Source organism: Bombyx mori, chromosome 17 (assembly GCF_030269925.1).
Source record: "Bombyx mori chromosome 17, ASM3026992v2".
Classification (NCBI taxonomy): domain Eukaryota; kingdom Metazoa; phylum Arthropoda; class Insecta; order Lepidoptera; family Bombycidae; genus Bombyx; species Bombyx mori.
This window is the reverse complement of record NC_085123.1, coordinates 4,713,958-4,786,046: the sequence shown is the minus strand read 5'-3', so window position 1 is coordinate 4,786,046 and position 72,089 is coordinate 4,713,958. Positions and strand designations below refer to the sequence as shown.

Sequence of the window (72,089 nt, the reverse complement as noted above, 5' to 3'; positions counted from 1 at the left end):
ACCATTTAGAACTGCCTTTATTTGGTCGGTCCATCGTATCGGTAATCTTCCGTGCGGTTTTGTTCTCAACCATTCCCTGCACATAAAAGGCGCTTCACTGAGTCGTCACCCCGTCGCGACACATATCCGAAGAAAGTGAGAATGCGATCTTGAACGACGAAGTGTTTGAATATCAGACAGATTTAAGCGCTTAAGGTTTTTAGGCTATCTGAGTGGTTTATTGAATCGGGCCAGTAGCCCTCTTACCTATATCTGCTACGAAGCAATCATATATTCTAATAATCTAATGTGAAGGATTAACGCTAGTGTAACGCTAGTGTTCGACATCATGTCTTGAGGGGGGCGGTACGCTGTAGTGGTGTAATTCTTTTTTTTATCCTACCTCTGCTGATAGCCTTGAGAGGCTATTTCAGCTTCACCCTAACGTTTGTAGGTGAGCTCACGGGGCTCAAACCGGAGAGTTGCTAACACTGACCCTAGCAAGAGCAGTGCTTCGCAGAATCTACCACCGGATCGGAAACGCGACCCACTAAGAAGATCCGGCGAGAAACTCAGTGGGCTGTATCTATGGATTAATTTACTCGTCGAGCCTTTAGTCGTAAGCGACGGGTTCGGCGAAGACGGTGACCGGATAGTGTATGGTGATCGTCTCGTCGAATAGTACATTCGATCTTAACTGAAACATTACTCTAACAAAATGAAGAAATGTTCTGGTAAAAGTATTCAGAACTTAATTCGATTATCTTAAAACCAGAGGTGCGTTGCGTTGATTGTTACATCTCAATCTTACAAGAATTTCAATAGAAGAGTAATAGAAGTCCAGTCTTGTGAGAGCCCGCTGAATGATTAACTATAGTAGAGTTCAAGGATCAGGTTATTACAGAAACCTTGTTCGCGATTCGCGTCGAGCCCAATCTGTTTTAACTCACGAATTCAAACTGATAACACATTATGAATACGTCACGTAATGAGCTACAAATTTTGAAAATGAACCGAAAACGACTATGAGTGACTAAACTGTTGGAAAATTCATCGTTTTTTTAAATTACTTTTTTATTTATCAAGTAAGTGTAGTATAGAACTTAGTTAATTTAGTGGTTACTGAACTTTACTACTAGCTTACGGAATGCCGGTTCAATTCTCGGTCGAAGTCCAAATCTTTATTGATACTTTACTTATGAAATTGCCGCTTACTATACAGAAAGTAAGTATTTTTTTATAAATATTCTTTATTTATATAATTCAATATATGCAGCCGTGGTATCCGTACATCTCTGCCAGCACAGGGGTAATGTTTAAATGTTATGGTAGTCAACAAACTGTTCAAAGGCATATTGAATGTTTTCTCTATTAAGAAGTTATCCATGTTTTGGAAAAAGTAGAAGTTAATCGAAGCAAAGTTTGGCGAATACGGTGGATGACGCAAAACTTTCAACCCTAACTCTTGTAGCTTAGAAACCGTCTCTTACGCCGTATGAGGTTGAGCGTTGTAGTGAGCAAGGCTGGCCGAAACTTCGCAAGCTTCTCCATTATTGTGTCCAGTTCTTCACAGTATACGTCTGCAGTAATTCTGGTGCCATTTAGTAAGCAGCTGTGATCAATTATACCGGCACTAGATCACCAAACATTGTCCATGTCTTTTTTAAAGGTAATTTTTCGATTGGGGCATTATGTAGGGGCTATGTAGGAACCAAAATCTAACCAAGATAATAACTTATAAAAACCGCATATAAATACGGCGTTATTGTTGCGAGCCTTTGTATAGCATTACGTACTTCACGGAATTTGTATTTCAAAATTACTCGAATTGTATCGTGTCCATGTTGATGAATAAGATACAAATGTAGTGAAAACAAAACACTAATAGAAAATGACTAAATTTGAAAAAAGCATTCCATTTTTTTTAGCATTTTGGTGGTAGGACGTCTCATGTATCCGCATGGGTACCACTACCCTGCCCGTAAGATTGTCACGGTTACGGGTTCCGTTAAAAATTTAACAGCTAGTAGCCTGTGAACTCGCTAATAAGGAAAATAATCGTGAAAAAGAAAAAAAAACTGGTAGTTTTAACTGAAAGGTAATGCTACGGCTCATAGATTGAAAAAGTCTAGTCTGTACATAAATCGAATAAATTCACTTAATACGCTTAAAATAAATTGTCAAAATGCAGACGAAAATATATTATATATAGGTAGATATATATTTAATATTCAAAGTATTTTAAGGTAAACTTAATCAACAAATATCAGTAATGTAACGTGGCGTAGTGTACGTATAGTCTGCTTGCGTTTCAGTCTTGGTTCGCTGCAAATAAAGGGATTCGTTTAATACAACCCTGAGTTGCAGATTCACAAGTTCTGTACTTAGCAGATACGTATCCGTGAGACAAACGGATTACTGATCCGAGGAATTGGGTTGGGACTTCCCTACAAAAAGTATTTACGTTAATATCTTCTTATTTGGTATTGGTATGGATAAAATTATTAGATAAACTTATCTGCACAGCTACTTTAGTTATATTAGTCCATGATCCGACTCAGTTATGGGCTTGAAGTTCCATGCAATTACTGGTACGGAAAAATATTATTATTTTAGAACAAAAATATTTTCTGATCTATATTCGGTCCGCATTTTTTCGCATTTCTGCTCACAGATTGCCCTAAATATTATATTTATTAATTACTTAAAAACTGTTTCATGAAATTATAACTAAATCAATAATTTTAATGTAAATGAACGAAAAATAAATTTAAGTTGAAAAGTATTATAGGATCTTTATTAAAATACCTTTTTACGTAATATAAAACACACTTTGTTACCGATAGAACCCTGTTCAATTCCAACTGGAATTAGCCTTAATTTTAAATTGGAGGCTATTGGAACTTTTCTAATAAGTTACGGTTGCTTTCGTTTAAATTTCAGCTGAAATACCCAGTTTTCAATCAAACTTCACCGCTTTTCAAGTTTGTTTGTGTTATAGTTCGGGATTACAAACCAAAAGCGTATTTTCAACATCCAGGTCACTCTTACGATGGGTCCATTCTTTCGTTACAAAAACTCGTTTTTATCTGTCTAAGACTACCATTCTAATAACGAATAGGAGCTTCCGAAATTACATTACAGATTCGACATTAAAAAACGAACTGAACAAATTACATTATAACTTCAACAATTATCAGAACTTCCTCACAAAGGGGTCATCTACAAATAACTCGGGAGAAATTGAACCATAAATTAGGTACAACGGAGTTCCCGACAGAAATAGGTAATGGTCGGTGTGGATTGATATAGCGCTGAATCAACGTCGAAATATTCTGGCGACGTTTGAATTTATCGTCTGGATAAACAGGCTCTGGGTTCCATGAGAAATACGGTAGGTTTGCAAGGAATTTTCGTGAATACACTTAAGGTAGCCTTGGAGTGGAACATCTGTTTTATTTTATAAACGCTTTATTTACATTTGCTATCTTGTATGATTTCTTGAAAAGAAAATGGGTATTTAAATCAGGAAAACAGAGCATAAAATTGTTTAATCTTGTGTGCCTGTTCGATGCAAAAAATGGTCGTTAATCTAGACGCAGTGTAGGTTGTAGCCTACAGACCAGAATGAACACACAGAGCTAGGCAAAAAACAATGTGTGATTAGGAAAACCGACCTCGGGGAACGGGTTATGGTGAAGCCAAAGAAAGTGTGGACTTAAGCCTCACCTAGTTACGTTGTGGCATTTGCGGGTTCTAATGATCGCTTTTGGATAGAAGCAAGAATAAAAAATAATAAAACATAATTATCCTTATAAATCGGGATCAATCCTTAGTAGAGACATTATTATCTGGTGTACCATGAACTGTGAACTCGTCGTTTCATCTAAACTAAGTTATGGACAGTAAAGAATAAACAGAGAAAACATTTATTTGAACATCAAACACACACTTATTGTATTTCAAAGGAACACCTTAAGGAGACCGGACAAAGGAGTTTTCATTAATTAAAAGAAAACCCTGCTTTGTGTAGGTGTTCTTCCGTTTTCTCACAAAGGGGGCCGATGTTAATTTCAATTTAATTCGAATGTTGTATTTTAGGCGTTTGAGAGTCATAAATTATTTATAACGTTTTATTTATTAAGAACGAAGTTTTTAGTCAAAATAAATAAATGGTCAGCGAAGACAGAAGTGAGATTGTGATGTCATGGAATCTTAAACCTGTTATAGTCCTGCTTAAAGGAGCTTAATTCAAAGGTATGGATGGGCATCAGGTCCTGCTAAGAAACCTTTCTTTTGTTATACGTATAACAGACCGTTGTTGCACTATGCTAAGAGGCAGATGAGACAGCAACTCATATTATAGTCTTTTTAGTCTCCAGAGGTCTCCATATTATAGTCTCCAGAGGTATTTTTGGCCACGTACTATTCGGCTATAGAATGAGCTCTCCTCCACGGTGTTTCCCGAGCGCTATGACATGTCCTTCTTCAAACGAGGCTTGCGGAGAGTATTAAGCGGTAGGCAGCGGCTTGGCTCTGTCCCTGGCATTGCTGAAGTCCATGGGCGAAGGAACTCACTATCAGATGGACCGTGTGCTCGTCTGCCTACAAGGGCAATAAAAAAAGTCTAAAATAAGACACAGTTGTAGACTACCCGGCGAAAGGCCTTAGCACCTCCAGGTCAAACGCTGAAGGTCGGTAGCGTAAAAGGATTTATTCGATCTCCCGGAAGACCTGAGATATCACAGATAGGAATCCTTAACAGAAACAAAGAAAATCCCTGGTCATCGAGTTTCAGAGAGCAGGTCGATATTGCGGTGTCATAACTATATATTTTGTGACATTTTTAAAGCCCTTCAAGGTCAAATTTCCAAAATTTTAGTGTTCGGATTTACGAGGTTTTAATGGTTAAGACCTATGAATGATGTTTTGTTTTTATGAAAAACAATAGAAGGTTTGTGTCTCTGAAATTTTGAGTTGTCTCTGAGGTCTTCGTAAATAAAATTATATTGTAATTATCTTAAAAAGGACTCGACGAAATAGGATATACAAAAACTAGAGGATTCCTAAGTACGTTTAGCTAAAATAAACGACAAGATACAGCTGACAATAGCACAAATGCATGCATGCAACAAAATTAATTAACGTGGCGTACACAATAAAAAAATGGAAACAGACATCTAATTACTACTAACATGGACATATAGTTAAAGACGTAATTGAGTGGTGTTGGAGGTACAATAATTGAAGGAAAGGTAGGCTTAGTCGGAAAAGGTAAAAACTAGTTGTTAAGATTGCTGAGATAGTTAGAAGAATGATCTGCGTGGAAAGAACAAGAAGCTCATGGGGAGGCTTATAGTGCAAAGCATAACCCACAGAAAAATGCTGGTCAATAAAAAATTGTAAACAGTGCACATTTGATAACTACATAGTATAAAACAAAGTCGCTTCTCTGTTCCTATATCTCTATGTACGCTTAAATCTTTAAAACTACGCAACGGATTTTGATGCGGTTTCTTTTAATATATAGAGTGATTGAAGAGGAAGGTTCATATGTATAAAAACATCCATTAAATAGTAGAGAAATCAATAATAAATTACAGTTTCCGAAGCGAAGCGAGGGCGGGTCGCTAGTTATGAATAAAGGCTTTATATTAATATTTATAGATTTTTAGATAATTGAAGTTGATGAAATTCTTCGCTTCGATTTAAATTAAATTTTATTTCTAAAAAGTCCGAGAATAAACCATATGTAGTGGAGTGGTTCTTATTTATTATAGAGTAACAACCAAAACTAGTCTAGTTCTATTAACTATAAGCTATTACTTTTTCATCCTGGAAATAATTCTAGAACACGTCATGCTAAAGACTAATTACGGGCTTATTATATTTTGAAAGAGCAGAAAAAAAATTTCGAATCAAATGGCAATTAAAATAGTGACCATCGTTAGATTTATCTCGTTCTAAACAAAAAAGGACAGCGTTGTGAAAGGTAAGTCGGGAAGTCCTTGATCGATGCCGTTTCCTGAACTAATTAATCTCTCCAACTTTCGCCGGATCAGCGCTAACTCGTGAAACTTTAACTTAACGTTTTTGTTTCTGCTTGGAATTCGTTTCTACTTTAGGTTTGCCTGAAGTTACGCTGGGGTCAACGTAATTTGACGTTGTTGTATTGGTTTTTTTTTCTACTTTTCTCAATTAGTTGTTGATAATTGAAACTGAAGATTGAGTTATCCTTAGAACAAAATACGTCTTGTTCCGTATACCTATTTTTTAAAATTATCTTTTTTTTTATTGCTTTGATGGGTGGACGAGCTCACAGCCCACCTGGTGTTAAGTGCTTACTGGAGCCCATAGACATCCACAACGTAAATGTGCCACCCACCTTGAGATATAAGCTCTAAGGTCTTAACTATAGTTACAACAGCTGCTCCACCCTTCAAATAAAATGCATTACTGCTTCACGGCAGAAATAGGCAGGGTGGTGGTACCTACCCGCGCAGACTCACAAGAGGTCCTACCACCAGTAATTACGCAAATTATAATTTTGCGGGTAATTTTAAATTTCTTCTGCATATTTCATTCACAAAAGTAATTCTACGCCGACTTGAGTTTGAACACTATGTTGCTATGAAAAAAATAGTAGGAGTTCTGTAAATTTAAATGTTAGAATTTCTACCGCCAAGCTCTCATGCGTTTATGAAGGATAGAACCGCCACTATTGCAATTTAGGCTTCGACTTTATATCTCCATATGCTTGGTAGCATTCATATTATGATATTTACTGGCTCTATCAACAACTGAATACCAGGTAGACGATAAGCTTGTTTACCTGTTAAAAAAATCTACTTAATTTACTATCTGTAGTAATTTTTATAATTTTCTAATATTCTAATTTTCTAATATTAGTTCTTTTCAGACTGTATTAAATACATTTTAGTCAAAACCTTAACAGCTTCTTATTCCCGAATATACACTTATCGACGAATAGATTCGTAAAAATGCTTACTAAATAAAAATATGCACATAAATTTGTGTCGCAACACCTCAAAGAGACGAATGGGGGTGCAATATAAAAGTGGGGTAAATATTCAGTTGCATTCTTATGAACAGAATTCGATGCTTGCGTGTGCCAAATTGAATTCTCTGACGCCGGAGGTTGTGGGCACCTGAGAGGACGAATACAAAATTTGTTGTATATGAATAACGTAATATAATGATGAAAACGTGCAGTGAATACTACACTGTACGTCTACAAGATCGCAGCGAGGCTAGCAAACTCTGTTATTTAGAATGAGATTTGTTATGAAGGATCGGGCGCGCTAAGAATTATATTATGGCACCCTCAAAGTAGTATTGAGTTGAAGTATGTTATACCCAAGCTATAGACATAGCACAGCGAATTAGTAAGCTGAAGTGGCAATGGGCTGGCCATATTTGCTGGACAACCGATAACCGTTGGGGTAAACGCGTTCCTGAGTGGAGACCGCGAACTGGAAATCGCAGTGCAGGACGCCTTCAGGCTCGGTGGAGTGATGATCTGTGCAGGGTGGCTGGCAGAAACTGGATGAGAGAAGCCGAGAATCGTGCTCAGTGGCGAACAATTGGAGAGGTCTATGTCGAGCAGTGGACTGCTATAGGCTGATGATGATGATGTAAATATCTATAGTCCCCTAAATGAGTGCAGTAAAATGGCCTAGAGCAGGGAGAGATGGCAGGACGTCGTGAGGTGCATCAAGTCTGCCCCTTCCAACACTGCATGACGATCACGACCACTCTGTCAAGAGTGACACGATTGAGAAGATGTAAATATATTCGAATTTGTTAATGATTTATTTTCGAAAAGTTCATCAAGTGTAATAGAGTGAATCTGCAAGAGCTTCTCGTCTTCACGTCGCTTTCCTCATTACTGAGGGTCGTGACTCCTCCGCTGCATCATTCTCTCGCGTACGATTTCTCTCCATGTGCTGCAATCCTTGGTTTCGTGAATGGCATTGTGGAATTTAAAGTTTAGAGAAGATCTAATTTAGTCCGACCAACCGAATTAGATGACCCATTTTTCGAGCAATGTCTCCAAAGAACTCCAGTACTTTACGAAGGCATATGGTGGAAAGTCTAGGTTTAATGTGGAGTTCTTGTAGGATTGACACATTGGTGAGACCATGGAATCTGCAGTAACAACAACCTCTAGCACCACATTTCGAAGGCATCTATTTAGCGTAATTACTGGTGGTAGGACCTCTTGTGAGACCGCACGGGTAGGTACCACCACCCTGCCTATTTCTGCCATAAAGCAGTAATGCGTTTCAGCTTGAAGGGTGGAGCAGCCGTTGTAACTATACTGAGACCTTAGAACTTATATCTCAAGGTGGGTGGCGCATTTAGGTTGTAGATGTCTATGGGCTTCAGTAACCACTTAACACCAGGTAGGCTGTGAGCTCGTCCACCCATCTAAGCAATAAAAAAATTAAAAATGTATCTCTTTCCGTCTTTTTCAGTGTCCAGATATCACTTTGTAACTGAATAGGGAGAAAAGCAGCGATTTCACCAACTTGACTTTTGGTTTCCGTGAGATGTTTCGATATCTCCACATATTATGTAGTTGAGACATTGCATTTTTGGCGATTCTTTTACATTTTCTTCTCTCTTTTTCGCATGACCCTTAGTTATTAATGTTAGACCGATTTCATGTTAGGACGGTGTCATGGTTAGTCTGTCAGCATGACTTTAAAACCTTGCTTCTTAGTGTATTTGCAAAAAAATTCTTAGTCATTTTTGTGTTCTATTAGGAAGGAAAACAGAAATATCATTTAAAAAACGTGCTCTTCACCTTATTGGGCGCCCACGTTTCTTCTCCAGACGTTGTCCAATCTCAATTTTTATTACACGATGTTATTTCTTCACCGTGGAAGTCAATCTTGAACATTTGTCGAGTACGTATTTCATTAGAAAAATTGGTAACCGCCTGCGGGATTCGAACACCGGTGCATCGCTGTAACACGAATGGACCGGACGTCTTAACCGTTAGGCTACGACGACTTCTATAGACGTGTTGTAAAAAGAAGGGTATGTAATAAATAATAAAAAAAAATAAAAACAAATGGCACCATAGCTTAGTTTGCAAAACCACGTTCTTTCATGAATTTTTCTATCACAAATTCGCACATTTGCGGCTGTATGTTTTCGATAAGTTCATGAAATATAGATCTTTGAGATCTTGGATCGGTTATGCGTTATTGGCATAGAGCTTGTCTCTCACGTACTTCCAAAGAAAAAAGGGTGCGTGTACTTATGTACGCGCGTAAGAAGTTATACTTTATTTTTATTAAATTTATTTCTTTTTTTTTATATTAAATAATTAATAATAAATATTTAACGTTAATAATTTAATAATATTTAGTATGAATTATATTAAATAATAGTTTTGTCATTTATATTACTAAATAATACATACGGATAGTTAACCTCAATTGTATTGGAGCACTTAGGAAGGTTGATGAGCACAGTTTTTTCACATTATTTTATAATATAAATTAGTATTGATTTAAATATTCAATTTAAATCACTTCTGATTATAATTCAGACGCACATATGAAATTCGCACTTGTATAATGAAAACAAAATGAAAACACGTGTTTTAAATGTAGGCACTCAAAGCATGTGGATAAATATTATAAATATAAATACACAGTGAACAGAGGCGGTGTGCGTGCCAACATGCGCCACTAACAGAGGTTCCATTTCTGTTTTGTTGGTAGCATTTTTTACGAGTGTACATGCGCGAAAGTTCACCTGCGGCTACATTCCGACTCGCCAAGTGACGTCGGTCGTATTGTAATGAGCGATTTAATTTGTAATGATTGGGCAACTTCATTCTGTTAATTTTGTGTCACGGTGCGCGCGCATCGTAAAATTTCACTCTCATCAATTTTTCATAACGCGCCTAAAGAAGTATAACTTCAAAAAAGTCTAAACATGCCAAATTAACAAGATAGCGGTAACTAATTATGATCACCTCTTCGAGTAGTCACACGGTCAGAAAGCTTATTAGGCAAAACAGGCACGTAACGCTGTCATCATCATTTTCGTCAATAGCTTAGTGCATTTTAAGTACATAATCAGCATTAAGAAGACTTTTTTGGTGATCGGTGGGCGTGTTAATTGCACTTTGAAAGTCTTAAGACTGAAGTTTTTGTGCAAAATACAATCGATTGTCATTTGTGGAAGATCTAATCTAAAGTTCGACGCGAAATTAACAAACCTGGGATTTTTCCCAAGGCAACAGCGATGTTTTTAGTTATTTTTGAGCGACGTCTGTGAGTTCGATTCTTCACATCAACTAACATGACCAAACAGCGTAATATTTTCTACCAATTTCATAATTGCTGGCCAAGTATTTCACGACGCCTAAAAGGTTTTAGTTGTGCGAACTGTGACAATGAAATGTCACCACTTTTGTATTGTATTTTAATATTGTTAATGCTTTGTTAAAGTCTATATTGTTCCAATTTGATCGATGGCGTAGTGTCTTAAATATTAAGTGTATTATCTATAGCGTAGCGTTTACTTGTCATTTGTCAATTAGTAAGTAACAAATTGACCCATGACAATTGTTAAATGTTAAAATGAGGGGTTATTAAAAATTAAATGTATTATTGAAGTACCAAAAACATATAAGAACCCTATGCTTCTTGTCTGTACCTCTATTATGTAAAATTTCATGATGATCGGTTAAATAGTTAAGACCGCAAAGAAATTCACTTTCGAATTTATATTTAAGTCGTAAGTAATATGGGTTAAGTAAATGAAACGCTCAAAATTAAACCTAGTACTTCGGCGTACCATCTAATTAGACAAGTTATGGTCAACTTTAAGGTTAGACCACTGAACGGGTGCGAAACACATTTAAAATCGCCACTTGATAGCGTTTTTAAGGGCAGTCGCAAACATGTGTAAAATATTAATGACTAGCTTTTGCCCGCGACTTCGTTCGCGTGGAATAGCTACTTTGGCATAGCGCAAAATTTTACCCGCCTCTCCATTTACGTAGAAACTAAAAAAAAAATGGTTGTAGAATGTTAAGGAGCTGTTTAATGTACCAAAATCACGCTTTTTAACCGACTTTAAAAGAGGAAGTTATCAATTCGACCGTAATTTTTTTATCTATGTATGTTCACCGATTTCTCGAAAATGCTTGAACCGATTCTGATAATTCTTTTTCTTTTTTTTTTATTCGAAAGGGTAGACTTCCCGAATGGTCCTGTAATCATCAAGATCAGGATCTAATGATGGAATCCAGGAGAAATCGAGAATATTTTCAAAGCCTGTCTTGAAGCTATTTGGGTTTTTGTTATGTTTCTTATTCTGTGCCACCGAGCACCAGCCGGCTGGCGCCTTTCATTTCATGATAAGTCTTAGCGTTATTTTATATATAATAATAATTATTATAGAGCCCTTTATTCGGATAACAGATATACAATTAAGTTTCTTATATTACTGCACTTATACTGATATATGTATATATATGTATTTTAGAAAATTAAAATTGGTGTATTTGGTGCTTGTTTACTCTCTGTAAGTCCGTTTGACAGTTGGCAAAGGCCTCCTCTAACCTACTCCATTCTGATCTCTCTCTGGTTACTCTACTCCATGTTATACCCGCAACCTGCCTGATATCATCGTCCCATCTTTTTTGTTGCCTGCCTCTTTTCCTCTTGCCTTCCCTTGGGTACCAATGTGTAGTTATTTTGCTCCATTTTTCTTTTCCTCTGACCATGTGTCCCGCCCACTTCCATTTTAGCCTTTTCCATTTTAGCCTTTTCCATTTTAGCCTTTTTATTTGTGATTTTATATAGCCTTCTTCAATAAATGAGCTATCTAACCCTGAAAGAATACATCAAATCGGACCAGAGTTCCTGAGATTAGCGCGTTCAAGCAAACAAACAAACTCTTCAGCTTTATAATATTAGTATAGATTACTTTTTTCATAATATTATGTATTTTCTGAATTAATAACATGATTTTTAAATCGACGTTTGCTAGCAGTATTAATTTTAGAATTCCACTCAGAAGAGATTAAGTTAGAAAAATTCTATATACATACTTGATTGTCGAGTGGGACAACCAAGCCGTTGCCTATTCCTGCTACTGCCTGAGTCTGAGACGGGATATTCGAAATAATAAGCAATCAATCAGAAGATCCATCTATTTTTCTATATTTAAACCAGAAGACAAGATCGGTTTACAGTAGAACTAGTAACTTTGGTCAAACTCATAAGTTTTGAATTATACAAAATTGCGTGCCATAAATTACTATTTGTTTTCTTTCACATAAGCAAATAAAAGACAAGATAGGAAATAACAAGTCAATATTTTTTAACAAATAAATAACCCGTTTATTACATAGTCCCAAAATAAATATATGGATCTCTGGATACACTTAATACGGTTCGATTAACATGATCTTTTTGAAATCCAATATGATAATAACGTTATTGTGTACGTATCAGGAAATAACGTGATCCGAAAACAAAGAGCCTCTTTAGACAGCGATGCTAATTTTGTTACTAATGAAAAGATGCTTTCCTTTGCTTGTTAGATGCCTACTTAAATGATGCACAATGTATTCTAAGTTTGTTTTTGTTACTAGCCTATCTAAGCCGATAAGCGATGGATTTGAATAAAACAGTATCTTTAGCCATGTAAAGTTTGTTCTGTGAAGTTCTAGTCGTCTATAATTATGCTAAGGGCACTGTTAATTTTATGTCTGTAGATAGAAACATATTGTGGGAGGTTTACGACGAAAGGAAGATCTTCCACCGAGCGGGTGGTATTACTCGGTAAACCGACGGTACGAATTTTTTTTTTTTTAACACTGACCCTAGCAAGAGCATTGCTTCGCAGAAACGACCACCGGATCGGAAACGCGACCCACTGAGAAGATCCGGCGAGAAACTCAGTTGTTGTTCGGAACTTGTATATATGCAAGCTTATCTTGAAAATGTCGTAAGCGAGATTCAGGCATCTGTCAATTATCTTGCGTTGTTTGAGGGCTACCCGCCACAATATGAATTGGAAATCGCACAAACGATCATGATGCAAGATGCGACAGTCTCCAATAGTACGTTTTCTATATCTACGTTTTTATTTTGTTATAAAATAATGGCTTGAAGATATCGAGTGATTTATATAAAATTTATGACCTAAAGTTCGAGAAAATCCAAGAAAAGTCTAATCCGAAATGATTGATGAGTTACAAGCCTTTTAGGTCTGTTGCTTTGCGGGAGTTAGTGTTTTTGGAAAATGTATTTGTTTCGCCATATTTCTATGTATCGTTCAGTTACTAGCCTTAGTAGTTCAATTATTAACCGTCAGTTGAACAGAATAAGGCCGACATTCACAATGGCATTATTTAACACGTGACTATTCTCCAAGTTGCGTCAGATTGAGTGCGGTACGTTCGCCAACTTTCGCCTCGTCATTTTGAGGTGCTCGTGACAAACATTGCAAAGGTGCGTAATGCCGGCCTAATTTAGTTAAAACATTTAATTTACAATGCACCAGTTTTTGGTAGTTTAAAAACTTAAATATCCCAAGCCGTACGCACGTACCGAGCTTAGCCGGCACCTAAGTGCTGCGGGCGTTGAAAATTTCATTTGCAAAGTGCGTCCATTACGAGTCGTTTAACTTCGCCCGTTAAGCTGCGGATGAAGTAAAATTAGAGCGTCGTGGTTCAACGTTGTTGCCAGACGGAAGGAAATCCTCGGAGACCAGTGGTTTCTGAGTTATGATCTGGGAAGGGATTTCATCAGATTAGAATAAGTTACATCATCCTCGTAATGTCTGTCCTTTTTTTTCGGGTAGAGGGCCGAACCTCCTACGAGGTCCCCGCGCAAAAGGGGCGCGCGGGGTATGTGAGACTCAACGGTCTGTATGGTGTTGTGAGCAGACCGCGGGCCCAAGGATTTTAGGGCCCACCCACTAAACGACTCCCTTGCACTCTTACACCCGACGTCCGATCCCCTCCGAGGTCAGAACCCGGATGAGGTAGGGGGGCTACCGCGGTCAACACTACAACCAGACGGCGCGGCTCACCCCAAGGACGCCCAGCCGATGGAGCCTTCGAGGCGAATCGAAGGCTCTGAAAGGTCGGCCGTCTCGGTACGGCAGCCCGTCGGGCCGCCCGGACGGTGCCGCTGGTGTCCCGGAATACCCCGCTGGACCAGAACCAGCCTGCCGGGTCGGGACGCGATACACCGCCGACCGGTTGCTCTACTCCACGGCATCGCGCTAGAGTGCTGGTAGCGCGCCGCGCGGCCTCACTCCCTCAGGTCGCCCCTTGACCTTCACCAGGGGGAGGCCGCTACCTACAGGGGCCGGGTCGTACGGGCGTATTCCCGCCTCCGGCCCCCGGCTCGACGGTGACGGATCGGTGCGGAAAGGGAAGAGCTCTCCCTCTCTCGCTCCGCCGCCTCCTTCTGCGAGATGGTGGACTCGCAGAAGTCGAACATCGCCTTCCAGGACGCGTCGCTGCCGAGCATCGTAGTCACGACGCGCGGCAGCGAGAGGTCCTCTCTGATCACCTTTTTATTTATTGCTGTGGTGTGTGGATGAGCTCACAGCCCACCTGGTGTTATGTGGTTACTGAAGCCCATAGACATCTACGACGTAAATGCGCCAGCCACATTGAGACATAAGTTCTAAGGTCTCATGTATAGTTACAACGGTTGCCCCACCTTTCAAACCGAAACGCGTGATGGCTTCACGGCAGAAATAGGCGGGATGGTGGTACCTACCCGCGCGGACTTACAAGGGTCCTACCACCAGTTATTACGCAAATTAAAATTTGCGGGTTTGATTTTTGTTATTTGTTGTCTGTCATTTACAGTAGTTGAATTTTATAAACTAAAAATCATATAAATTTTATATGAAGCAAAATACCTATACTGGGTACACGCTTATTTGGTTTTAGTTGAAATAGTGCTTTTGGCTGATGTAAGATAACAGAATTACAAATTAGCGCTGTGTTAGCACTTACAAACACTTCACAAACATTTTAAAATTCTCAATTCGCTTTTTCCGCTTCGCTTCAGGTGATATGTTCGCTGTTTCGCTTCGAGCAGTTTCGATTAATAACTGACTGCGTGACATCTCTGCAACGCTTTTATAGCCAATACCACATCCCTAGAATTATCGAGAATATTCCACAAAACTCGAGTATTGTGTGTTTCCGCTATCTGACAATAGATTGCGTTGTGCTTCTCAAGCGTTCTAGATGCTACTGGATCCTTCGATATTCGTTCGGCTATTCGGCGATAGATAGCGCTAGTCTTACCGGTGTAACAATATTAATAATAATAATAATAATAATTTATTTATTTCTCTCTTAAAGGTATAGTACAAATGCAAATGGAAATTAACCTTATAATTTATTTTGTAAGCCTTTGAAAGAGCTGAAGACTGTACTAGGTTCAAAGACCTGTATTACTGATCTCCAGGCTCCCTCCTTCTTAGGATAGATTAGGTTAGGTTAAGTCGTGAACAGATGCTGCGGACTAGTGTTGAGAGATCATTAGGTGTTATAATTTAAGGTCATTATGCGTGTGTGAATGTGTGTGTATTTGTGTGTGTGTGTGTGTGTGAGTGTGTGTGTGTATATGTGGGCGTGTACGCGCATGCATGTTGTATTGTGTATGTGTGAGTATCTGCATCTATGCGTGTTTATTATTACTATTACATAGGTATAAATAATTAATTGCTTAATTGGGCTCGAAAACAAAAAAGCAGATTACTTCACAGTCTGGAGTAAGTTCTCTGTTTGCTCGTAGTCTAGGTCGTGAAGCCAATTTGTTAGTGCATGTTTGCATTGGGTCTGTGTCATGGGGTATATATTGATCAGCTTATTGACTTTATTGTATATGAAGCTACTTAGGAAGCCATAGAAGCGTTGAGCTAACGATGTAGAAACATTATTATCAGCACATTACAATATTATCAGCATTCTGTCGAAAATTAGCTGCTGTTAAATTAGTATATGACATTAAAATTAGTTTTAGGCCGTATATACTTAGACACCACAATAAGAATACTCCACTTGGCATAGGTAGTTAAAGTGGAAATTATTTCCTTGACGGCTGACCTACCTTGCAAATTAGATTGCATGAATTCTCCGCGATGGAAATAATTTGCAATAACTACTATTGCGGGCTCATTATACATACATCCGTAAGGTTGGATGTCAGATGATCCGAGCTACGGTACAGCATCTTTCTATGCTGTGCACTGACGCATCATATTGTCGATTAAATGTATGAATTTATAAATCATCACTTGGCAATCCTATTTAGTGATCTGAGTATTAAAGTCGTGCTGTGACTAGGTAGAATTTCGGTGCTCCTCTATAAACTAAAATTGAATTAAATAAGTCATGGTCGCAGTGGATAAGGAACTTTGCATCGAGTTAGCGTTGAATATAATAATTGTTACTGTCTTGAAGTTTTGCACTTCGAAAACTTTTAGTTTTAATGAAGAGGTGACCACTTTTCGAAGTGCTTTTTGTTATATGGTGCTGCGTAGTTTTCCTGCATTCAATATGTAATTCCGAATTAAGTAATTTGTACTATACCGGGATATATATATGTAGTTACATGTGTCAATTTGTAGATTTGTTGGTACATTATATCAAGAACTAAAGAATGCACTGTCGTCATCTTTATTATATCAGATACACCCACCATTATTTCAGTTGCGTTTTTACTATTTTAATAAGACTTATGTATTAATTCACGTTATAAACTACGCGAGATATTTCATTCAAATTATATAAACGTTATTTTTTTAATATTAACTAGTATAGAGAAAAAAAAGCTTTGAATGTTTCATAACCATCCTGAAGATGAACGCAGGACCTATGAGTATATAGCCGTTTCAATAATATGTTACTGACCGTAATTAGTTAAGAATAAATGGCAAATCCCAAATACCCCGCGTTCCCTCCTGGCGCGAAGACTACGAGGTTCGGTGCACTGATCTTGACGTTATACGGTCTCCAGGATTACCACTCGGCTTTATTATATTTCCTATTCATTTTGTATATGGGTGTTCCCTTTCTTGTTTCATATCAGTTTCTCATGTCTAAAACAGGAGAACACATCCCTAGTAGTCTGGGTTTAAAGGAATGTTGAATGCTTGGACTTTAATCATCGAGTTTTGTGTTTATGGAAAGACGTTACAAAAGGTTTAGAAGCAGCTGAAAATTTAATAGGAAGATTCATTTACATTCTAAAATAGATAGGGTTCTATGATCGGTAACTGGAATTTAATAGTTTTTACCCAAATTCATGTCCCCGTCCTTCAGTTTTACGTTGTTTGTATGCGGTATTTATAGAGCAGAAGATTTATGAGAGAAGAAATCGAAAGAGACCATCCGTTATACAGTGAAATTACGGCTTTAAAATCATGTCCAAGGTTGGTGGCGGCAAAGACGGCAAACCTAGAAGCTCCGGTAACAACTTTCGATAAGGTGGGCCGTAAGTACGTTCACCCTGATACGTAGAAACAAAAGCTAATGCGTCTTAAGCTGCTTTCAGACTACGCTATACTATAGTGCAATACAGCTATAGCAGCCTATACTTAGCCAATAATATACAGTACAGTACAGTGTGAACGTGTCCTTAACAATGTATGGTGCGCGATATTGTTGTTGTGCTATGAGCTATTTAATCTATGCCATTATATTATAGCGTAGTCTGAAAGCTGCTTTAGGCAATGACAAATACTAAAGTACAAAAGAGAGGCCTATATCCGGAAGTGCGAAAGAAAAATGATCATGATTTTTTAGAAGCTTTATCCTCCAAACTTCCTCACACAAAACTTCCTTAACTATCTTTATGATTGGATACGGCCTCTTATTACCGACCAGCACATTTTGATTGCAGCTAAGAAAGTTTAAATAGAAACTTTAGCCTAACCAGATCCAAAAATCTCGACCTGTTGCTTAGCTCTCGGAGTGTAGAGTGGCATGTTTCTTACTAATAATTAACCCATAGACACAGCTCACTGAGTTTCTCGCCGGATTTTCTCAGTGGGTCGCGTTTCCGATCCTGTGGTAGATTCTGCGAAGCACCGATCTTGCTAGGGTCAGTGTTAGCAATATTTCCGGTTTGAGCACCGAGAACTCACCTACACGCTAGGATAAAGCTGAAATAGCCTCTCAAGGCTATCAGCATAGATAGGAAAAAAAACTAATAATTGTTTATTGCTCTCCGTGTCCTTCGCTCATTAGAAAAATACTTTACACTTATTTATATGTTTGCCCTTCGGCTGTTAGAAAAATTGAGTTTCAACTATAAATTAAGTATCGAAATAAACGACACATTTTTAAAATGCTAGCTAAAATACCCTTACATTTTTCAAACGTCACAGGTGTTCGAAATCGTTAAAATACATCTCAAAAGTCCCGTCCAAATAAACGCGAGTCACACTGGATTCTGTCACTCAACGCTGAGTGTTTTATTACTATACGCCTCGTCTCTCTTCTTAATTATTTTCTTTTCATTTTGTCATGAGAAAAAAACGCTTGTGACGCATTAAAGCATCAGATTTTGTGATAAATATAGTTCCCTTCTGGATGCCTTTTTTTAAATCGTGGGCGTTATAATTAAGGCACGCTAGGTAGATAGGTCGGGTGCAGTTTTTTTGTTAGTTGAGATCATTAAGATTCGTTCTGTTAATGAATTGAGAAATGGTTTTGTAGCCCTTTGGACGACTTTGTTTGTTTAGATATCGAAATTTTTAAGTCTGGCACTTTAAAAATTTAGAGAAGCATTCGCTGTGATTTTTCTATTTCTTATCCTACAAACGGTTTGCTTTTATTGGAAAAGAGTGCAGCTGAGCCAAGATCCGCTGTGACTGTCGCTGACTGTGTAAAATAATAGATATGTTTACGAATACTTTAAGCATAATAAATAAATAAATATAAATATTTACTAACAATCACGCCACGTCAACTGGTCCCGTGATAAATTCGTAAAGAACTTGTGTTACAGGTACCAGATAACGGATATAAATGTAAGATTTATATTATACACATACATATAGACATCCATAGCCCTGGAAAAGACATTTATATTTATCATACAAATATCTTCCCTTGGCAGGATTCGAACCCGCGACCCCCTTGTGTAGTGACCATGTCACTTACCACTACACCAGACGGCCGTTAAGCATGCACTTATCATGTATTGGTGGTTCCATATACATAACAAAAGGCTTTCAAAAACAATTGAGTAAACTAAGTATGCTGCTCGATAGATGTGTACAAATACATAATGATAGATTGATTGATTGAAAATTCTTTATTGCACCAAAATATTGCACAAAGGCGAACTTAACGCCATGTAGGCATTTTCTCCCAGTTAACCCCCGTTGATGATATGAAAGATTCAAGAAGTGCGTAGCTGTGATAAAGTTAATACATGGCGATTGGTTCTTTTTTAATGAGAGTAGACATAAAACCTCTCGCATGGCCACTTATAAAAAAGAAACATAAGAAGCAAACGTCAAAAATAAAAAAAAAGAAGACTATCGCCGACCGCACCGCACGCGCTGTACACGCACACGCCGCTTATTTTTTCACAAATATTTTCATGGACTCAAATTAATTCTCTATTATACAAACTCTTACTGACGACCATATTCGTCGTTGCGCGAGTGATATACAAGTTTTATAGACAATAATTTAGAAGAGTGCCGTGTCAAGTCGCCGCCATTACGCGTCGTCCAGCAGTGGCGTCGAATTCTTCAGCCTGGAAGAAGCTAGCGACGGGTTGGCAGGTACGTCTACTCCTCATAGCCTAGCCTCGGCCTTCCCCTCTTTTGTGCATCTTTAGCGATACTCGCCCCCGCAAAACTTTCTTCAAAAATATTGAACCAGCGCACCGTCGTGGTGGAAAATTTGTAAAGAGTTTTTCCCACTATTATTGGTCCTTCGTCCCCGGATTACATTTCAATCATCGCTGATCACCGCTTATTACGCGAATAAACACGCTTTATTATATATTTTGATATTTTATTCGCACCGCATTTCATCATATTCCATTTTTTTTTGACAGGTCATTGACCTTTACTTACACAATCCGCAACAATGTCTTCGGCTGAACAAAAATTGACAATTCTAGAATGTCAACGACAAGTCTATTTCGAACACATACAACGTATTTACGATTTATCTCGCAGTAATTTAAATGATCCTGAAACATTGGAAAACTTTCTTTGTTCGGTAGAAACAATCGATGAGACACGCATTAATTTCCAACAATGTCTCAAGGATATAAATCAATTAATATTAAAAATCGACACAGATTCTAAACCCGACTTCAATAAGTGGCTCGCTTTTGAAGATTTATATTGTCGTATCAAACGTAAACGTTCGCAGTTAGAATCAAAACCCACCATGTCTGTCAAAAGAAATGACGACTGTTGGCAAGGTGTTAAATTAGCTCGCATTGAAATTCCCGAATTCGATGAGAACCCTAAAGATTGGCCGCTATTTTTCGCGACTTTTAAAAACGCTGTACATTTGAACTCATCTCTTTCTCTCACTGAAAAAATGTTTTATCTTGCTAGTAAATTAAAAAACAAAGCTAAAAATGTTTATGCCGGTTTCATTCCATGCGCTGAGAATTACGAAACTATTTACAAAGCGCTCGTGTCAAAATATGAAGACAAAAGGAACCTAGCAGGTACTTATCTGAATCAAATATTTTCTTTAAAACCGATTTCTTCAGTCACTGCTGAAAATTTAGAAAATCTTATCGATCAATTTTCAAACTCATACCTCGCTCTTAATAATTTACAAATACCTAACTTGTGTGACTTCGTCATGTCCTACACTTTATTACACCGCTTAGATACAGAAACCGCACGTCTTTTTGAGATGAATAATTGTGATAAAGACATACCTACTTATCAGGATTTAATTTCATTTGTTCGTGATCGTATAAAAGTTTTAAATCGGACAGGTAATAACAACCTGAACAGCGCAAGTACTTCAACGAAGCCTATGCATAACAATGCAAATAAAAATAGCTCACGATCATTTGTCGTAAACAACACTGCATGTCAGTTGTGCAATGACTCTAATCATAACCACCTATATTCTTGCCCGAAATTTAAATCGCTTACCCCGCGTGAACGTTATGATTATATTAAAAAGATACGCGCTTGTATCAACTGTCTAAGTTTACAACATAACACAAATACTTGTAAATCTGAGAATAGATGCGCTAATTGTAAAAAGCTACATCATACGACTCTTTGCTTTGCTGAGAAAGCATCAGCTGCATTGCCGCCGGTACAGCCGCCTCAGTACTTACACCGCCGCACTGATAACAATACGCATAGTCCAGTAGCCATCGGTCAGAAATCTACCGCGTCTTCAAGTTCGATTTCTACCAAGCCTGTAGATAATAACGCTCCATTTTGTAGTATGAGTGCTAACTCAAATAACACGCGAAAAACTAACAATGTTTTACTTGGCACCGTTCTTGCTGATGTGAAAAGAAGTGACGGAACTCTTGCTCAAATTAGAATTTTGATTGATAATGGATCGCAAAACCATTTTGTTACCCGCAAAGCTTGTAAGCATTTAGGCCTTCGTATCTTCCACGATAATTCCGAACGATCCGTAAATGGAATAGGAACTAGCTCTCAAACTATAATCGGAACTACCGATATAACGTTACTGTCTAGGTACGATGCAAGCTTTTGTTTACGCATAAACCCACTCGTTCTTAAAACAATTTCGAGTAACTTGCCGAGTTGTGAATTCGATATTTCGTCTCTTAATTACCTAAGTAATAATAATATACAGCTCGCAGACCCGCACTTTAATAAACCCGCTGAAATAGACATTCTGCTTGGCGCCGAAGTATTCATGCAGATCTTAAGACCTACAAAGCTACTAGGTCCGCCTGGAAAACCTGATTTATTGGAAACCGCATTTGGATACATACTCTTAGGGTCGATCGCTTCGCTCCCTTGTCACAATAATACCGCGCCTTGTGATAACGATCACGCCTTTTTATCGTCGAGTAACGACTCGATCGAAACTTTAATCTCGAAGTTCTGGGAGTTGGAGTCAGTTCCGACTAAAACACACATGTCTAAAGCCGAACAGGAATGTGAGGATTTTTATGATTTAAATACATACCGCGATAACACAACTGGACGTTACGTCACCGCTTTGCCTTTCTTGAGGTCGCCTACCGCTCTGGGCGATTCTCTTACAACCGCACGTCGCTGTCTGTCGTCACTCGAACGCAGATTTAAGACAAATATCGCTTTAAAAACTGAATACGATGCCGCGATGAGAGACTATCTCGAACGGAACATCATTTCACCCGCACCCGCTCTTACTGATACGAATTATTACGTCATCCCTCACCACGGTATAAGCCGAGAAGACAAACCGCTCCGCATTGTACTGAACGCAACTGCACGATGCATAGATACAAACGTTTCATTGAACGATTGTTTACATTCCGGTCCTAATTTGCAAGCAGACTTAACCGCGATTATTTTAAAATTCAGACTGTTTCCGATTGCTTTAACCGCCGACATCAAACAAATGTTTTTGGCTATAGGCATTCGTGAGGAAGACCGCCGCTTTTTGAATATACTATACAAATTTGACGAAGATGATACTGCGAAAATGTATCATTTTAATCGCGTTTGTTTTGGTCTACGGTGCTCGCCGTACCTTGCTATGAAGACAGTTAAGCGTCTCGCCCGCGATGAAACTGATTTCCCGATCGCTTCAGAAATCGCTAGTGATCATCTTTATATGGATGATCTAGGAGTTTCGGTAGATACGCCCGAGAATGGAATTCAGTTGGCTCATGATTTAATCGAACTATTCAAACGTGGTGGTTTCGACTTAGTTAAATTCGTTAGCAATTCGCCCGAGGTGTTAAAATCGATTCCGCAAGCCAACCGCTTATCTTCAAAAATTGAATTCGACAAGCAGGATAATATGAAGCTCCTAGGTATAATCTGGTCACCGGTCGAGGATGAATTTTCAATCGCTATTAAATTCAACCCGCAAGCAAAATGTACAAAGCGCCTTATGCTTTCCACAATCGCTAAACTGTGGGACATAAACGGATTTTGTGCCCCTGTCATTTTACACGCAAAATTGTTAATAAAAGCTCTCTGGGTAGCTCAGATTGATTGGGATGCAGAGCCCCCAAGCGACATCTGTGCTGCATGGAAACGCTTTCTTAATGAACTCCCCGCTCTGCAAGACTTTAAAATACCTCGCTTCGTAGGCATCGTGCCCGAGTCCCGTGTCATACTACTGGGATTTGCGGACGCTTCTGAAAAAGCGATGGGTGCTTCTGTGTACATTTGTGTACAACCGGCTTCCGGACCAAATGAAGTCAATTTAATTGGTGCCAAAAGCAAGGTCGCGCCGCTCAAGGTTATTTCCTTAGCCCGCCTAGAGCTTTGTGCTGCTGTATTATTATCGAAACTGTTTCGATTTGTTATCGACACTGTTTCTCCCCGCTGTCATGTTGACGAAATTTTCGCGTTTACTGATTCGACAGTGACCCTCCATTGGGTTCACTCGTCTCCGCATCGCTTTGATACTTTCATTGCGAACCGCATCGCACAAATACAGAACAACCTTGACCCCAAACACTTCTACCATTGTGAAGGTACGCAGAATCCCAGCGACTGCTTGAGTCGTGGTCTCACACCCGCTCAATTATTGAATCACCCGCTGTGGCTCTATGGCCCTACATGGGCTCGTGATAACGTCCATACATGGCCCATCAACCGCTTCACGTTTGATCCCGGAGAACCGAAACCTTTAACGCCTTCGCATTTTTTAACTCTCGGACCGCTAGACTCCTTTCATTCTGATCCGCGTTTAGATTCGGTAGATTTAGTTCGCAATAAACGACTTGTCGATGACATTGTTCAGAGATTCTGGAATCGCTGGAAGCGTGAGTACCTAAACACGCTTCAAACACGCGCTAAATGGAACACCAAATCTAATCCGGTGACTAAAGGTACTGTTGTCCTTCTTAAAACAGAAAACTCACCGCCTTTACAATGGACAATGGGCATAATTGAAGAAATAATGCCTGCCTCGGACGGGGTCGTTAGAGTAGTCAGAGTGCGCACACAAAACGGCACCTATCTTCGACCTGTAGTAAAACTTTGTGTTTTACCTTCCCAATAACCTATTTTCTCTTTTTTATTTTTTATTTATTTTTATCTCATTCTTTTTACTTAATACTTCATATCCTGCACTCATTAAGTACCATTTATACTTATTATTTTTACTTATTATATACCACCGCACTACCCTGATTCCACCCGCTCTAGTTCACCCATAATCGCTACATTTATGTACTTCTCTCTCATTGTTCAGGAGCTACATCTCCTAAAGGCCGGGGGGATGGTTCTTTTTTAATGAGAGTAGACATAAAACCTCTCGCATGGCCACTTATAAAAAAGAAACATAAGAAGCAAACGTCAAAAATAAAAAAAAAGAAGACTATCGCCGACCGCACCGCACGCGCTGTACACGCACACGCCGCTTATTTTTTCACAAATATTTTCATGGACTCAAATTAATTCTCTATTATACAAACTCTTACTGACGACCATATTCGTCGTTGCGCGAGTGATATACAAGTTTTATAGACAATAATTTAGAAGAGTGCCGTGTCAAGTCGCCGCCATTACGCGTCGTCCAGCAGTGGCGTCGAATTCTTCAGCCTGGAAGAAGCTAGCGACGGGTTGGCAGGTACGTCTACTCCTCATAGCCTAGCCTCGGCCTTCCCCTCTTTTGTGCATCTTTAGCGATACTCGCCCCCGCAAAACTTTCTTCAAAAATATTGAACCAGCGCACCGTCGTGGTGGAAAATTTGTAAAGAGTTTTTCCCACTAGCGATAATTTAAAGAATTATGGTGGACATGAGTGAAAATAAACACTAGGTTATAATTACATCGCCAAAATAAATACATAGATAAGAAACACATCTATACATATATATAAAATTGGAGTGTCTGTTTGTAATATTGAATAAAACCGCTTTTTACTACATGCATATGAATATATATTTTGTCTGTCTGTCTGTTTTTTTCCGGCTAATCTCTGGAACGGCTGTGCCGATTTTGATGAGACTTTCACTAATAGGTAACTGATGATATAAGGAGTAACTTAGGCTAATTTTTTTAAAATAGCTTCGTATCGCGGCGTCACCCGCGGTACGACAATAGCCGCGGGTAACATCGTGGGACTCAGCTATCGATAATAAAATTTATTGTTTCCGAAGCGAAGCGAGGGCAGGTCGCTAGTCTAAAATAAAATAAATTATATAACCACAACATACTATAAAACAATCAAGCCATCTGTGCTTCGAAATTAGTATGTATATTTCTGTCTCATTCTTTGCTGGCTTCATCCTGCACATTATTGTATTTGTGTCTCTTACCTGTCGTTTTTTCCGTTGCATCCGGTTTGAAATCACAACGATTCTAAAGAAGTTTTCATTTCAAAAAATTATATTCTATAAAGACGGTTGATGCGCACACCAGACCTTTTCGTTATACGTATTGCAATTGTACATCGTCGATGATGCTTGGCTTCAAGTTTGCGAACACTTCATTGGGTCCTCCTCCCCCTGATCCATGTAGGTTATAATTGTAAGCCGCAAAACAAGCACGGGTGCAAATATAATTAACATAAGTGGTGGTAGGACGTTTGAAGTCGTCGTGGCCTAAATGATAAGACGTCCGGTGCATTCGTGTTGAGCGATGCACCGGTGTTCGAATCCCAGGCGGGTACCAATTTTTCTAATGATATACGTACTTAACAAATGTTCACGATTGACTTCCACGGTGAAGGAGTAACATCGTGTAATAAAAATCAAACCCGCAAAATTACAATTTGCGTAATTACTGGTGGTAGGACCTCTTGTGAGTCCGGATAGGTAGGTACCACCACTCTGCTTATTTGTGCCGTGAAGCAGTAATGCGTTTCGGTTTGAAGGGCGGGACAGCCGTTGTACAGTAGAATCGATTCTTCCAACTCTTGTCTTAAGGTCGGTGGCGGCAATTACGTTGTTGACGTCTATGAACTCCGGTAAATAACAAGTACACTGTGAACTTATTCACCTATCTAAAGCCTTCGTCAAACAGAACGCGTACTTAGCGCCGCGTACTTAACGTCGCGCTCTTCAAATTGATTAGACGAGTCTAACGCTCCTTGACGCAACGCATTCGCCAAATCATAGTGCCTTTCGATAGAGGTGTGAAAATTTAAAAGTATTAAGAAATCGAGTGATTCAGATGTGGCATTGTATAAGCATGGGTATTTTCTAACTATTTATATCATTTTTTCGGGCATTATCTAGTATTTTAATACACATTCACTCGGACGCTAAAATAAAATTTGTAAAAAATTACAACGCCTGACGTCAAAGCGTCCCAACGCCGCGACAGAGCGCTGCGTACTTATAGCGCTGGGGTTCTGTGTAGTACAACACATCTCGGTGTCATAGCGCGGCGTGAGTTTAGCGCTCTGACGCGCGCTAATTACGCGTTCCGTTTGACGAAGGCTTAACTAATAAATACATACACAATCAGTATCATTTTCACTGTACTAAATGGATTGTTGAGTCGTGGAAGCCGCTGCCTACCGTAGTTAGCAATCAAGATCAAAAACGCAGGTGGTACATGAGGACAAATATTATTACCAGATGTAATCCCTTTAAGGGAATTCTGTCTATAATTCAAACGGCGCTGAATCTTAGCAGCACCTGGGTAAGCCAATAACATCGTTCTACGTCGCACGCTCGACCGCTCACTTATTGGACCATGTGACTTATCGGTCTCTGTAGGGCGTCTATCGTGGACTCTTCGAATGTTACTAATCTTAGTTCGTTTTATAAAATAATATAATCGCTTTTATTTATGAATAACTAGCTGACCCGGCAGACTTCGTAGTGCCTCAATCGATAAATAAAAGACCTAAGCTTTTGTATAAAATAAATTTAAAACAAACAAAATGAAACCATCCGACGGGAAACACATCAAACGGAAAACAAAATTGTTATTTTTATTTAATACCGAGCATTTTCATATTTATCTTTTAAACCTTCTCTGAAATTCCACAAATAATTCAAGACCAAAATTAGCCAAATTGGTCCAGCCGCTCTCGAGTTTTAGCGAGACTAACAAACAGCAATTCATTTTTATATACATATATAGATGAATAGGATAAAACGCGAGGAAGATGGCGCGACATCGTGAGACGCATCAAGTCTGCCCCTTCCAACACTACATGACGATCACGACCACTCTGTCAAGAGTGACACGACTGAGAAGAAGAAGAAGGATAAAACGCACCGAGCTTTTAAGCCAAGATGTACGTACATTTTTAGATATTGTCAGTTATAGCTCGTGTACACTCAACTGTACTCATTTTTGGCCTATAGAGTAATGGACAAGAACTCAGTAATGGACAAGAAAATATCAGGTTTGGCTGAGCCCTTGCTCGCCCACCTGCCCTGGTAAGACTAGAAAGGCCTCCGGGCCATCAGTAATCTCTCAAACATAAAAAAATATCAGGTCGGAGGTGACTGTAAACAGTGTAGACCATCTCCATTCCATCCTTCTCAGGTTCTGTCTCAGGCAAAGTCGGGATACTCCTATTAAGAGACCCGAGTGTAGTCCCACATAGATTCGCTATTAACTCCAAAAAAAATTACGTCATTTTAATCTTCATATTTTCTTACAGTGTATTTGAATAAGATAGAAATCATTTTCCACCAATAAAATGATTATTATAAATAAGAACCATTACTAGGCGTTAGCTGGTTTTAATCTTGGCTATACCGACGATACCATTGTTGCTATTTGGAATTTATTTTTAGTGTATTTAAAAAATCTGTTAAAGTAATTCAGATTCATTTTGTCCACCTCTATAAGAGTCTGCTTCCTGTTACATCTTCTTCCCTAACTATTTGCTGGTAGCCTAATAGGCAATTCCAGCTACGCCCAGACGAGTGCGTGGGTTCAACCTGAGAGAGTTTGCTAACACTAGCCCTAGCAAGAGCAGTACTTCACAGAATCTACCACCGGATCGGAATCACGACTCACTGAGAAGATCCAACGGAAAACTCAGTGGGCTATGCTGTTGCAATTTGAAAATTTCGTAACATGTTTGTTTTACAGTCATAGATAGGTGAATGCAGGTGACTTAATCACAGCCTCGTCACCGGCTTACCTTGAGACATGAGATCGTAGTCTCAGTTGTACTATGTAAACGATGTACCACTATTCAAAGCGTAGTATTTCAAGATATCAATTAGCAGAATGCTGATGCAGGTGCGCTTCCACAATACCTCCTACAGACATATCATTTCACTGATTTAATACCAGGATCCTTCTCACTAAAATTAGACCAAGCAATCCCGACCAAAATACGGAACAATAAGTCTCAAAGGAATGACGCTCATTAATTTTATTAAGGGCGATAAAATAATAATTCAAGCCGATGGCATGACCGGAAATAATATCCGGGAAGTATAAACCAAAAAGCGAGTAATGATCCCTCATTCTTTTAGCGATATTGTGGAAATTCGCGAGGTGTGGCCTTCGATCCCGAAATTTTACGATCAAATTAAATTAACCTCCAATTTTGTTTTAATCAAGCGAATTGGGAATTCACATTTAATAACTGACGCCTCTGTAAAAGATATTGAAATTATAAACGCGTTTACGTCAAAAGATTAAAATGATTAACCAGCTTATTGTCATCCGTGGTTATCGCACCATCTCTTTCGAGGTGGTGTGTGTACTGGCTCGGACGCCACCTTGTCTCCTGGAGGCGGAGGCGCTCGCCCTTGACTATCAGTGGCGGGCTGACCTTCGTGCCCGGGGCGTGGCACGTCCCAGCCCCAGTGTGGTCAGAGCGCGGAGGGACCAATCTCGGCGGTCCGTGCTGGAGTCATGGTCCAGGCGGCTGGCTGATCCTTCGGCTGGTCGTAGGACTGTCGAGGCGATTCGCCCAGTCCTTGTTGACTGTTTGTGTATCTGTTTTTTTTTTCTTAACTTATACCTTGCCAACACTATATTTTTAATATTTCAGTGTACATCACCCTGTGAATCACTCGATAGCTTCATACAATCGTAACTTGAATAGGCTATTAAAGACCCGCATTATCTAGTTTCAGTCTAGCCAAAGATCAAACTAGATTGGGTCATCACTTATGTGGTTTAAAGATCAAACGTTTATCTTCGAAGTCTTTCACATAAGATACCTTCAGTACCTCGAGCGCCAATTAGATTAATGTTAGCTACAAATTTCAATTCAACTCCATGTATGTATGTAGGTTTCGGAGGCTTATTTCAATGAAATCTCTTGGCCTGGTTAACCGTAACACTGTTCCGTGGAGGTAGAAACGTAGGCAATAATGGAAGCGAACATTTGGATTCATGAGCGCACGGAGATCACAGCTGTGTAATAAAATAAAGTCGGGAATACAATGACACAAAGCATTCCGAGAATTCCTGTCAGAATCCTCACGAAGTAATTATTCGGTTTTATTGTGAAGAAATTGAGAACAATATGTAATGAAACCTTGAAGAATACACAAAGGCTTTCGGCTTTTTTAAAACGCGAACATCTTTTTTACCTTACTAGTACAACAGAACAGTCATATAAAGCGAACAATATAGTGACCCCCCATAATTTGATATTATAATAAATATTATGACAGAGAAATCTCTCATTTGTGTTGTGTTAACGCGATGATAAAGTTAATTATGTACTAACCATTTATAATGTTCACGATGTCCCGAACCACTTAGTTTTAAAACATGAAATACATAAAAATTGCTGATGGTGATGACATGCACTCACCGACAGCCGGCTTGTATGTTCTGCTTATTAAGGTTATAAAAAAGGAAAATGTAATTAAGCAAGTGTTTCCTTCTATAGTTTTCTCAAATTACCACCTAAATAATTGAAAAGAATCGCAATTAAATCGCGCTCAACTTTTAGTCGATATTCCCTTGCGTAAATCGTAAAGTAAATGGTATTCTATGAACATTCTGCTAAAGGTATTTTTGTGCGCCCGATATATCTGTATCGATGAAGTTAGCGTTGAGGCAAAAAAGAAGGGAACAGCTTTGCGTCGGACTAGGGTATTGTATTTTTAGTGTTCCGTTAGTTTCAACGTGGTTCTTGTGGCGCGATGAAACTACTGTTAATTCACAAAGGAAATGAGAATACTTGTTTATTATCGTTTGGAAATTATAAGAGCAATTTCGTGTTTGATATTACTTTTCTAAAAAAAATTGTTCACAAAAATTTCTCACATAAAGCATTTTATTGGCGCCTTTCCCCGTCTCTTACTACGAGTATTTTAATTGCTTTCTAGAATATTCCAAATACTCTTGGATATGAACATCTATGACAATCTAGTTAGTTTCTCATATTGAACATTTTTTTTAATGTAATTCGTAAGTTAGTAAGAATTAATTAATCAAAGTACGTTGATAGAACTAAATCTTCAATTATCATTGTTATGTTCCGTTGCAGGAAAACGAGACTATTCCAGAAGCTTCTATTAGTAATTCCATAAGTTTGATAGCGTTGTAAAGCTTCGTCTATCACTGTAGGATATTTATTCCTGTTCTTCCCGAAGGCGCGGCCACTTCAATTAGTCGGGAGTCCCGGCATTAAGTTGAAGACAAATTACCGTTTTTCACGCCTCACTCCACCTTATTCTTACAAGTAGTGAACTGGCAGCAGACAGTATGGCTGTAATTCGATAAGACTGTGGAAAACTGAAGCTCAGGAACCATTTAATTTCATGTAATTTTTTGTTTGTTTCGATAGATGAATCTAACTATCTAATTTTCATTGCTATCTATACTATTATATAATATTAAAAAGAGAAAAGATTTGTTTGTTTGTGTTGAATAGGCTTCAAAACTACTGAACCGATTTAAAAAATCTTTCACTGTTGGAAAGCTACGCTATCCCCGGGTGACATAGGCTATATTTATTATTATAATTTCAAAAAAATTAGGAATCCTTACTGAAACTGCCATAATGTAACCCAATGTGTAAAAAAATTACGTTGTAGATGTTTATGAGCTCCAGTAACCACTTAACACCAGGTGTGCTGTGAGCTCGTCCACTCTAAGCAATAAAAAAAACTTTATTTTTAAGTGTTTACCGGAATCCATAGACATCTACAAAATGTCATCGCTCACCTTGAGACATGAGTTCTAAGGTCTCTTGTTTCACGGCAGAAAGATAGGCAGGGTATACTTACTCGTGCGAACTCACAAGACGTCCTACAGCCAGTAATTACGCAAATTATAATTTTGCGGGATTTTTATTACACGATGTTATTCCTTCACCGCGGAAGTCAATCGTGTATCATTGAAAGTACGTATTTTGTTAGAAAAATTGTTACCCGCTTGCGGGATTCGAACACCTTTGCATCGCTTGATACGAATACACTGGGCATCTTATCTTTTAGCCCATTACGACTTTAATTATTACTGAAAAATATATAATTATTATCAAATATAAACTTCGTATTCTAACGCCATTGTTGCAGTCTATAATTAAAGCACTCTATGTGGACATTTGATAAAATGCATAGTATGAGATTTTAAGGGAGACTAAGGACTTAAACTAAGGATTGATGTACAGAGAAGACAAACATTAGGAAGTAGAGAGTAGTAGAGAAGATGTTGTATTACTTGTTATTATATTGAAATCACGGATTTTACTAGTGGCCTTAGGTAGTCGAGTAACACACTTCAATGTCATTGCTAATGACTGTTAAGAGGAGGCAAATATATCAGTAGATAATATTGTATGCGAAGGTTATAGATTTCAACACCAGAAAAATCCACCCGAGCAGACAAATGTATGTACAAAAATATTAATATAAATACTTGGTAAAAACAAAAATAAAACTTCAGAGGTGTCAAGGGACACCCGGATGGAACGAAGTTCCTTTCGATTAATTAGTGAAGGAATTGTAATTTTTTTTTAAAGTTATAATAATAAATTACGGCATTATGAAGAAGAAAAAAACAATACTATCAACTAAATTACTATTGTTGAAACGCTATCTCGAGAAACTGTACTCATTACGCGGACCAATCGGATACGAGCAATGTCACGCGATAAGCGCCTACACGTTGATTGGTCAGAATGACGGATCTAAAAAGTGTCGTGACAACTTTTCGTAAGAATTTTTTCCGTCTAGCCCCCTTTCACAACGCGCGATAAGCAACTTCGTTCCAATTATTATCAGTAAATGACACGTTGGAAATGATCACGTATGACAACGTAATAACAAAGTATGTACTTACATTCTTAATGATTTACGGTATTGGTTGTTTGTATTTCCACTACACCAAACGGCTCTATATTTTATCATTGCGTAGCTTCAATAACTTATTTTTATTTATTTATATAAATCGAATATTGTTATTAGATTACGTTTGGCATGGATAAAGTAAATCGACATAGCCGCTATATATGAAGAGTCATCAGGAAAATACTAGCAATACGCTATCGACGTGGAATCTTCGAGATCAAATATTGAAAGATTCAGTAGTATATAAAAATAATATGAAACATATGTTGCTATGATTTATTAAAAAACTGCGAACTTCTTTATTTTATTATAAAATATTTTATTAAGCTATTTTTCTTTCTTCAGTTTGTTTTGTAACAAAGATACTGAGAAATGAATGTAACGAAAAAGTTCAATTTTTTTTTTTCTTTTTTTGACATGCTTTATTAGATTGTTTTGTAAATATGTTTATTTGTATGTAACGGTTTTTTTGAATATCATTTTCACCGACATCAAAATATCCGATTAACATGAAAATTTGCAAACGTATAAATATTTACACGAAGAAGTGATGCAAGTTGTGGTGTTAGCCAAGAAGTAGGGCAAGTGGTGGTGTTAGCCAAGAAGTGGTGCAAGTGGTGGTGTTAAGCCGAAAACGGACAGCTAGCTGAAACTTTTCTTTGTTGTTTTAGAGCAAATTGAATCTAACTTATGAGCACTATATGACCATTGACTAATTTAAAAATCTAAAACTTTTTTTTATTGCTCTTGTAGGCAGACGAGCATACGGCCCACCTGATGGTGAGTGGTTACCGTTGCCCATGGACTTCAGCAGTGCCAGGGGTAGAGCCAAGCCGCTGCCTACCGCTTAATACTCTCCACAAGCCTCGTTTGAAGAAGGACATGTCATGACAACATAAGATTTAAATTGGTCACATACTGGAATGAATAAAAAACAAATACTGTACCGTAATTATTTGGTGCTCAGCCAAGTTGTGTCGAATAAAGTAAATATGCGCTAATGGACTAGTCGCCTTATGATTATGTCCCTTCGTTACAAACGTCTAAGTTTCAGTCCAAAAGACTTAAGTCGTCTTCAACCTAATGTAGTTTTATTTTTGCGACTAATTGGATAACTTTATTATTATTATTATTATCTATATATATATTTTTATTGCCTTGTAGGCAGATGAGCATACAGTACCACCTGATGGTGAATGGTTACCGTCGACCATGGACGACAGCAATGCCAGGGGCAGAGCCAAGCCGCTGCCTACCGCTTAATACTCTCCACAAGCTTCGTTTGAAGAACATGTCATAGCGCTCGGGAAACACCGTGGAAAGGAGCTCATTCCAAAGCCGGATGGTGCGTGGCAAAAAAGATCTCTGGAGGCGCACTGTGAATGAACGCAGCGGTTCTAGTTAGTATGGATGAACTCGACTCCGGTGACGGGCTGTGCGATGGTAAAAACGAACTGTAAAGTTGCTGTTGAACAAATAAATTTACAAAGTAGATCATAGAAGTATTTGTAAACATTTTGGTAAAGATTATTCAAATTGTTGTGTGTTATCTGTGCGAATGTAGACTGATGTGACTTGAGAGCTAATATAATTTTTTTATTTTTTTTTTAAGTCGTCGTGGCCTAAAGGATAAGACGTCCGGTGCATTCGTATGTAGCGATGCACCGGTGTTCGAATCCCGCAGGCGGGTACCAATTTTTCTAATGAAATACGTACTCAACAAATTTTAATGTTCACGATTGACTTCCACGGTGAAGGAATAACATCGTGTAATAAAAATCAAACCCGCAAAATTATAATTTGCGTAATCACTGGAGGTAGGACCTCTTGGGAGTCCGCACGGGTAGGTACCACCACCCCGCCTATTTCCGCTGTGAAGCAGTAATGCGTTTCGGTTCGAAGGGTGGGGCAGCCGTTGTAACTATACTGAGACCTTAGAACTTATATCTCGAGGTGGGTGGCGCATTTACGTTGTAGATGTCTATGGGCTCCAGTAACCACTTAACACCAGGTGGGCTGTGAGCTCGTCCACCCATTTAAGCATCGTGCATCGCTAGACACGAATGCACCGGACGTCTTATTACGACGACTTCAAAATGTATTAGAGTTTTAGATTAGAGTTTTATTGAAATACTGCCAAATTCCAATAGTTGCTGTCATACTGTAAAATATAAACTTGACACCATTTCATTAATTTTATTAATACTTTTGCTATGACGTATTAAGGTATCTTTTAGCATAAGCATTTAGACACGCCTGAAATTTAAAAAAAAAAAAAATTAAACTCATTTAAACCCTTATCATTACCGGGACTCGTGGTATTGATATAATATAGTGAATAATTTTAAAACACGTATATTAAAAAGTCGTTAAAATGTTAATGTTGTTTTAATGTCTCCATACCAGAAATCATAAAGTGCGCCATAAAACTTCGATGACACGAAAACAGCATTATTTTAATTTCGATTATAATAACTATATTATGTATTTGTAAACATTAGTGTATTCGTTACTAAATATATCATTTCATTTATGTATTACAGATTTATTATTCAAAATTCAAGATTTACTCTAGGGCTTGACTAATGATGGAGCCCAGAAATGTTGTAAATAATTTGTAGGTTTTTTTAATTATTATTTTTATTGCTTAGATCGGTGGACGAGCTCACAGCCTACACACACACATACACACAGCTTGTTGTATATATATCTATATATATAGTTCGGCCACAAATTTTAAAACTTGAGGTCGAAGCCTTAATTGTTTATATAATATTTGTTCTTTATTAATTAAATAATCACAAGATTATATTGGAATAGGCTGAATGGTACCCGGGCGGGGTCACAGTCAATAATAACGATAATAAAACAATTCTGCCGGTTTTGATTTCTGCACAATAATATGTTCTCTTATTTTCATCGTCAGAATCGTAATTAAACATGGGTAAACATTATTAAAAGTTAGATCCGATCTAGAATTCATACTATCACTGGATAGATTCATCGGCGGCTCTTGCTAGGGTTCGTGTTAGCAACGTCATCAGGTTAGAGCCCCGTGAGCTCACCTACTAGTTAAGGCTACGCTGATATAGCCTCTCAAGGCTCTCAGCTTATTTAGGAAAAAATAAAAATAAAATAGTGTCCTAGATAGAACACTGTTAGCACTTTTCTAAAAACATAAAGCGTCAATGTAGCATAAAAAAAAATGCATTAACTTTTTCAATAAACATTTAAACTCGTAACAATAAATTAGTGGCGTGGATAATATAAGTTTTATATACCGAGAATATATAAATTAACGAATAACCATATATTTCATTAGTTGATTATCGGATAATTAATGAATTCAGAACTCATTAATATGTTATGTTCGATTCGAACCCAGCGACCTCGTGGCAGCCTAGGGCTACGGAAACCAGCACGAGGTGCGAGTCGAACATGTGCCGCGATTCGCGGCGCCGTATGTACTATTTTAACAAAATATCATGCAATCACTCACCGGAACCGATGCCTTCGTCTTCTCACGCCGTATCACTTAGGGAGAAGGGTATGGGGCAGGAATGGATAAGGATTAGCGATGATACACAACTTTAGCGTAGACCGTCAATATACAGGTACCGTCCCGTTCGAGAAGCAAGACAAAGAGACAGATGTCAAATCGCGACGGCACCGTCAAATCGCGACCCGTGTTGCCGTGGTAAAAATTCAAAAACTAACGGATTGGTTTCGAACAGTCACCCGCCCGGACAGGTCCCCTACCTGTCCCTAATCAACTGGCAGCCGGGACAACGTTGTGACCGCTCGTTTGAGAACCGAGTCCCCGACCAGAACCTCTGCAGACCGAGGGGTCCCATCCTTACCGGGAAACAGATTAACAATGCGCCCCCTACGCCAACGCAGTGGCGGCAGGTTAGCATCCTTAACCAACACAAGGTCACCGACGTGAGGGGGACTGGTTCTATCCGTCCACTTAAAGCGCTGCTGGAGCAGATGTAAATACTCAAGGGACCAACGTTTCCAAAAATCTTGGGACATCTGCTGCAACATCTGGTATCGCCTCAACCGTCCAGGCTTGATATCCGAGAGGGGATACTCCGGCAACGCATTGAGTGGCTGTCCTATCAAGAAATGGCCTGGAGTTAACGACTCCAAGTCATTCGGGTCTGAACTGAGCGGGCACAACGGCCGTGAATTAAGTACCGCTTCAATTTTACAAAATACCGTAGTTAACTCCTCAAAGGTGAGCGAGGTTTGCCCTATCACGCGCATCAAGTGAGTCTTAGCCGATTTTACTACTGCCTCGAAAATTCCACCCCAGTGGGGGCATCCTGGAGGACTGAAGGTCCACCGAATACCGCGACGAGAGAGGGCCGTTTCAATATCCACCTGGTTATTGTTCAAGAAATTTACTACATCCCGCAAGTAACGGTCCGCACCTACAAAATTCGTTCCGTTATCGGAGCGTATCAATTCGGGTAAACCTCGACGGGACACAAATCTATCCAAGCTCGCAATAAAGGCTTCAGTTGTAAGGTCGGCAACAACTTCAAGATGTACAGCTTTGGTTGAAAGACAGACAAAGACGCACAGATAAGCCTTAATTAACCTAACATTCCGCAAACGTGAAGCCTTGATCATGAAGGGCCCAGCGAAGTCCGTACCAACTCCAGAAAACGGCCTCATCTTCTTCACTCTGTCTGGAGGCAGATCTCCCATCTGAGGCTGCATCGTAGACGCCTTAAGCCGATAACAGGGTAAACACCGGAAAAGGACGCTCCGAACCGTACGACGCCCTGACAGAATCCAAAACTCCCTCTGGAGGGATGCCAGCAGCGCATTGCAACCGGAATGCGAATTTGCGATGTGGCGATCCATCACCAACAGGTCAACTAACTGGCTCTTCTTGGGAAGTAAAAGAGGATGGCGCGCCGAATAAGGTAAATTGGAGTTACTTAATCTACCTCCCACTCGAATCAACCCCTGGCCGTCTACAAAGGGGCTAAGACGAGCGATAGCTCCACGAAGCTTAGGGCGCTCAGTCCTTAGCGCCTTCAATTCTGAATGAAAGCTGGTGGCTTGCACAACTTCAATTAATTTCAGCAGTGCCTTCTTCCGCTCGATGGGACACACAACAGGTGTCATATTGCGTTGAGACACCGACAAACGACAATTCCGAATAAACCTCAAAATCCAGGCGGTAACCTTAACCAGCTTGTCCAAGGAGCTATAACGGTTGATGAGCAGATCCAAATCCAACCCCTGAATCACTCCTCGATCCTCGAACTGCGCCGGTGCAGCCACGAGACCTGGAGGAACTCCTGTGCGAGAGGGAGGCCACTGAGAAGCCTTCATGGTGAGCCACTGGGGACCCCACCATAACTGATGATCAACTATTTCCGATGCTAAGCATCCCCGAGAAGCGCAGTCCGCCGGATTGAGCTCACCAGGCACGTGTCTCCATGTTAGAGGGACCTCAGAACCTTGAATCTGGGAGACACGGTTGGCCACGAAAACTTCAAGTGTATGAACCGAAGCCTTCAACCAGCATAACACTATCTGGCTGTCTGTCCAAGCATAGACAGTGTTTTCTAAATCAATAACCGACCGTAAACTAGTAGCTGTATGGTTTAACAACCTAGTCAACAGAGCGGCACCAGACAACTCGAGCTTCGGAATCGTCATGCGTGTCCGAAGCGGAGCGACCTTACTCTTCGCTAACACCAACCGTATATCAACCCTTCCAGTTGAAGAAACCGTTCGCAAGTATACCGCAGCTGCGAATCCACGTTCCGAGGCATCCGAAAACCCGTGGAGAGACGCCTTGTATTTGCCCGCAGGAACCAGCTTCCGAGGTATTGACACGTGGTTAATATCAGGAAGAGACGAGAAAAAGTTCAACCAATCCTTCAATAGGTCACCAGCAATCCCCTCGTCCCATGACAGGTTAGCAGACCACAGTCGCTGCATGAAGCACTTTAAGAGAAAAGTGACAGGAGCGATCCAACCGTTTGGATCGAAGGTTCGAGCAATTGTGGAAAGCACCGTTCGCTTAGACCATACCTTTGGATTTTCCAACTCCACCCGATAGGTAAATTCGTCTTGAATCGGACGATATTGAATCCCTAGGACCGACAGCATGTTAGGGTTATCGACATTCTCGAAAAGATGGGGATCCTGTTGAAACTCCGTAGGCAAACCAGTCAACAACTCAGGACAGTTTGACAGCCATTTTCTCAACTCGTACCCGCCCGTGCTCAAAAGGCGGATCAGTTCATCCTTGCGTGATAAGGCCTCTTCGACACTGTCGGCGCCCGTACATACGTCATCGACATATAGGTCCCGTTCCAAAATGTCCGCAGCACGAGGGTAGTGCAACCGTTCCCTCACTGCCAGCTCCCGCAAAGAACGAACCGCCAAATATGGACTCGACCGCAACCCGTAAGTGTTCGTGTTCAGTTCATAAATTTTTATGGGCTCATCTGAGCTTTCACGCCAGAGAATGAGTTGATACCGCCTATCCTCCGGATGAATCACCGTTTGCCTGAACATCATACGGATGTCTGCCACGAAAACGATCTGGTGCCTGCGGAAGCTTGTCAGTATGTCTGAAATGTCCCGGTTCAGCTTTGGACCCGAATGGAGACACTGATTTAACGAGACGCCGGAGGAGGTCGTGACCGAACCGTCAAACACGACCCTAATTTTACCGTTAGGAGTTTTCAAAACCGCATGATGAGGCAGGAAACAGTGCTCCGTAGCACTCCAATCTACCTTGGAAACCGACATGTGACCTAAAGATTCATACTCCCGCATAAACTCTACATATTTCTGCCGGAACACCGCGTCGCGCCTCATGCGTCTCTCCATTGACAAAAGTCTAGTCTCTGCTGCCTTCCTCGAACTGCCTAGCAGTGGGCGATTCGCCCGAAAAGGAAGTCTTAACAAGAACCGGCCCGAATAGAGACGACCCGTATTATTCTGGTAAAACAGCTCACATTCCTCCTCATCCGGGTTAACTCGATAAGCTGTAGGAGGTTCTTCTAGTTCCCAAAACCGTAGGACTACTTCCGAAAGCGTAGACCCGACCAGAAAATTGTCCGATTTCCTCACAGCGACCGGCCGGAACGCAGGACCCAACAATACATGCCCTAATTTTGTGTCCATTGCAACCAAACCCTCCACATGAAGAACGCGCTTCCCAGTCAGGAGCAGCTTCCCTAGTACATCCGCCCCAAGTAGTACGTCTACTGGCCCCGGGGTGTCAAACTTGGGGTCCGCTAGCCGTAAGTCTGAAGTCAATGACCGTATGTAACTGTTTACCTTCACCGGAGGGTGACGACCTATCACCTCAGGCATCACCAAAGCTGAGACTCTAAACTGTAAGCGAGGGTTGGGATTCGATGAGAAAATAAATGAAGTGTGACCGATCACGTCCGAAATTCTAACATTGCCCACTCCACGAATAGAATAAGAAGACTTGTAAATAGGATTGCCCAACCGTACTGCAAGGTTGCTCGACATAATACTGCCCTGTGCGCCGGAATCCAACAGAGCTCGAGCAAACACAGTGTTGCCATCCGAATCCAACACCCGAACAGAAGCGGTAGGAAGTAAAACAGCTTCTGGGGCTGGGGCAACACTGCAGTGAGCGGCAATTTCCTAGCGGGGGCCCGGGTCCCCGCTATCCCGGTCGGCGCGCGACGGAAGGTCGTAGCGTGCCAGCGGATCCCACGCTCCCACATAAGGCCCTCGTTTCCCGTCCCGCCTCATATACCTCCGTGTACGATGGCCAAACGGGCCAAACACTGGAGGGAGTCGCTCCAGCGTCGGCCGCTCCCTCAGCGGAGGGGAAAACCGTACTTCTGAGGGAAGGGGAGACGAGTGAGCAGGGCTACTCGATCCAGCAGGCGAACACGGCCCCGCACGGGGGGACAACGTGGCCACCCCGGCGTAGCTAGTGGGCATCCGCTGGCACCCGCCCGCAGTACCTAACCCGGCGCCTCCCTGCGAAACATCTTCCCGAGGGTCCACGCCGCCGAATTGGCGAGGGCTACGACCGGTGCGCTCACCGGTCGGCGAGGCTAGATGACTGCGTCCGGATGACCTCGGAGTGGCGGCAGACTCCAGACACAGGAGGGCATGGTGCCGACCGTCGCAATTAGGGCACAATTGTGGCTGTGGACAGACACTCGCCGTGTGCGGCCCAAAACAAAAAAAGCACCATCGCCGCTGGGCAACGATGTTGCGTCTACCCCTGATGCGCGTCGACCGGAACCTCGGACAGGCGGCTACGTCGTGCCCGCTCTCATGACAGAAGGCACACCGTGGGCCTCCCACCGCTGCCATGAGCGCAGTCAGTCGTTGAGACGGCCCCCTCTTATCCCCTCCCCCTCCCCTCTGAGCAACCGAAACGGCGTGGCCGGAAGCCGGCACACGCGACCCAGAGGAGGAGGGCGGTGGCATAATCTCGTGTCTGCGACTTTCGGCTTCTAAAAACGCCAGCAGACTGGCCAGGGTAGGCAGTTCGTCCCTACCTGCGTTGTCCTGCTGCTCGAATCGAGTGAGCACCTCAACCGGCAGCCTACCTGCAACAATATAAAAGAGCAGATATGACCATTGGTCTACTGGTAGACCCAAATTGCCCAAGGCCTTAGTGGCCACCGTAACTGGATTCAGTACCTCGGCTCTGATATCGGAAGCCCGAGAAAGTTTGGGTATCGCAAACAGCCTGGCCAGCTGAGCGTCCACCAACCGTCGTTGATTTTGATATCGGTCGAACAGGATCTGGCGTGCGACCGCATAATTGTCGTTGGTGATAGGCAAGTGTGCCACCAATTCACCAGGTTCACCTCGCAGAGCACCCCGAAGCTGAGCCATCTTATACGAGGCAGTCAAGTCCGACCGACCATGGACCAGGCTGTCAAACAAATTTATAAAGCCGACCCACTCGTTCAGATCACCGTGGAAGATCGGCAGGTCGATGGAAGGGAGGCGTGATATGACGCCTGACGAAGTTCCCGAACCTCCATTACCACCGGAAGACGACTGCTTCTTAATATCGGCCACCCGTTGCAGAATGGCATCAGCGTACTCCTGACACTGGTCCACGTCAAGACCGATGGCATGGATCACCTCCTTCTCCACTTCGGACCCCAAAGCAACGAGGTCAGACAACCGATCGTACACTACCTCCAACCGTTCGTGCACCTGAGACGCCCTATCGAGCAATGCCGCATCCCTATCTGTTCTGTCAACCAAAGCATGAGCTGATGCGAACCATCGGAGCTCACTAGTCACCTTCCCGCGAATGTAGGACACCGACATGTTACTTGCAGTTTACAACCAGAACAAAAAAAAAATTCAAAAAAAAATTCAAAATAAAATCAAAAAAAATTCAAAAAAAATCAAAAAAAAATCAAAATAAAAATTATTTAAAGGAGTGTACGAGTGAGCCCACCAAATATTCCTACTCCTAAGTATTTAGGTAACCTAGACCTCACCACTGTACCAAGGACACCCCAACAAATAAGAACAAACTAAAAATTAAAAGTTATAAGATAGAAAATTGCTGATACCAGGTTTTGAGTTGCAACTAAACTCAAGCGCACCTGGCCTCTAGACTATAACTAGAAGCTAGTCACCAAGCAGGACCCAATCAACAATTTACTATCACAAAGTATTCACACTGTTCAACGGGTAAGTCAAATAACAAAATTAAAATTAAAAATTAATTATATGATAGCAAATTGCTGATAAAAATTTGTGAATTAATTTTCAAACACTGATGGCCTCAGGACTATACCAAAGCCAGTCACCAAACAGGGCCCACAGTCAGCAATCCACTACCACAAATTCAAACAAGTAATTTAAATTTAGAACAAATTAAAACAAATAACAAAAAATATATATAATAGCAAATTGCTGGTATAAGTTTTGAAATGACACTGATACACCGTTGGCCTCTGGACTATAACTAAGCTAGTCTCCAAACAGGGCCCAACCAGCAATCTACTACTACAAGTTCAACAAGTACTCCAGTTATATTCAATTACAAATGTGTTGCAGCTCAATTATACTAAAATATAAGTAGGAAGTGAGCTACAATCATACACAAATTAATAATAAATTATAAACCCAAACTGTAATAACATTCAGATTGTTACACACAACTATGCTTAAATAGATGTGGTAATCTACTGCTATGATGAGCAGAATTAACATAAATCTGTAGTAATAGTATGAAAATAGCTGACCACTGTAGCAGCTGTGTGCTAGGTCATAAACTCAGCCAGCACAGCTGTCCAACTCACGTACAATTAGTCAGCTATGCGCAGTGGAAGCTAATAAATCAGTCTTACTATTACTAACTATTACTACTCACTAATTTTCTTAACCAGGTGGATAGAAACACACTAAATGACCTGACCTAGGTCAGCAGAATAATAGTTTAGACAGAACCGAACCCTATGCCTACACTACTTCTGCTGACTAGTAACAAAATTAAGTGAGGTTAGACGTAAAAAATTTTACATTCGTGGTAATTACTATAGATTTCAGAAATCTAACCACGCTCTGCTACCAGAAATTGTTCGATTCGAACCCAGCGACCTCGTGGCAGCCTAGGGCTACGGAAACCAGCACGAGGTGCGCGTCGAACATGTGCCGCGATTCGCGGCGCCGTATGTACTATTTTAACAAAATATCATGCAATCACTCACCGGAACCGATGCCTTCGTCTTCTCACGCCGTATCACTTAGGGAGAAGGGTATGGGGCAGGAATGGATAAGGATTAGCGATGATACACAACTTTAGCGTAGACCGTCAATATACAGGTACCGTCCCGTTCGAGAAGCAAGACAAAGAGACAGATGTCAAATCGCGACGGCACCGTCAAATCGCGACCCGTGTTGCCGTGGTAAAAATTCAAAAACTAACGGATTGGTTTCGAACATGTTAAATTTAATTAAATAAAAATACATAATAATCGTAAGTTTGAAACCACTTGTCTAAATACTTGGTTATAATTAATTAAGATACTCGTTCCGTGGCTGTTTGTTCGCGTACACTTAAATTCTCTTATAATATACAAAAAGAATATTTAGGGCTGTTTGTTCGTATTGTTGTTGGAATTTCCCGGTTTTTTACGGTTTAATCCAGTTAACGAATATGTGTATGTGGAAATAAATCATTCAAACGATTCTTTAAAGAAATTCGTGTTTTACAGTATTTTCTTCGGTTTTCATGAGTACTTTTACGGCTTGAATTTGCATTTTAATTGTTCTTTTATTATATCTGACGTTTGGAATACTTTACAGTTCTTTAAATGTTTGTTTCTTTCTTTTCCAAGACGTCCTACCATGAGTAATTACGCAAATCATAATTTTGCAGGTTTCATTTTTGTTACACGATGTTATTCCTTCACCGTGGAAGTCAATCGTGAACAATTGTTAAGTACGTATTTAATTAGAAAAATTGGTAACTGGTTAATAATTTAGTCCTATTAATGCATTTTGTGTTTTCGTTGTACCCAAATATAGTAAACATTCAACTGTTGTAATTATTGATAGGTTTCGAGGGACTGCCGCTTGCTTTGCATAGCATTTAATAATTACATATTTTAAAAATATAATTTAAATGAAAAAAAAAACATTGTGTTAATGTCTTCTTGAAACAGAATTAAAGCAGTTTTGATAGTGGAAGGTTATAAATTTATTACAGTAAAAGATTGTTTTTTTTTTCTTCTAGAATCCGAAAATAAGTAAAGTTTGTACTGAAGTTTAAATATTTCGATTTATTTCGGAATCTCCAAGAAATGAGCTGGTAAGTGCTTTCTTTCAATTCTCCATCCACATTTTTTTCCTACTGACTTATTTTTATTTCAGATATGGAAAAAATTGAGTTCACGATCTACCTGGTATTAAAAAAAATTCCTAGCATCCCAATCGCACCGTGAAAGCTACTCATTTTAAGATATGAGCTCGAAATCACTATTGTATTGTTTAATGGTTGTATTACCGTTTTTTTTTTTTATTGCCGTATAGGCAGACGAGCATACGGCCCACCTGATGGTGAGTGGTTACCGTCGCTCATGGACGTCAGCAATGCCAAAAACGAACTGGAACGAATGCCGTATTCAAACTGGAACGCGTAACTGCTTCATCTAGGGCTTACTTATAATACGATTGATCATTAATTTATATCATTTTTAGTAACTAATTTACCAGTAATTACGCACATTTGTATTATAGTATATTTTAATTTGATTTTTATTATACGATGATAAGTCGTGAATGCTGCTCGTGGATAATTTTTTTGGGTCTCGACGAAGTCGCCGGACTTTCGCCTACGCTTTGGAGTCTCTAGGAGGGGTATGTAGTTGCCCCTAGGAGGGGTCTGTAGTTAAACCTCCTGGCTCCCGAGACCCCACTCGAGTTTCGGGTGAGGCAGGCTGAGAGCTAGGTGAAGTCGTCGGGGCCTACAGGATAAGGCGTCCGGTGCATTCGTATCAAGCGATGCAACGGTGTTTGAATCCCGCAAGCGGGTACCGATTTTTCTAATGAAATACGTACTTAACAAATGTTCACGATTGACTTCCACGGTGAAGGAATAACATCGTGTAATAAAATTTACGTAATTATTGGTGGTAGGCCGTTTTGTGAATCCGCACGGGTAGGTGCCATCATCTTACCTATTTATGCCTTGAAGTAGTGATGCATTTCGGCTTGAGGGTGGGGCAACTATAAAAAGAGACTGAATAGAACTCGTTTCGATTTCTTAAGGGTCGCGGCATTTACGTTATCGATCCGTTATCGATGGAGTCCGGTAGCCACTTAACATCAGGGTCATGAGCTCGTCCACTCATCTTAGCAATTTAAAAAAAAAGCTTATTGGTCATGAAATATTTTTTCTCAAAACTACTAGTCATGTCATAGACATAATGATTTTTTTTATTGCTTAGATGGGTGGACGAACTCATACCCGAACTGGTGTTAAGAGATTACTGGAGCCCATATACATCTACAACGTAAATGCGCCATCCATCTTGAGATATAATATCTAAGATCTCATTATAGTTACAGTGGCTGCCCCACCCTTCGAACCGTAAGGCATTACTGCTTCACGGCAGAAATAGGCAGGGTGGTGGTACTTACCCGTACGGACTCACAAGAGGGGCTACCATCAGTAAATACCGATTTTATGTCATTTTGTCATTCACGAGAAATCGTACGTACAAACATGTGCAGTTAGCACCGACCTTTACTTTTAGCTATTGAAATAAAATAAAGATATTCGCTGCGGAATTTTTCGCAAAAGTTTCTGTTACTAAGTATAAACTCACAATAACCTATTCATCTATATTTGGTTCCTTTTAATTATATTATTATATTAAAGCTATACGAATAGTTCGTGTCCATCGCCTACAACTGGTGCCGCTTCCCAAATATTCTCCTCGGCATTACAATTCTTCGCAGCTGCACAATGTCTTATAACCGAAGATTGGCCTTCCAGCGCCAAAGTTGTTGGTGAGCCTCAATTATTTTTTCAATTAATGATTCCAATACTAGAGATTCCTAGTCAGTTTTGTGGCCCTACGAAAATTATCAGTTTTAAAAAAAATGCCCATCGTAGTTGATCGTTCTGCACTATAGTCTATTACTTTACTGATGCATTGCTGTTATATTCAAATATTTCTCGCTCACGACTCGGTCGTGCGCGGACGTGCTTTCCGATCCGTGGCCCGCTTGCGAGCTGCGTCTCTGAACTCACAGTTGTGCTCGACAGTGTAGTGACCGTGAATACATCGTGCTTACAATTCGGTAGTGCGGACGTTCCAATCCGTTGGTCGCTTGCGATCCACGTCTCGAAGTCCATTTTTGTGCGCTAAAGTGTTGTAACCGCGAACCCACCCTTTACCAACTGTCTTTTTCAAGACAAAACCAATCGCTACGATCAGGCTTCCTGTGGCACTATCACAGGCTAGCGATTTCCTAACCCTTCCCAAAACAACAGTCTTTTTCAAGACTAGACCCCCGCTCGCGATTCTGCCTGCTGTAGCACTATACAGCCCGAGCGGGTTCCTTTCCTTTTCCCCGCCGATTGCCGTTTTCACGGCATAGGCATTCCCCCCCCCCCTGCTCCTTGCTGTCCTGCAGCACAGGGGGGTTACAAATCCTATCCGGGGCCTCGCCTTTCGGCGAGTTCAACAAAAGTCCCGGGGCCGCCCCCCCCGGGCAAGAAGACAGGAAAAATGGAAGAAATCAGTGAAAGTGTTATCAGTGACAGTGATTTTGTCGGGTTCCTCCGGGAAAGGTACCCGACAATTAGGGCCGAGTACGTTAGGTATAGGGCCTCTCGTGGCAATCCCTCTCCCCCCGCGTCCGTCGCCGCGTTTCTCAACCGTGCCTCGGAGGCACGCCGCGCGCCCCCCGCCGCCGCGTTAAGTTCGAGCGCACGTCCCGACGATGCGACTCACGAAGCGCCTAGCGCTACCCCCACCCCCGCGCCCGCGTCGTTTACGTCATCGCGCGCTTCGTCCGTCGCGACCTCGATCGTTTCGAGTTCAGGCTCCGATACCGAATCGGAGATGGATTTCGAATCCGCGTCAAGCCCTCAGCCTGGAACTTCGGATGGGTTCCAAACCGTAACGCGCGGTAAAAAGCGTACTCGCGCCGTGGAGTCCCGGAGCTCCACGACGAAACAGACAAAATCCGCGACCGCCTCCCGCCCGCAGGTAGTCATGACACCGGAGTCGGACTCCGCTCGCCGCGTAACCCCGCCGCCGCGTCCCAAGCCCGCGCCCGCTCCTAAAGTAGCTGCCCCGCCCCCGCTGATACTTCAAGAGAAGACAGCGTGGAATCGAGTATCCCAGGCCCTTCAGGCAAACAAAATTAACTACACCCATGCGCGTAACGTCGCGCATGGAATTCAGATAAAGGTCGCAACGCCGGGTGACCATAGGGCCCTCTCTTCATACCTCCGAAAGGAGAACATAGGTTTCTACACCTATGCTCTTCAGGAGGACCGCGAGCTCCGCGTAGTAATACGCGGAGTCCCCAAGGAGTTGGACATAGACTACGTTAAGGAGGACCTGATCGCTCAGGCACTCCCTATAGTTAGTGTGCATCGGATGCACAGTGGGCGGGGCAAGCAGCCCTACAACATGATACTCGTCGCGTTGGAGCCAACCCCGGAGGCAAAAAAGAAAATCTCATGCCTCTCGACAGTTTGCGGCCTATCCGGGGTCTCCATCGAAGCCCCCCATAAACGTGGCACTCCCGGGCAGTGCTACAGATGCCAGCTTTACGGCCACTCGGCTCGTAATTGCCACGCGCGCCCCCGCTGCGTAAAGTGCCTCGGCGACCACGCCACATTAGATTGCTCGCGTGTTAGGGAAACCGCGACCGAACCTCCAAGCTGTGTCCTATGCCTTAAGCAAGGGCACCCCGCGAACTACCGTGGATGTCCTAGGGCTCCGCGAAAACGTCCAACCCACCCGGCTCCGCGAACCGTCGCACAGTGGGTCGATACTATGATTTTAGTGACTTAGGCATCAACTTTGTTTTTTTACATTTTTCTTTATGTAGATAGATAGAGCTTGTTAATCTAAATAATAATTGTTTTAGGCAAAAATTACAAAAACTTTATAGTTTGGTCAGAAAAATGTGTTTTGTGATTTTTTTGTATGGAGCGGGTCACATTAAATTAAATTCCTGCTAAGTACCGCGAGGTCCCGCTTTGAAACTTTATTTTCCTTACACCTTGTCTAGTCTACTATCATTTGATGCTATGAACATGTGCATAAAGTTGCAACTCTGCCAAATAAATGGATCGAAAAAATGAATAAATACATAGCATAAAAACCTTTATATTTTTTTTCGTAAGTGCTTTTAAGTTAAATTTGATATGGATTAGTAAGTAAAAGCACGTAATGATACCCATAATTACATAATACCTAACAACAATACATTTAATAGGTCTCTAATTAAGCAATTTCTCTAAGTTTTGTATATTTTGTTTCACCATTCGATCTTTGGGCCAGAAGACAAAAGAAGATTGTGTAAAATATCCTCATTAGTCGACGTTCTACTTATTTTTCTAGAAGAACAACTCTGTATATTTCCGAAAATCTTTATTGAGAGCTTCCGCTGCCTCTTCCGAGAGCTTACCTATTCGAATGGCACCAAAGTTCTTCAATATTGTATATCACCGCCGTGAGCCAACAATTTATGGATACTGGAAGGCATATAATAACAGGGATATAAATTAACATACAATTCTGCAGTATATCTACAAAATTCGGAAAAATTTGAAAGGTCCACGCGCTCTCCAGATGCAACAGTCTGAAGAATCAAGTGAAACCTCTCTATTCAATCTTTACGTATTCCTGTTATGCGGGCTGTTCCTACTGCATCCCTGAAAAATCTTCTGGCAGTATTGCCATCATTGGTTGTTCCTACTTCTTGCTTGACAACATCTATAAGTAAACCGCATTAATTTTTAAACGCTTGCTGTATAGCGCTCTTTCTGATTGATATTTTTTCTTTGTCATCCCCCCTTGCAACCCCATTTCTCGAAGTCCAAACGATAAGACGCAAACAAAAAAGTGTCATATAAAAAATAATCTCACAGGAAACTAAATACATACGATGAAAAAATTGTGAAGTAATAAAATTATATTTACCGATATGAAGTAAGCACTCCATGCATCTTATCCAGGCATGTAAAGATGGCATTCCATGCTGGAATATTTCTTCATTATTTTCTCTTCGACAAGCAAGTGACTCCAAAAAACTCTGACGGTTTTGCTTTGCAAATATCACAGACAGCAGAAAATGTTTCTGACAAATATGAGGTTATTTTGCCGTCTATCATCGTCATGTGCAATTGATGCTTCACTTCAACTTGTTTGATTTTTGATGGCTGAACTCTTTCTATTTCTTCTGTTATGCTAGCTTTTATAATTGCCACTGTTGACTGCGTTTCTTCTGTAAATTTAAACATTATTGGACGGCAATAAAAAGTTGATTAGGGTAGATCGTTTTCCCAAACAACTGTTCCATCAAATTTCTGAAGCCTTATAGGAACTAGACTGACCATAAAAATAGATGAATCATTAAACTCTGATTCAGTGTTCTGTTTATAATTACTTTGACCTGGGGCTCTATCAAAGCCTATTTGATTATAAGCAGTAGCTCTCTTGCTGAGTCCAAATCCGAAGTAATCACATCTAAAAGCCTATAAAGCGCCAAGTTTAGTAATGCTTGCATTTTAATAGCAGCTCCTTCTTCAGTAATAATTACCTCGTCTTTCCCTGAGTAACATTTGGTCTTTTCTTGCTTAATTTTATATTAAGAAGGGTATAAATCAGACCCATTTTCACTTGCTGCTTCTGTTAGGTTTATATACTGCCACTTACTTAATTTAAGTGAAACTAATAGTGCCTTATCGGGAGAATATGTACTACTTTTCACTTTACTTGTACTTAAACACTCCTTAACTTTTTCTAGATCTTCGGGGTGATTTGACTAGTGGTTCATTATTTCTCCTACATCTTCATTTCCAGTGTTTCTCAAACTATCAATTGTAGTAGCTTTCATTTCATCCGGGGAAAACGAAAGCGATTGGTAAGTTTGTTCAATGCGTCTTCGTTTTTGCCTGGATCCCAATTCTTCAAAAGGTTTTCGAGGTGTAAAAGTAGATGTCGAAGCTTCTGTAGTACTTTTGAGGGTGGTACATTTTCAACATCTTCAGTATTAGAAATCTCGAGCCTTTCCTGTGCAGTGTTGATAGCTTCAGGTATCATTCGTTTTCATATTGCACTTATATTTGAACAAAAGTGCGTACCGAATTTTTGGAGCTCAATACATTTCTCTTCGGTCACGTTTATTTGATGTTGTAGGAATTGAAAGAGTTTTTTTATTATCAGACTGTGACTGTAGTTGCTCTCTTAAAATCATAAATAATTCTAAATTGTTAACAAAATTATTCATTATAACGGAAAAAGGAAGATCACAACGACAATCACGAGATGTTAGTAGTAGTACGAATAAACGAACACTAGTTAGTATATAATAAACATGGTCAAAAATGACCAAGATACTTCCAGAGACAAACAAATGTTTACTATATTTTCTACTACCCAGTAATGGCTGCTTAACTAGTTTTCCTCATTAAATAATGTTAACTATCCTAATAATTAGAGAGATTGCTTAATTAGAGACCTACTAAATGTATTGTTGTTAGGTATTATGTAATTATGGGTATCATTACGTGCTTTTACTTACTAATCCATATCAAATTTAACTTAAAAGCACTTACGAAAAAAAAAAAAAGGTTTTTATTCTATGTATTTATTCATTTTTTTCGATCCATTTATTTGGCAGAGTTGCAACTTTATGCACATGTTCATAGCATCAAATGATAGTAGACTAGACAAGGTGTAAGGAAAATAAAGTTTCAAAGCGGGACCTCGCGGTACTTAGCAGGAATTTAATTTAATGTGACCCGCTCCATACAAAAAAATCACAAAACACATTTTTCTGACCAAACTATAAAGTTTTTGTAATTTTTGCCTAAAACAATTATTATTTAGATTAACGAGCTCTATCTATCTACATAAAGAAAAATGTAAAAAAACAAAGTTGATGCCTAAGTCACTAAAATCATAGTATCGACCCACTGTGCGTCGGCCCAAAGACTTCGGCACCTTCAGTGCCGAAACCCGCCTTCGTGCCGGCTGCAGTTCCCACTAGGAGTGGGTAATATCGGTTTTGCCGCGTATCGAATCGTATCTATATATCGAGGATCAATATCGGATATTGAATCTATATATTTTCTGAATCTATATATTGATGGATGCTAGTAGATTTTCTCGATTCATGATATTTGAGATTTGAAACGATACGCTGATATAATATCGTAGTAGATATAGATTTAAGTCAACGTTATACGGTTGGTTTTCTGATATCAATTTATAATATGATCTTAAAGTAATAAAAAGAACATGAAAATAAAAATATCAAAAAAACTTTCCTTCATGCTTTTACCAGGCTTAGGACTGGCTACATTATTTTCAGTTTTTAGTATTTTGTGTTTTAATTTAAAATTACAAAATATACCAAAAGAGTGTAGATTTCAAAAGTTTAATACAAAACACAAGAAATAAACTCAATTATTTGGATTCAACTAAAAATAGAAAAATGTGTACTTTAAAAATCAAACACAAAAAACTTTTAAGTATTTATAAACACTTGTCCAAAAATTCTAGTTCAAGGTCAAAGCGCGTGAAATTAAATTCAACGATGCAAATAGGCTATACTGCATTCAAGTTAGGGTCGAAAGTTGAAACTTCTTTCCTTAATTGTATCCTGCTGATACGCTAAGAATAATCTACAGACATATGGACTTAAATATAAGGTTTACAATTGTATGGATAATGCCTGTTTCTGTTTCATTCATCACATGATATCCCTATCGTGCGCTCACTCACTCTGGCCGATTAGATACGAACCAAACGAATATTGCTGATATTAACGAATCGGTACGATATGCCGATGCGCATCACATCGAGCAATATCGTGTATCGGCTGATATCGAAATATAAATTTCGATTCACGAATCGGTACGATATGCCGATGCGCATCACATCGAGCAATATCGTGGATCGGCTGATATCGATATATAGATTTCGTGCGGGGCGATATCGGATTCAACGATATTGCTGCGATATATAGATATTGAATCTGTATACGATTTATATCACCCACTCCTAGTTCCCACGGTCTCGGCGTGGAAAAAACCGCTGCCGTATACGAAGGCGGGAACGGAAAACGCACCCCCGCCCCCGCTCGTGACACGCCCCGCGCCCCAGCCCCTGCTCGCACCTCACCCCGCGCCCGCGTTCCGTCCCCCGCAACCCTCTGCCGCCAACGACTTCGCGCTCGTGCGCGACTTCGTCACCGCGGTGAACTTCGACCGTCTGCAATCGTTCGCTGACGCTATCCGTAGGTCGGTAACCCCCGAACAGCGGCTCGCGGCCGCTTTCGATCACATGGACGTTTACGAGTCCATGTCGCGTACGTTATAAAATCTTTACCGGTAATCAATGGCGCAAAAAGGTAGAGAAAAACCGTATTCCCTTACGTTAGCATTCTACAATGCTAACGGACTCGCGCGGCAACGCGATCAAATTTTCGAATTCCTCCGCGACAATCTTATAGATATCTTGTTAGTGCAGGAGACCTGTCTGAAGCCCTCGCGTCGCGACCCGAAAGTCGTGAACTACGTCATGGTTAGGAATGACAGACTCACCGCCTCCAAAGGCGGGACTGCCATTTACTATAGACGGGCCCTGCACGTTGTCTCTCTCGATACTCCCTCGCTCTTCCATATCGAGGCGTCAGTGTGCCGTATCTCGCTGACGGGACACCAGCCGATCGTCATCGCATCCGTTTATCTCCCCCCGGACAAGCCCCTCCTGAGCAGTGACATCGAGTCACTGTTCGGCATGGGAGACTCCGTCATCCTGGCAGGCGATTTAAATTGCCACCACACTAGGTGGAACTGCCATCGTACAAACGTTAACGGTAGGCATCTCGACGCGTTTATAGACGACCTCACCTTTGAAATAGTCGGTCCCCCAACTCCAACATGTTATCCGTATAACATCGCGCTCCGTCCGAGCACTATAGACCTGGCATTGCTTAGGAACGTAACTCTGCGCTTGCGTTCCATCGAAGCAATGTCAGAGCTCGACTCAGACCACCGACCTGTCGTTATGCAGCTCGGTCGCCCTCACAACCCAGTCACTGTTACGAGGACCATGGTGGATTGGAATAAGCTGGGCACGTGCCTAGCCGACGCCGCTCCGCCAATCCTCCCTTACGGCCCGGATTCGAATCCATCCCCCGAGGACACCGTCGAATCCATAAACATCATTACCGATCACATCTCTTCCGCGATCATTAGATCTTCAAAAGAAGTCGATGTGGAGGACAGCTTCCACCGCATCAGACTGTCCCCCGATCTTAGGAATCTCTTAAGAGTTAGGAACGCGGCAATCCGGGCCTACGATCGTCTTCCCACGCATTCAAACCGGATTCAGATGCGTCGTCTACAACGCGAAGTCCACTCCCGCTTAAGCGACGCGCGTAACGATAATTGGCATAGTTATTTAGAACAACTCGCGCCCTCCCACCAAGCATACTGGCGACTAGCTAGGACTCTCAAATCCGAAACTACCGCTACTATGCCTCCCCTCTTACGCCCTTCAGGCCAACCACCGGCATTCGATGACGATGACAAGGCTGAACTGCTGGCCGATGCACTGCAAGAGCAATGCACCACCAGCACTCAACACGCGGACCCCGAACACACCGAGTTAGTCGACAGGGAGATCGAGCGCAGAGCTTCCCTGCCGCCCTCGGACGCGTTACCCCCCATTACCATTGACGAAGTTAGAGACGCGATCCACAACCTCCAACCTAGGAAGGCACCAGGCTCCGACGGCATCCACAACCGCGCGCTAAAATTTTTGCCAGTCCAACTGATAGCAATGTTGGCTACAATTTTAAATGCCGCTATGACGCACTGCATCTTTCCCGCGGTGTGGAAAGAAGCGGACGTTATCGGTATACATAAGCCGGGCAAACCGAGAAACGAAACTTCTAGTTACCGTCCGATTAGTCTCCTCTCGACGATAGGAAAAATTTACAAACGTCTCCTTAGGAAACGCCTCTGGGATTTTGTTACCGCGAACAAAATTCTCATAGACGAACAGTTCGGATTCCGCTCAAAACACTCGTGCGTACAACAAGTGCACCGCCTCACGGAGCACATTCTGATAGGACTAAATAGGCGTAAACAAATCCCGACCGGCGCCCTCTTCTTCGACATCGCGAAGGCGTTCGACAAAGTCTGGCACAACGGTTTAATTTACAAACTGTACAACATGGGAGTGCCAGACAGACTCGTGCTCATCATACGAGACTTCTTGTCGAACCGTTCGTTTCGATATCGAGTAGAGGGAACTCGTTCTCGTCCCCGTCAACTGACTGCCGGAGTCCCGCAAGGCTCCGCGCTCTCCCCGTTATTATTTAGTTTGTATATCAATGATATACCCCGGTCTCCGGAGACCCATCTAGCGCTCTTCGCCGATGACACGGCTATCTACTACTCGTGTAGGAAGATGTCGCTGCTCCATCGGCGACTCCAGATCGCAGTAGCCATCATGGGACAGTGGTTCCGGAAGTGGCGAATAGACATCAACCCCACGAAAAGTGCAGCGGTGCTCTTCAAAAGGGGTCGCCCTCCGAACATCACTTCGAGCATCCCACTCCGTAGTAGGCGCGCAAACACCTCCGCCGTTAGTCCCATCACTCTCTTTGGCCAGCCCATACCGTGGGTCTCGAAGGTCAAATATCTAGGCGTCACCCTCGACAGAGGGATGACATTCCGTCCCCATATAAAAACGGTACGCGACCGCGCCGCGTTTATTCTAGGACGACTCTATCCAATGCTTTGTAGTCGAAGCAAACTGTCCCTCCGCAATAAGGTAACTCTCTACAAAACTTGTATACGCCCCGTCATGACGTATGCAAGCGTAGTGTTCGCTCACTCAGCCCGCACCCACTTGAAATCCCTTCAGGTTATTTAATCACGATTCTGCAGGATAGCCGTCGGAGCGCCATGGTTCCTTAGGAATGTGGATCTCCACGATGACCTGGAGCTCGACTCTCTTAGTAAGTATCTACAGTCGGCATCGCTGCGCCATTTTGAGAAGGCGGCACGACATGAGAACCCTCTCATCGTAGCCGCTGGAAATTACATACCCGACCCAGTAGACCGAATGGTAAACCGTCGACGTCGCCCAAAGCACGTCATTACGGATCCTCCTGATCCATTAACGGTGCTTTTAGGCACCACAAGCACCGGTCACCGTCCTCGTCGAACCCGTCGCTTGCGACGAAGGGCTCGACGACCGAACTAACCCATAGACACAGCCCACTGAGTTTCTCGCCGGATCTTCTCAGTGGGTCGCGTTTCCGATCCGGTGGTAGATTCTGCGAAGCACTGCTCTTGCTAGGGTCAGTGTTAGCAACTCTCCGGTTGAGCCCCGCGAGCTCACCTACTAACGTTAGGGCGAAGCTGAAATAGCCTCTCAAGGCTATCAGCATAGCTAGGGAAAAAAAAAAAGCTGTTATATTGCGAAGTTTTATCGGTAGCAAAAATTGATAATCAAAATTCCCTCTTCAACTATCTATCATCCAATAATGTAATTAAAATAGCAGTTACAGCGAGATCTGTTAATGATCGCTTTAACGACATGTTCATGTTTCTTACTTTTTCAAAAAACTTTGGGCAAGTGATGAACCAAACAGAAAAGAGTTTGTTTTCTTCCGAAATACCTATAAGGAAACAGAAATAACACCTTTTAAGATTATGATTTTGTTACAATCAAGGACATAGCTAGCTGTGAAAATAAACAGAGCTTAAGTCGTTATAGGTTTTTGTATTTTTAATTACAGACAATGAAAAATACGATTTCATAATTGTGGGGGCAGGAACATGTGGATCTATAGTTGCTAACAGACTTAGTGAGATTGGAAACTGGAAAATATTACTGTTGGAAGCTGGTGATAATCCACCAGTGGAAAGCATCGTGAGTATTTTAATAACTTTAGCTAATGGATAAATAAAAAAATGAATAAATTGTTTGTGAATTTATATTAACTTATAATATTAACTTATTTCTGTTTTCATGAGATCACTGCACTTAAATCGACAAGATAACTTCTCTGCCTATTTATTATTAACATTATTATCAATCAGGATATCTTTCGAAGAGTATTAAACAAACGGACATAACCTACCTAATTTTATTTAACTGATTAAATTATTCCCTTCTTTTATAGGATTACTAAATTTAATACCGAACTAACAGTTATTCGTTTGCGTTTTGAGCCAGTCAAGCTTTGGATCGATTTCGAATTTTATATTTGTTTCCACCACCTATTTCTTATTCCCTTTCTTACCTAACTGTACTTTTAATTTATATGATAAATATATTGAGTCTAATAACAACAATACTACAATAGTCTAACTACAATAGTCTAATATTGTTCGACCGGGAACATAAGTTCCAGTTTCGAGATGTTTTTTTATTTTATTATAATCTAGATTATGACGTTATATATTAATATAGACACGACATTTCCCAATATTTTTGGTATGTATTCCCTTAATACTAGGATACCCGTGAGTTGTTGTATTAATTTGTATTAAAGTAATCAATAAATATAGTTTTATTTCGTTCCAGATAATTGCTTTGGATAGACAAATATATGGTTCAAAATATGATTGGGGATATGTAACTGAAAACAATGGAATTACAAGCCAAGGTTTTGTAAATGGAGAAGTGCAATGGCCTAGAGGGAAAATGCTCGGTGGGAGCAGCGGTATAAATGGAATGATTTACATTAAGGGAAACTTTAAAGATTACAAAAGATGGTATGATGCAGGAAATGAGGAATGGCATCCGAACGTTGTAGAAAAATATTTTATAAAAGCAGAAAATCTTCAAGATACTGAACTATTAAAATCCGCTGAGGTTAGAAAAAATTACGGAACAAGAGGGCCTCTAATAATAAATTCATTTAACGTAACATCAAGGCGCATTGCCGATAAAATAATAGAAGCTTGGGATGAGATTGGATTCAAAAAAGTTTTGGATGTTAGTAATCTTAACAACTTACGGGGATCTGGAAGGTTTAGGGCATCTGCTGCTAGTGGTACAAGAGAAAGTACGGCTAAAGCATATTTAAATCCAATAAAAAACAGAAAAAACCTTTTCATTGTTAAGAATGCTCTTGTTACCAAGGTTTTAATAAACAATAAAACTAAGGAGGTATTTGGGGTATCTGTAGAAATTCATGGAAAAAAATTCACTTTTTATGCAAACAAGGAAGTCATTTTAAGTGCAGGTTCAATTAATACACCGCAGCTGCTGATGTTGTCTGGAGTTGGACCGCGGGAACATCTTATTTCAAAGAATATTTTTTGTAAAGTAAACTCTCGCATGGTTGGTGAAAATTTACAAGATCATGGTATAGTACTTGTTCCTGTATTTGGTAAAGAGCCGGAAGACCAAACGACAGCAGAAAAAAGTTTTGCTGCCATACAATATCTTTACAATCGTGAAGGGTACTTAGGTGGTAAAAGTACCCCGGACGTTTCAGCATTTTATTCAGAATGTGCCAACCAAACATATCCACAATTTCAAAGCGTTCCTCTTCTTTTCGGTAAAAATTCGTCATCAGTGCGTGAATTTTACAACACTATCAAAGTGAAACCTTCAGTGATAGAATCAATAGTGAAACAAAACATTAACAATGCTTTGTATATTTTTCGATTTATTTTGTTACATCCTTTTTCTAAAGGAAACATTAAGTTGCGTTCAAATGATCCAAAACAATATCCGATTATTTACGCTAATTATTTTAAAGATCCAAGGGACTTAGATGCAGCCGTAGTCGGAATTAAAATGCTGACTAAAATCGTGAATACTAAATATTTCAAATCGATTGGTGGATTTTTAGGCAGAATAGACTGGCCTCCTTGTAATAAATTCGTACTCGACACCAATGAATATTGGAGATGCATAGCTTTGAATTTTATCACCACCGTGTATCATCCAACAGGTACTACGAGAATGGGACGTAATATAAACGTGTCTGTTGTCGACAGCAGACTAAGAGTTCATGGCCTTAAAAAACTTCGCATAATAGACGCAGGTGTAATGCCATTTACAGTCAGTGCAAATACCAACGCTCCAAGTGTGATGGTGGGTGAAAGAGGAGCAGATTTGGTTAAAGAAGATTACAGAAAGTGTCCTTCAGGACGATGTCCATGTTAATAAAAAGTTATGAATACGTTAAAAAACTATATTAATAATTAAAAATTTAACGCCAAGAAAAGTAGAATTACATTTATTTAGTGAGACTAAAAAGAGTTAGTTGAAATTAAAAGGCAGTGGGTTAGAAATTAAATTGTTTTAATACAAATACCTACAACTGTGAGAACGATTTTTTGTAATATTTTTTCTCTGTGGTAAGACATCACGGTTAATATACCCCTTTCACAGAACTAGATCCATAAATAATGTCGTAATGAACGCAGATCTCCTACCTCGGGTACCAGTGCCCGATAGAAATTGAACTAAATATATATATTTTTAAGGGACATAGTTTTTAGTGGTTAATTGACTTTTGAGATATCAAAAGACATTCGAAAGGTAGCCGTTATACTTATAACCTGGCCCATTATCGCCCGGCTGGGTATCCGTAAACTGTGATTTCCCAGTGTTACAAAAAGGTAGCCATTATGCTTATTTCCCAAACACATGATTATTTTGCTTAAAAAGTAGACAGTTCGGCCGTAGCAGTTTGTGCGTTTATTATCCCGTGTTCTGAAATTCCATAAGCACTTTCTATCGAGAAAATCATGAGAAAAGTAAACTTTTTGCTAATTTAGTCTTCTAATCGCTTGATATGAAAACACCGGGCATTTTTTCCTTTAAGCTACGACGATTTTATTCTGTCTATCACCTCTCTGCTCTAGCTCTGAAATAGATTTTTGTACGATTTTTGGAAAATACGTTGGCCTAACAATAGCTGCCTCCGTCTAGAACTACAGTTACTGTATGAACCTTGATTGGATCGAGACACTTTCTATTTTCCGTTGTAAGTTGTATCGTAACCATTTTTTTTTTTTTTTTCACGATTTAGCACCCATTTAGCAATAATTGTATCGTGATAATTGCTAAATGGGGATAAATTTTCGTAATAGACAAATTTTCGAGAATTCCACGCTGTTTTATCCAGTGTTGTTATAAGAAAAAATCATGTGCCTGTTTTCCGATCGAGTATTTAATGTGATCGTGCGGTAGGGGACAAAATCTAACCCATCGGTGCTGACAAGCATTTCGGTGATGGATCGTCGTCAATGACCCTTAAGTACTAAATATGAGGAACACAGAATAAAGATCACATTACACGATCAAATCGCTTGTTGTGAACTAATGTTTTATGAAATCTAATCGTAATGCGAATCACAATATTAGTTTTTATTAACTATTCACTTTGGTCTATTATTCAAAAGCATATTTGTCATTTTACTACATGTTTTTAAGTAACTGAACGTGAATCTGTTCACGACTTAACCTAACCTAATCTATCTTAAGAGGGAGGGAGCCTGGAGATCAGTAATACAGGTCTTTGAACCTAGTACATACTTTCAGCTCTTGCAAAGGCTTACAAAATAAATTATAAGGTTAATTTCCATTTGTATTTGTACTATACCTTTAAGAGAGAAATAAATAAATTATTATTATTATTATTAGAATTTGTATGTGGCGAGCAATTGGCGGCTTGATGTATTTTGAATACAAGTTGAAACGATGTCTGGTTGAAGCCCAACTCTGGAGAATTTTGTTGTTGCCTTCGCAAGGAGACGAATGTACAGAGCTCTTGATGGTGAGTGGTCACCGACACTCATGGACATGAGCAACGTTAAGAACACAGCTAAGTCGTTATCTTTCGCTAATAACTCTTCTCAAATCTCGTTCAAAACAGAATTTCTTACTAAATTTGGGAGCAACACCATAGAAAGAAATTCACTGAAGAAAGGAAGAAGATAATTTACTAATGGTTGAACGTTGTGAGTAGGTACCACCGTCCTGCCTATTTCAGCCGTAACGCAATAATGCGTTGCAGCTTTAGAAGTGGGACAGCTGTTGTACTGTAAAAATTGAGACCTGACAACTCATATCTCAAGGTTGGTGGCGGCATTTACGGTGTAGATGTGTTCTATGGGTTCTAATATCTACTTAATGCCAAGTGGGCTGTGACCTCGTCCATCCATCTAATTAATGAATAAAAAATCCAAAGCTGAATGAATGGTAGCAAATCTTCTTAATAAACTCGATCGTCTTCTTAATAACTGCATTCGATTTATTTTTAATCTTCGTAAACATGATGATATATCTTCCTATCGTGCTGAGCTCAAACTTTTAACGATTCGCCAGCATCTTAATTTACGTGCACTGATGACTCTTCATTCCTTACTGTCTCCCGAACCTCCTTCCTATCCAACTCCCTATTTTCAATATCTTCACTCCAGCCATGAGCGGGTCCTAAGTTCTCATGAAGTTATTTGTTAAGTGAATTTCTTAATATTATATTCCTTTTAATACTGTATAAACTATTAAATGTATATTAAGTATATTTGTTTGTGCATATATGTACATATATATTTTTTGTGTATGTATTTCTAATCCATATATATGAATAAAATTTAAGTGTCTGTTTGTAATATTGAAATAACCGCTTTTTACTACATGCATATGAATATAAAGTATATACGGTATATACACCAAAATAACGTTTTTTACAACTTTTGTCTGTCTGTCTGTTTGTTCCGGCCAATCTCTGGAACGGCTGGATCGATTTTGACGAGACTTTCACTGATAGGTAGCTGATGATATGAGGAGTAACTTAGGCTACTTTTTTTAGACTAGCTTCGCCCCGCGGCATCACTCGCGGTACGAAAATAACCGCGGGTAATGTCGTGAGACTCAGCTACCTATTAATAATAAAATTTAATGTTTCCGAAGCGAAGTGAAGGCGGGTCGCTAGTAAATAAATAAATAAAGGTTACAACACTGAAAAAGTACATCACCTACCTGCCTATGGTTCTGCGCTCGTTTTATCAACAAAATGATTGTTAGGAACATGAGAAAACCTTCTACATAATATACATTCTATAAATGAAGAACGTGACGTCAATTTGGTTTAGTCCATTGGTTTGTCGTCGTTATGATATCGCAGAGTGCTACGATTCCAGGAAGTTTCCTTAAAAGGTTTTTAGATTCTTGGTATGCTCAGGACATTGGAATATTATTTTTGTAAACACAATGTATGTTTTAATTTTGTTAGTGTGATATCGCGAGCGCGTAAGATAAAAAGTAGATTAGGTATTATTTGGTCAATATGGTGACCGCAATTATTCTTTTTGTTGGTATTACGAGAATCGGTCACGGTTGAAGCATTGCAGTTGACAGCCGATTAAGGATCCTTAGAGTAAAAAACCGAATGGGTCATAAAGGGTGAGCTGATGCCGAATACAAGGAGAAAAAAATGGTGATTAGTAAATAATTCACTTACTGAATTTAATTCGATGTATTTACGAACCAAAAAGTTACTGTCAAAAGTTTTTTATGGATCATAGACATAAAACAAGAATAACCTAGAACTAAACATAAACATAGAAATCGTGCTCAATTATTGTTTATGGATAAAATGTTCTTGAGCCATTTTACCAACTTGTAAGCTTGGTAAACAGACCCTTATTGTCGAGTATTCGTATCAAGTTTGAAACAATTTAGTTTTAATATTATTTTATATTCGTTCAAGACGTGAAACTTTACAAAAAAAAAATTAAGTAATCAGAAGAATCAGTATTGCTGACAGAGTCGAAAGGATAGAGGATTGAATGTTTCATTTCAATCAATTTGTCACATTAAAAGACAATTTTTATTTCAAAAAAACTGCACATTATTTAAAAAAAATATATCTTTCTTGATTGAGAAGTTTGTTTTTGTAATCATTAAAAGTTGAAAAAAATATTAGATCTTCTTAAAATCTCATGCGTTTATCGCAAAATCGTTCGCAAAATAGGCATTTCGTTTTTTAAGATTTTCGTATTGTCAAAATTGATAGCTCTTTCTATCTGCCATTCCCGGAGAGTCTGAACTTGGGTTCCGGGTATCACACTGCCACCTTCATATTTGGCTTTATAAAGTTCCTCTCTGAAGGTTTTAAGTTGATTTTTTATGTACTCAACTGGTACTTTAGATATGGCAAGTAATCTCGGTTGATAATTTCTAAGTTCCTCTACGTTTTTCACTTCATATAGTTCGTAAACGAGATATTTATCGTGTGGCTCCGGTTTTTTTAAGAATACAGCATAATCGTTTCCGACGTGTAGGAACCCTTGTAGATTATGCTCGGAACGAAAGCCGTCGATAAACTGAAACAAATTGTGAAGTCTAACCGCAAAGAGTTCTTGTGAACATGCTATTATAAAGACCAATTTGGATACCGAGAACTGAAAAAAAAAACAATTACAATTAAATTTGAGTTGATACTTCTAATTTTATAGGGTTAACGAGGCACATCAGGAAATTTACAAAAATCCGTTTTACTGTGTTACCCGGATTTATATTCAGCTCATCGGGTTCATCGTGACTAAATGACATTTTTTCATCTGAGTATAGAACGACTAAAGCACATCTTCTGGTTATTTGTTTTATCCTCTATTATAGGGAGTAGCGGATATTTGGATCTAATGAGAGGATCGCGATTCCGATCCGGTGGTACATTCAGCGAAATATTGCTCTTGCTAGGGCAGATATTAGCAAAGTCTCCCAGGCTGAGCCCCGTGAGCTTGCTGACACGTTCGGTGAAGCAATAAGCCTATATCCCCTCAAGGTTAGTAGCAATAGGTAGGACAATAAAATCAAATGTAATAGATGTTTATCTTTATTTTCGAAGGTGAGCAGTGAGAGTCACGCTAAGTTGTGTATTATGTATTATTATGGCCTGATTCAAAAAACTAGAGGATATTAAACTATTTGATAATCTCAACATTCGGACCGTCGGTCTACCGATTGCCGATGACCCCTCGATACAAGATCTTCACTGTGCAATTGAAAACACGAATTACAGCGTTACTCATAAAATCGAAATTAGACTATATATTTGAGTATTCGAAATTTATCCGCTTACCGAATTGGTTGTCATAATAATGTTGTTAACCTTCGTGCAATGTTCAATAGCTGTTCAGTATCACATTTGTTTGAACAATACAAACGAAAACAATACACGTTCAGGTTTTACGATTCATTAAAAAAAAAAACAATATTGAAAAGAAATTTAATTTTGTCGATTTGGATTTTTATATCTCAACTTATATTCGAAACAATATTTTACAGTGTGTAAAATAAAATATTGCAAAATTAAATTCGTCACATATTGGGACGTTCTCTGACTAGATGGGATGCAGCGGACCCCACACATAATGATATGGGAGGGGTGGCGACGTATCCTAGACGATTCTTTTCCCTACCTAATCGTTGATAGTCTAAGGGTCTATTTCAACTATGCGCGTAGGAGTAGGTGAGCTCACGGGGATCAATCTGTGAGCCTAGATGCACAAATCAGTACTGACTTGGAAGACGAAGTTTTACTTCTGCGAGTACGCCAGCTGGCCGAAGCAGGCGGCGGGGTGAGAGAGATCTCTAGTCTCTCTTCCCAACAACTCATAGTATTTTCTTTTTCCCTACCTATTCGCCGGTAGCCTATGAGGTTATTCCAGCTACGCCCGGACGGGTGAGTGAGCTCACGGGCTCAACCTGAAAGAATTTGCTAACACCAACCCTAGCAAGAGCAGTGCTTCGCAGAATCTACCACGGGATGGGAATCGGGACCTACTGAAAAGATCCGACAAGAAACTCATTGGGCTGTGTTTGTGAGAAACTCATAGTCATCGGGCTCGGAGCCAGGAAAGGAATCTCGCCCCAATTCTGGTTCCCTGATTTTGGATTTGGGGAATCGACGAGAGCGAATCAAAAAGACGATGTAGAAGCTGCTCTAGACGAGTCGATCGAAAGAGCAACCGGATCACGGATAACCGCACTCTCTGATCTACGGTGTTTTGGTATCTTGGGAGTAGGGGTGGGGGTGGATGAAGGTGACCTTGGGAGTGCTGCTAACTTTAGGGGATTATATCGAGTATGCCATCGTTTATTTCGACTCACAGCTCATTACTGCCAGCCAGACATGGTCTTAAGTAGAATCAAATGGCTACAAAGACTCCTTACTGAAAAACTTTTTTTTTTTTATTGCCGTATAGGCAGACGAGCATGCGGCCCACCTGATGGAGAGTGGTTACCGTCGCTCATGGACGTCAGCAATGCCAGGGGCAGAGCCAAGCCGCTGCCTACCGTTTAAACTACACTAGATTAAATGTAAAGACGAATATCATGTAACAATGATGCATTATATAAAATGGAGAGACTTAGAAACAATTTCTAGAGAAATATAACTGTTTAAAAAAACATACTTAAAAAAAAACCTTAAATTATCCAAAATTAAATGTCCATTTATTACACTTCTTCAAACATTGTTATAATATAAGGTTTTTGTAAATTGTCAGTACCTAATATACTTTTTCAAGCATTCCTATAATAGGCGGAGATATTTCTCGTAAATTGCTAGTGATAATTATAGTCACATTAAGATGTAAAATTGACGTTCCAAATGTTGTGCTATATGTATTTATTGGTATTGTATTATCTTTTGGATCACTGGTGAACGAAGGCCTTTCCACCGTCTTTAGATAATTACTATTTATTCCTTCGAACCGAGGTGGCACCCAGAGATAATTCACTTAATATTTAAGGGGGCACCTGACATGCTTATAGACAGGAAGGTTATTATTAACTCTAGGATTCAAAATGTGCTCTACCACAACTATAATACGTTTTGTTTTAATACTGCAATAGATAAAAACAAAGGTTACAATTTGACTAGATAGTTTAAATGTTTTAATTTTATTGTACAATATCGTTCAATTAGCCGTGACTCGGTTTTATCAACGATATAAGCGGGTGAATAAAACTGAACAAGGTTCATTGTTTTGCTTGTTGTGAAAGAACGAACGTTTCAAATGTGTCGGTGAGTTAATTTTTCTGTAGACATATTCAATTAAAAAAAAGGCTGTTTGTTTTAAACTTATGTCATATGAGTGTCAAAGAATAGCCTTATAAATATTGTAGAAGGTGGAGAAATGTTTTGAAGTCGTTGTGGCCTAAATAATAATAAGTCTAGTTTACTTGTATTGATTGTTTTGAATTTGCCGGTGTTTAAATCTCGTAGGCAGATTCCAATTTGTCTAACTTAACACGCATTTAATTTATGTTCGCGAATGGCTTGAAAGAAGAATCAAATATTGTTTTGATTTGTAACTCCATTGTTTTAGTATTTGTTTACGTGAATTATATGTATAAAAATAAAAAGAAATCTTTGATACAATAAGTGAATGTTAGAGTAAAAAATAAGGCCAAATAAATTTTATTTAATACCTTAATTTTATTACTGTAATTTGAGAAATATTCAAAATAAATGTGATACATTCACTTGTCATATAACAAATATGTATAGAATGTTTATTGAATAATATTTATGTTTTTATTCTTATAATAAATACAGCATATTATGTATTCAATTATGTTATTATTGATTAAATTATGTTGGAAAAATTATCAATGGAGAATAAAATAGTAAGGTAATAAATAAATAGCATTATAGCCAATTTACCATCCCAAGTCCAATTCACATAAAAATACATCATATTAACAGAAACTCTACAAAAAATTATAGAATAATATTATTTATTGGTGATAAGACATCTTGTAGGCACGCATGGGTAGGTCCCTTCCCATACCCATAGCGTAGGCATCATCGTCCCGCCTATAGAACTCATGTCTCAAGGCACGTGAAGGCATTTAGGTTGTTGATGTCTATTGGTTCCGGTAACAACTCGTAGTCTGTCAAAAAAAAACTTTCTTCATGCCGTGAAAATATAGACAATTGTAAATTTAAAATATTATATTATACTTAACTGTTAAATGTGTATAATATGTTTTAGAATACACTGTTTTCTGAACATGTATGCTAAAACTCGATCATGTTTCGCTGCTGCTATAACGAAACTATTCTCGGAAACCAGGAATGCCTTGTACAACAACTATATCAAGTTTTCAATCCCATAGATGATGAATGATTTTTTTTTTCATGATCGCAAGCAGGCTGTACTGTGTATACATGGGTCGCTGTGGTGCCATCTCCCATGGGATGTTACCACAGTAATTCATTGTGATGTAAATATAACTACTAACATAGGTCTAAGTCTTATTAACAATTTATATGAGTCATGGTTACTTGCAATAAAAACATTATTATTATTATTGCCTAAATCATGTGCCTAAGTGTAGATAAAGTCCAAACAAAAGAAGATATTATTCTTTTGTATATATGAGAAAGTACAAATCCTTTTAAAATAGATACACAAATAGTTCCTGTTTGTCACCAACCGTCGGTGCAGTCCCAGAATTGTTTTCTTCCGCCCTGCAGTTTTTTGCTGCAGCGCAGTGTTTGTTAACAGAAGACTGGCCTCCAGACGCCATTGTATCTGGTAAGCTTAAAATCGAAATAATAAATTCTGTTTTCTGTATCTGTTCAATTAAATTTTATGTTATCGTTTTTTTCTATCCTGGCTGAAAACGATTTTTCATTGGAAATAACAAGCAGTGTCTTTGTACGTAACTTTTCTTTGCTTATTTTTCTGTTTCTTTGTGGCATTACCAATTTTATTTAAACGACAATAGATTTCAGTTTAATATCTTTTTAAGTAAAATGACTATCGTTAGTTTATTTTTTGAATTTGAAAATTGCTATAATAGTATACATATTATACATACACATTTGCAAATTAGCAATTAAAATTAAAATGTTAATGAAGCAGTCGAATATAAATTAAATACTTTTAAGGACGTTACTGACTAAGATGTGTTCAGCAAAGCACTGCTCATGCTAAGGAAGATGTTAGCAAACTCTCTCAGGCTGAGCTCCACGAGCTCGCCTACAAGTTCGGTGAATCTAGTATAAGTCCTTGAGTTACCAGAAGAAAGGCAAAAAAAACTGACTAGCAAAAGTTTTTTTTTTTGCTTTGATGGTTGGGCGAGTTCACAGCCCACCTGGTGTTAAGTGGTTACTGGAGCCCATGGACATCTACAACGTAAATGCGCCACCCACCTTGAAATATAAGTTCTAAGGTCTCAAGTATACTTACAGCGACTGCCCCACCCTTCATACCGAAACGCATTATCGGTAGAAATAGGCAGGGCGGTGGTACCTACTCGAGCGGACTCACAAGAGGTCCTACCATCAGTAAGTTAGAAGTAACCAGTAAGTGTAAGTTAAAATTACATTTTCAGATAAATCGAGATTCGATTTCATAATAGTAGGGGCTGGAACCTGTGGATCTATTGTAGCCAATCGATTAAGCGAGATAAAAAACTGGAATATTTTATTATTAGAAGCTGGTGGCTTACCTCCCGTGGAAAGTAATGTGAGTGATTTTTAAGTCTCTATTTCACTGTTCCAAAATCAATTAAATTATTATTTATCCAAATATGCTATGCAAACAATGTTTAGAGCTAGATAAAGCAAATTCCTAACATAATTCACTGCACAATGTATTATCGACTTTCTTTTTTTGTTCACATTTAATGCAAAGTATGAAAAGATCGTTCTCAAAGCCGAATATCTAATAATAATTTACAATGCTATAAAACAATCACTACGCCAAAAAAAACTATTTAATACTTCTTTCAGATCATAGCACTAGATCAACAACTTATAGGGTCAAAATACGATTGGAATTATATAACTGAGAATGATAGAAGATCAAGCCAAGGTTTCGTTAATGGTACGGTGATTTGGCCAAGAGGAAAAATGCTTGGTGGCAGCGGTGGTATCAACGGAATGATTTACTTTAAAGGACACGATTTTGATTTCCAACGATGGTACGACGCTGGGAACAAAGAATGGCATCCAAAAATAGTGAGATATTTTTATAAGAAACTCGAAAGTTTACAGGATGCTTCCCAGTTGCGGAATCCATTTATTAGGAGAAACTATGGCCTCAACGGCAACCTTATCATAAATAGTCTGAACAGTACAAACGAGCATTTAATAGAAAGCGTCATAAATTCCTTTGACGAAATCAGCTTCCGACGAAATTGCGATATAAGTGCTCTAAATGCGTTCGGGTCAGGAAAATTTAAAATTAACGGAAGTAATGGTAGACGAGTAAGCACAGCTAAAGCGTATTTAAACACGATACAGAAACGAAAGAATTTAAAAATTATAACAAATGCTTTTGTTACTAAAATCTTAATAGATTCTGTGACTAAAACTGTTGAAGGAGTAGAAGTAGAAGTACAAGGACAAAAGAAGACATTTTACGCAAATTTAGAAGTGATTTTGAGTGCAGGAACAATTAATACACCTCAAATATTGATGATATCAGGAATAGGTCCCGAAGATCAACTGAGTTCAAAAGGAATTTCATGCAAAGTAGATTCTCCGATGGTTGGGAAGAATCTTCAGGATCACGCTATTGTACCAGTTACAGTTTATGGTGATAAGCCAAAAAAAAAGAAGAGTGAAGCTGAACGTAATTTTGATATAATTAGATATCTATACAACCGCAGTGGCCCTTTAGCATACATTAGCTCTCCAGGCATTGCTGCTTTGTATACCGATGACCCCAATTTACCATATCCTAAATTCCAATCTTTTCTTATCTTATATGAAAAAAATACATCCTCGGTTCGCGAAGCCTTTGAAAAACGCGGTTATAAGCAATCCGTCGTAAATTCTATTTCAAAGCTAAATACTAACCACGCTCTGTATCATTTCGCGATAACACTTTTGCATCCACATTCAAAAGGTTACATTCGGTTACGTTCTAATAATCCTAAAGATCCTCCCCTAATTTACACCAACTATTTTAGCGATCCAAGAGATCTGAGATCATGCGTACGCGGTGTCAAAATGCTAACGAAAATCACAAGAACAACATATTTTAAATCTATAAATGGGTTTCTCGGTCGTATTAATTTGGAGCCGTGTAATGGTTATGAATTGGACAGTGCTGAATATTGGAAATGTATATGTTTGAATCTGGTAACGACTGTATACCATCCGGTTGGTACTTGTAAAATGGGCGTAGAACCAAAGACTTCAGTTGTGAGTAGTCGTTTGAAAGTCTTCGGTGTTGCTAAGCTTCGAATTATAGACGCTAGCGTAATGCCGAATGAAATTAGTGGAAATACAAACGCTGCTTGTGCTATGATCGGAGAAAGAGGAGCTGCAATCGTAAAGGAAGATTACTCAAAGGAAAAGCAGTACTCAATATAAAAAAAACAATGGCTAAACCTTGCAATGTAGTAGATATAGTTCATTTTACATAGTTTAAATAATTGTCAAATATAGAACAACAATAAAAAAATATGTTAATGCATTTCTTCACTTCTCAAGGTGGGTGGCGCATTTACGTTGTCGATGTCTATGGGCTCCAGTAACCATTTAACACCAGGTGGCCTGTGAGTTCTTCCACCCATCTAAGCAATAAAAAAAAGCCAGATATTCATAAAAACAATAATATTGCCACAGATCATTTTTATTATTATCAGCCTCAATCTAAGACTATATCTATCCAATAGCAATAAAACCATCTTAAGTTTGACTGCATGTTTTTTTTAAGACGATCTTTTAAAAATGATTAATTGGGCAAACACTGACTTATCTTAGTCGAAAATATTGGATAAGTGGTCTCGATGTTTGCTTTCGGACAAAAATATCTCTTCTACAAACATTGATAATGCAGTGGACTGCGGTTGTGTTCGTTAATAAGCTTTTAAATTATTATGTGGTTCAAAATATGTTCGGCCTAAGATATTTTATTTGCGAGTATTCTAAAACGAACATTTACTAAGTACCTAGTGTTGTTATATCTAGGAGTATAGTACTATTTACTAAATCAAGCTTAACAGTTTAGAAACATTTAAATAGTAATTAACCATATATGGTTTTGATTGTAAACGAAAATAACACAGCTGTTTTATAGTTTGCTTTATTGAATGACGGGTGAATAAGCTTACGGCTCGCTTGGTGTGAAGCGATTAGTGGAGCTCAAAGACATGGCAACGCAAATGCGTGAGCACCTTGAGACATGAGGCTTAAGTATTAATTCTATTATATGACTGACCCACTCTCCGAACCGGAAAATGCTTCGCAGTAGAAATAGGCTGGGTGGTGGTTCCTAACCAGGCAGGTTCACAAAAGACCCTGTCGTCAGTAACGTTGAGATAACATCTCTCTGATTTTCAAGACAGTAGTAATAGTAAAGGACTAGTGGAAAAGAAAGCAGTATATTTGCATTAAGTGATTTGTGGTTAAAATGTTACGGCAGATAATAATTTTTATGTATATTTCTAAAGGCGTATCGTAGAGGTGAGACTGTGGAATTCGTTGCCGGCTGACACCCGAGTTTGCAAGTCTTTTTTTGTTTTTAAATACAAGGTCAAACAATTCTATCTCTAATCAACCGAATGATCATTGTTCTATACTCTTCGTATATACTATGTTGCTTATAATATTTTGTATTAAAGTTTAACAATATTTGCTATGTGTATGTGCATTACTATAATTCTCATGTTGTATTTGTTATTTTAGCTGTTCTACACACACTCATCACTTTTAATTATCATTCTCATAACTCGCAGGTCTGCCGGAAGAGATTTCTTAAAGAAATAAGCAATGCCTTTGTACATAACTTTCCTATTACTCTGTACTATGTCTTCTTTTTTGTGTGTACATAAATAAATAAATAAATAAATAAATACATAAGAGGTTACAAACGACGTAAACGTATAGGCAATGACATGGTCTAATAAAAATGAAACCCGATTTTTTTATAAATATGCGGAACACACCTGTTAGGTACGGTACGTGGACTTTGGGTTGCTGGGTAGGAAAACCATTATAAATACGATATGATTCAGGCTTCGACTTCGTGACAAGGCTGGTAATATTCATATGATATTTATCGACTTCAGTAGCCATTGGACTGAGCTGATCTGTCCATCAACAGCAATTAAGTTAAAAGGGTCAGTGAAGGAAATTAAGTAATTGAAAATAAAGATAACAGTTAATGAATAATTGGTGGTTTTCAGAGAAAATCATAACGTTTTGTGTCCCGCGCCTCAGGGCTTAGCCCTTGCATCTGTCCTGGTGAAACTGGAAAGGCCTCCACGCCACCAGTAATTACTCAATCATAATTAAAAAAAACAAGCATTTTTAATATGATCTCCTTGTCAAGACTTTTATTAGTTATGAAACACGCCCTTAGACGCTCATGTGCTGGTTATGGATATAATCGAAAGTGTTTGAAAAAAAAAAACAATTTCCCTTCTTCTATATTGAAATATAGAAACGACCGACACCTTAATCTGCATTCTTGAAGTAGGTATAAGCCTGTTGATTTGGGTCGACACTTCCGATCTGCGTTAAATTTATGTGAGACGTAAAATCGTGTAATAAATAACCTTGTTTGCGAGTAGGTACGTGTTCTACAAAAACATGTTCATTAAATAACGGATATAAGAGTCGACTATTATCAAAGCCGGCAATCTGACTTTTGGATAATTATTGGTAAATCAGAAAAACGAATTATTGACTTTGTATTCCATTGGCAGTCACAAAACTCTTCGGAACGACATCTTACATAAATAACAGGTTAACTATTAACCTTTATTTAATGCAGGTTTTGAACCCTATTCTTTGAAGGAGACGATTATATTCAAATCAATCTGTATTGACATATCAATAACATTTTTTTGTCCAAATGCACAGATTGCCACCTTTGATAATAGACGACTCATAAGGGAAGCTAAGCTCGTTTACCTATCACATGGGTAGTTGGCGTATTTACGT

At 39.6% G+C, this 72,089-nt stretch overlaps 4 protein-coding genes across 5 annotated transcripts; 3 read left to right on the top strand and 1 right to left on the bottom strand.

Moving 5' to 3' along the window:
* Window positions 1-20,431: 20,431 nt before the first annotated feature.
* Window positions 20,432-24,226, top strand: LOC119629789 (uncharacterized). The gene is made up of 2 exons (XM_038016968.1): window positions 20,432-20,720; window positions 21,858-24,226. Exons 1-2 carry the CDS (start codon window positions 20,432-20,434, stop codon window positions 24,224-24,226), a joined length of 2,658 nt encoding a protein of 885 aa, XP_037872896.1.
* Window positions 24,227-43,601: 19,375 nt separating this feature from the next.
* Window positions 43,602-58,454, top strand: LOC101739248 (ecdysone oxidase-like). 2 transcript variants are annotated; one of them, XM_062673302.1, is made up of 5 exons: window positions 43,602-43,860; window positions 44,155-44,229; window positions 45,802-45,932; window positions 55,935-56,068; window positions 56,726-58,454. In XM_062673302.1, the coding sequence occupies exons 2-5, from the start codon at window positions 44,222-44,224 to the stop codon at window positions 58,319-58,321; spliced, it is 1,869 nt and encodes a 622-aa protein (XP_062529286.1). In that variant the 5' UTR covers window positions 43,602-43,860; window positions 44,155-44,221; the 3' UTR covers window positions 58,322-58,454. The 2 variants fall into 2 exon arrangements, with proteins under 2 accessions (XP_062529286.1, XP_037872967.1); XM_038017039.2 differs by lacking the exon at window positions 43,602-43,860 and having other exon boundaries at window positions 43,962-44,229.
* A 3,649-nt stretch (window positions 58,455-62,103) lies between these two features.
* Window positions 62,104-63,510, bottom strand: LOC119629819 (uncharacterized). Its single transcript, XM_038017075.2, has 2 exons — window positions 63,252-63,510; window positions 62,104-62,571 (listed from the first exon to the last, which is right to left on the bottom strand). Exons 1-2 carry the CDS (start codon window positions 63,264-63,266, stop codon window positions 62,116-62,118), a joined length of 471 nt encoding a protein of 156 aa, XP_037873003.1. The 5' UTR covers window positions 63,267-63,510; the 3' UTR covers window positions 62,104-62,115.
* Window positions 63,511-64,148: 638 nt separating this feature from the next.
* On the top strand, window positions 64,149-69,615 carry LOC134200421 (ecdysone oxidase-like). Its single transcript, XM_062673301.1, has 4 exons — window positions 64,149-65,201; window positions 66,590-66,720; window positions 67,523-67,656; window positions 67,923-69,615. The coding sequence occupies exons 1-4, from the start codon at window positions 65,194-65,196 to the stop codon at window positions 69,510-69,512; spliced, it is 1,863 nt and encodes a 620-aa protein (XP_062529285.1). The 5' UTR covers window positions 64,149-65,193; the 3' UTR covers window positions 69,513-69,615.
* Window positions 69,616-72,089: the final 2,474 nt, after the last annotated feature.

Coding starts and splice junctions, on each gene's coding strand:
- LOC119629789 (XM_038016968.1), top strand. CDS start 20,432: ATGTCTGTCAAAAGAAATGACGACTGTTGGCAAGGTGTTAAATTAGCT. Junction 20,721..21,857: donor AGACAAAAGGAACCTAGCAG/GTACTTATCTGA, acceptor TACAGCTCGCAG/ACCCGCACTTTAATAAACCC.
- LOC101739248 (XM_062673302.1), top strand. Junction 45,933..55,934: donor TTCCAGCGCCAAAGTTGTTG/GTGAGCCTCAAT, acceptor TTTTAATTACAG/ACAATGAAAAATACGATTTC. Junction 56,069..56,725: donor ATCCACCAGTGGAAAGCATC/GTGAGTATTTTA, acceptor ATTTCGTTCCAG/ATAATTGCTTTGGATAGACA.
- LOC134200421 (XM_062673301.1), top strand. Junction 66,721..67,522: donor TCCAGACGCCATTGTATCTG/GTAAGCTTAAAA, acceptor TTACATTTTCAG/ATAAATCGAGATTCGATTTC. Junction 67,657..67,922: donor TACCTCCCGTGGAAAGTAAT/GTGAGTGATTTT, acceptor TACTTCTTTCAG/ATCATAGCACTAGATCAACA.